Source organism: Pipra filicauda, unplaced genomic scaffold (genome assembly GCF_003945595.2).
Source record: "Pipra filicauda isolate LSUMZ 115617 unplaced genomic scaffold, ASM394559v2 scaffold101_size5749837_pilon, whole genome shotgun sequence".
NCBI classification, from domain to species: Eukaryota; Metazoa; Chordata; class Aves; order Passeriformes; family Pipridae; genus Pipra; species Pipra filicauda.
In genome coordinates, this window is record NW_024103452.1 from 2,715,756 (window position 1) to 2,771,251 (window position 55,496).

General features: G+C 38.4%; 1 protein-coding gene across 3 annotated transcripts; it reads left to right on the forward strand.

Annotated features, from left to right (window-relative positions):
- The first annotated feature begins 8,514 nt into the window (after nt 1-8,514).
- CD36 (CD36 molecule) lies at nt 8,515-35,829 on the forward strand. Of its 3 annotated transcripts, none has more exons than XM_027729998.2 (15): nt 8,515-8,603; nt 9,380-9,492; nt 12,400-12,636; nt 20,557-20,717; nt 22,844-22,988; nt 23,888-24,067; nt 24,215-24,306; nt 24,739-24,785; nt 27,403-27,472; nt 29,068-29,255; nt 30,054-30,172; nt 31,440-31,513; nt 32,255-32,309; nt 32,507-32,671; nt 33,384-35,829. In XM_027729998.2, the coding sequence occupies exons 3-14, from the start codon at nt 12,517-12,519 to the stop codon at nt 32,669-32,671; spliced, it is 1,416 nt and encodes a 471-aa protein (XP_027585799.1). In that variant the 5' UTR covers nt 8,515-8,603; nt 9,380-9,492; nt 12,400-12,516; the 3' UTR covers nt 33,384-35,829. The 3 variants fall into 3 exon arrangements, with proteins under 3 accessions (XP_027585799.1, XP_027585800.1, XP_027585798.1); XM_027729999.2 differs by having other exon boundaries at nt 9,403-9,492; XM_027729997.2 differs by lacking the exon at nt 9,380-9,492.
- The last annotated feature ends 19,667 nt before the right edge of the window (nt 35,830-55,496 follow it).

A 55,496-nucleotide genomic window follows, 5' to 3' on the forward strand; every position in this document is an offset into this window, starting at 1 on the left:
GAAATTGCTAGAAGGAGTCCTGTGAATTTGAATAGCTGTACTCACAGCTGGGATCCCTCATCCTGAACTGTCTCTGTGTTTTGTGTAAGTAAATATAAAAAGCCCAAATTGGAAGAGTTATCTCTAATATGACACATTTCACCTGGCTTCCAGTACATTGTGGGGATTAACTGGGATTAGACTATGTTTGCAAAGAGTTACTGCAAAGAGCAAAGTCAATTAAACTGTTCTAGATTGGCAACAGGGACCTGAAACATTGGTCTGACTGCTGGAAATTGCAGAGGGTAAAGAGATCAAAGGCAAAGGCTGGTCCTGAAAGGGTTTCTTGGAGCTGGTCTGTCTTGCAAAGCATAAGTGTAAGAGAGTACTATCTTGGGCTCACAGGTTTTATAGTTCCTTATCACTTGAGACAGCTTAGCTATTAGGGAGTTTAAAAGGTCTGTGCAACTTTCTGTTTCTCTTTGTGGCTGATGAAAGATCAACTGGCTGGTGGGGCACTGGGCAGCAGAGTTGCTTTCGGTTGCTACAGCAACATGATTTTTCTGTGAATAAGGAGATAACTTTGCAGGCTCTTCTGCACTTCTTTAGTTCCTGGTGGCAAGAGCAGTGAGAGCAGCTCTCCCTGCATACAGGTATGTGACCCTGCTCCAGGGCTAGTTGGATATTGTATTCATTTCTCGTGACCATACTATTGCATCCTATAACTTGCAAAATGCTCTTAATTGCTAGTTATTAAAAGCAAAGACAGATGTCATCCAGCCTCTATTTTCGTGCCTCTTTATAACTCTAAGTCGATTCACTAAAATTTAGAAAGGGTAAATATAGTGGTAATCAAATGATTTCGCATATTAGTATCTTGATAATATTGTACATATTACTAATGTTTCACTGTGATTAACAATAAATATATTGATATTCAAAGTGCAACAAGTGTATTAATAATTTACCTGTGAGTCATTATCTTATACACATTTGTTATAAAAAATATTAATGAAGATATCAAATTTATGGCTGTATGCATTTAATAACTGTGTTATAAAATAACATCTGTAAATACTGTAGTAATTATTAATTATGGGAATTATGTAATTATTCATTAAGGTAAAACGCATATATCTGCATTTCTGTGTTGATTTAAAATTATAATTTGTGTGCAGTAATTATGCTGATGTAACAGAAATTTATTTTCATATGAGAATCCTGAGATCAACTCAGTAAATACAGCATAGTCATTTACTATTTTAGTGATCTGATTCTCTCAACAACTGATATAATAACTGATATTTACTCAGTGCTTTGTTTTTATTTTTAACTTGGCAAAAATATCCTATTCATAATAAATGTGTAGTCTGTAGTTTAGTTTGGGGATTTTTTTTTTCCCCTCAAGTGAGACTTCAGAAGCTTTTATATAATTGGCATAACCAGAAAAATGGTCAGAAATGTAAGGGATTTGGATTAAATTACTGTATTTTGGAACTACTGTTTTTTCTTTTTTTGTAACTGATAGTTATATGCATATTTTTGTATCATGTTTTCATCTGACAGAATAATGTCATGTCTTAGCATCAGAAAATTACATGATCTCAGAAGTTCAGTATATTTATTAGTTCCTTCTTGCATTCGTTGCTAGTGCACAGAAATCACTACTAGTACTTTTCTACTGCTCTGTTCTTCATAGGTGTTAATGTTTCTTAACACACAGTGATAATACACAATTTTTTATAATCTCTTTAAAACTTCAGCTTCTGCCAAGATATCTCTTGGGACAAGGGTGATTTTATTTTTCAGTTTAGGGTTGTTTTTTTTTTTAGTCTGTGTGTGAGCTACATTCTGTCATTGTGGTAGTTAAATATCTTCTCAAGAAAAATATGCAAAAAGGAAAAATTCATTTTTTTATCACACACAAAAGAGCATCACATTAGCTCTTAGAATAAAGAAGATTCTTTGATATAAATATCCTTTGATATAAGAAAATTTATGTAATTAATTTTCTATATAATCAAGTAGTTTAAATAAAATCTAACTAACAAGCTCCATAGAGAAAGGCTATAAAAGGTGAGAAACTCTATGGCAGTCAGAGCACATGTTCTTTAAAGTACCCAAATGTTTCTCCCTCACCCAGAGTACCAGGCAAGACTCTCCCAGTCTGCACCTCTGCTGCAAGCTGGAGAAGAAAATCTGCTTTTCTGAGAGTGTTTCCATCAGCTTCATGCTGGCACTGCCATAGTCTCTGAGATTTCCTCTGGAGGGAGAAGACTTACTCAGGAAGGGCTTGGGCCTGTATTAATTCTCAAGAAGATTTGCTATGTCTCACTTTCTATTGGTAGAAAACACACATCTGGATGGCAGAGGCCTGGATCCTGTGGAACTATCCCAGCCACCAGTTCTGGTTCTCAAAGTGGGGCTGGGCAGCTGCCCCAGGACATGGGATGGCTTCAGTAAGGTTTCTTCTTGTGCTGGCCTGATAAGACCAGGGCTTTTCCTAGCAGTAGGCTCATGTTTTGGCTTTGGTGTTTGAGGCTGAACCAGGTCCCAGGGAAGATCTTCTGCACATTGTTCAGACCAAGGACATTTCTCCAGGTCTGGAACATTTGAACTGAAAGAAAAGGATTTCAGTTATTTCACGAGTCTTCAACACTTGAGAAGTCATCGAGAATTTGACCTTAAACTTAGGTCTTCACGACTGGAAAAATCCCTTGTATGTTTGTTGTTCTTAATTATTACAGAGACAAAATTGCAGTGTAGTTGGTAGGCAAAAATTAACATAAGGGCTACCCAGTCATTCATCAAAGCCACTGACATTGTCTGAGATGATTCATTTGGTGACTGTTTCTCAACTAGGTATTGCACTGGTGACAGATTTTAGAATTACTCCATTATTCTGTGACTTCTGATCCAAGGAGAAGAGTTTTGCAAGAAGTGGAATATATCCAAGTAGGGACAAGATTTATTAAATTTCTCTTGACTTTCAGAAGATGCCTGCTTTAAAATTTTTCTCTCCTACCATTGGAATTTCCTCTCTGTACCCTCCTTGTGAAGTGTAAGGTAAATTTTTTGTCAGTAGAGTTGCCTTATTAAAGTTTAGTGCCTGACCTGCTTCAAATGTCATAGACTCAGTGCGGTAAAAAATTTTGGGAAGAGTGTGCTACTGCAGATCATTCAAGATAAGAAGAAACCAAAGGGTGAAGCAGAACACCCAAGATAAGAAGAAAGTAACAAACCCAGCTCAACAATAATAGAATATCAAACACTGATGACCACCAGGCTCTCCAAGATAAGAAGCCAGATCAGCAAAAACCAGAAATAGTCAAGTAGTAAATAATGAATATATTAGATAAGCAGAATACATCAAAATTAACAGCATATAAAGAGTTCTTGTCTTTTCTGTTTGATGTGCTAGCTTTGTGTACTTACTACCTAGCACCCAAATTTATAAAAATATTGAATAAACAAATACCTTGGCTCTGTATGTGATTGGCTTACTGGACATTGGGTCATGAATCCTGATTTTTGGGGCAACACTTAGGTTGCAGTGAGAAAGGTCCCTAGCATTAACAGACTGACCCAGCCATTTAAATAACAGATTTTTATATCTCCTTGCTGTTTCAGACTCACAAGAAGCGTATATTATTATATCACAGTTTCTGTATTCAATTCTTTTGTACTAAGTTCCTCCCTATCTACGCCCTGAGTGATTCTCACATGAATCCACAATCAGTGAAGAAGAGCTGAGATTTAATATTTCCAGGGAAGAAAAAGTGAAGCAACCGCTGGGTCTTCCATCACCCGTTTTCCCCTTAAAGAACCTAGTTACAGTTTGACAGAGGAACTCATCAGTGACAGGAGCCAAATATATCACACTGTTTCCACTGTACTGCTGCCAAGTTGGCTTGAGCTGTTGGTATTTTAGGACATTTTCCATATCGTCAGGACACACTGAGAATCACAAGGGACAGCACCTTAGGTCCTAACTCTTCACAGAGCTGGGAAAGCTACAGCTGGGAGTCTTTAGTGGGTAATGATGGAGCTACACACCAGTTTGGAATGAGTCTTCCAAGCTCTTGTGAGGAGAAATCAGGTATTAATGCATGTTTGGGAGCATCTTTTTTCAGGGAATTGACGACTGTTTGATATGAGTGGTTGGAATATGCTTCAGGGCATGCATTGGCAAGCCTTGAAGGCCAACACACCTGCAGTAAAAGTCTGTGAAGTGAGCTCGGAAAAGAAATGCTACACCATGTCTGCAATCTTTGGCCAAACTTTCCATTAATGTCAGGTGGTTAATATTTTGAAGTTTTCTTCTTGCATTTTCTTCTTGCTTCACAAGATGTATGCATTTAACAGAACCTTGTATGGCTGCCCTGGTACTACTGTCAGCATGATGCACTGATGCGGAGTGGAACTGAAAGACCTGTTTGGAGAGTTTGAGTGGAATTGTTCTAACGTTGACCTTCTAATCATTAGAGGTCTAATTTAAGTCAGTTGTTTAGATTCTCTGCAGTTAAAGGAGAGACATCTGTACCTCTAAAGGTTATGCAAACCCTGGAAGTGTTCAAAAACTGACTAGATATGGCACTTTGTGATATGGTTTAGTGGGCATAGTGATACTTAGTCAAAGGTTGGACTTGATGATCTTGGAGGTCTTTTACAACCTAAATGATTCTACGATTCCATATATTCTTGCCTAAGGTAAGCATTTAAATCACATGGGATGAGTTGTGTTCATTCCTCTCCATTGAGAGGAATTCCTAATTCCTAACTAATTCCTCTGAACTCTTAAGGCCAGCTGTCTGCTTTTAGCTGGATAAGTTTATTTGCAGCAAATATTTGCAATTAACTTTACACAAAAAAAAGAATTATTAATATGAAACTATGCCTTTCTTTTATTTTAGGTCCTTAGAGATAAGATATTAAAAGCAAAACTGAAACAACTGAAATATCTTTTTACTTCCTTCCTTTTTATGTGAGGTGACTATTCCTGACCTACAGAACTCTGTTCTATCCTGTGCCTTTTGGAACATGAGGTGGTACAAAGTAGCAGTCACTATGAGACAAAAAGAGTAAGCAAAATTCAGGAAAAAAATATTAGTTCTGTATCATTATTTTATAATTTATGTGTTATATATTCATGTTCCTTATGGGTAATACCTGAAGATAGCCCATGTTCACTCTAGGGGAGATTCTTGTTCAAAAGAAGTGAATTCACATGTGGTTTGGATGGATAGCTCAGGTGCTGCTTCTCATGTATTATGAGATGACGGTTTTAATTTCCTTAGGAAATCAAATTAACTTTCATGGATACAAAATTCACTCCCTATAAAACAACACCTCCTAGACATCACTCCCTATAAAACAACATCTCCAAGACACACAGAGGATCAAGTCTTATGCAGCTGGTGGCATATTGCACATTTTCTTCCCTAGACTGTTCATCTTGATTATTCTCCTCCTCAGTAGAACCAAGTGCACATGGGTGAACATGAGAGCTTATCTGGGGACAGGAGCAAGGGGTTTTTTTGTTTTTGGTTTGGTTTGGGTTTTGTGGGTTTTTTGAATGATTTCTTTCACTACTGAGGAAGGTACAACACTTCTTGTGGGACTTCTCCACTTCCCATGAAGAAGCCAGAGGGCCACTAAATGGTAGCAACAGGATTTTCAGTAGAGACTGTAGAAGCCACATAAGATGATGCTAATAAAATAACCTGGATAAACAATAAATGTGTGCTTTTACTTACCATAGAAAGGGCAGAAACATAATTCCTCACACCTTTATTTCAAAATAGGGAGAGTACCCAAAAGTTCCAAGAAAATCATGTTTTGAATGCTGAGAATATTAACCTCATCTTTGGCTTGGCACTTTACCTAAGAACTAGAAAGTGGATTTTGTTTGGTTTTTTTAACAGTTAATGCCCTTAAAAAGTTGATAGGGTGCAAAAGCACAGACAGGAGTCTCGCAGAGCCTTCTAGTTTGCTTCCTAACCTCATCTAACATATGGTAATATTTCCACATCTGAAAAGGAATTAATGTTAAGATTGGCTTTTATAAGTTTCTTGATAGGCAGCTGAAGAAAAACTCTGTGTCATGACAATGGAATCACAGGAATATAAAATTCTGTGCTGTACTGTATATCGAAGAACTCCCACAGGGATGTGGGAATGTTTATGTAAATCTCCTAAAAATTCAAATTATATGTACTGTAAAGGTATGTCATACCCTGATGGAATGGATCACAAAAAAAAAAAAAAAAGGAAAGGAAAACATAGACTGTTTAAGAACCTCAGGGCATATAGGAAAGAATCCCAAATAAAGTGCTTTCCAAAAGACCCAGCTATGAGATACCTATTAAAGGCATAAATAACACCTCTTCAGCATTTTCTTGTCAGCAGCATGTTTACTCCAGGAAATGTAGGGGGACTTCATTTGGAGTTAACAACTGCATTTCTCTTTTTATGCTTCTTGCAGTTTTCTGTGTCTTCATCGAGTATGTGAGTGTCATTTACCCTATTTCTCCTTCTTGACAGTTTTTCCTGGTGGGGCAGCTTCTTTGTCATTGCACCACTGGGGTCTCAGATGAAGTACATAATTGTTTGGTTTTTGTGTCTTTGCTCTGTTGTTGTGTGTCTCTACTTTCTGCTCTATAACCTCTGAACTCTGATGTGAAGCCAGAGAACACGGGACCATTAGGCACTTATGATTTGTTTTGAAGAAACAGAAATGACTGACATCCAGAAGTTCACAGCTTCTCTCTGAGTTTCCGGTCCTTATAGCTGGTTTCTGCCGTTGAACCAAGGAGTCCTCATTTCCTGGGCGAGCACTGCTGCTAGGAGAGATTTTGCTTATATGGGATGATAATAGGTTATTGTAAGTGACAAAATTAGGTGATACAACTCAGCATGTGTATGTTGAAAACTGAATTTCATTACATCAGCATTAGTGCCTTTAGGATTCCAATAAAAACCAACAGTAGATATTTTCATCATGAATGGTGCACAGTGACTCCCATACACTGCAGAAAATGAGCATGGCAGGGACCACCTTCATGGGCAGCAGTGAAAGAGGCAGTTCAGCCTGGGAGGAAATCTGGGGGATCCCAAACAAGAGTATCCTCAAGGGAGCATCACATGAAGAGATGTCCAACAGAAACAATTAATGATAATATTGATAAAAGTAGTGCATGGGACGCATAGTGTGGAGGGCTGCTTCTTTCAGCTCTTAAATTCCACTCTTTAGTTACAAAATAGAGGAAAACAAATGTACTGCACTTTTCAAGGATGTGAAACTGGAGTTATCCAGGGTCACTAAAGTTCCCTGGCAGCCAGCCTTGTACACAGACTCCCCTCTAATAGGTTTCCTTCAAAAGGCCAGGCTCACTTTCAGTCTTGCCTTCACTACTAGGAGATAAAACCTCAAATTCATTAATCTTCATCCACTTTAGATTTACTTGGCAGAAGTAGATTAGAAAACAGCAGATTCTTCCACAGAAGCTTAACTTCCTAATAGGGCAATGTGAAAAAACAAAACAGCAAACAGCCAGTCAAAACAGCAAATACTAAACATGGGAATCACAAACTATTCAGTGCTGTACCCTGAAAGTCTGGACCTAATAATCTATTTTTAGGAATATTTTCTCTCTTATAATCAGGCCAAGTAAAGATCACTTCCTCTTGCTGCTGCCAGAAGAATCTTTTAAAACAATGCATTCATTTAATTCACCTGAGATGAGGACATATTTAGAAAATATTTGTGCAAAAGCTTGGCAAACTTCATTATTAGTAGACACTATGATGGATCGACATGTTGGTTGACAGAGATAGTAGTGTAAAAATAAATAATTTTTAGATATGTTCAGAAAAAGAAGTTTCTGGCATGATGTTATCACAGAATATTGCAGAATATCACAGAATATGATGAGTTGGAACTTGCAGTAAAAGAGGAAGGGCCTTAGCACTTTGCAAGGAAATGTCGTAATCCAGTATCTGAAAAAAAAATCCTCTGAAAAATATTCTAACATTTCTTGATTCTTATTACTTTCAAATATACTATCATGATGATTAAACTGAAAAGATATTTAGTCTGTATTTTAAAAGGGAATGACTGCAGTAGTAAGGCTTTATTTATACTTATATAACAGACCATGCTAGATAGAAGAATATTTGAAAATATTCTGTATCCTAAAGCATCTATCAGGAACTGGTTGGTCATAACCTGCTAATGTGAGCAGTTTTAAAGCACATGTATATTAAAGAAGTGACTAGGAACCAAATAAGTAAGTTACCCTTTTGTCTCCTTGACCTTTGACTCACTTGGATCAAAATTTGATAAAGCCTGCAGTTGCTAAGTATATTACCACGCGATGTAGGTAGTGGCTTTTAGTCAGGCTGTAAAAATAACCCCCTCCCCCAGCACGAGCACAACTTAACTTTTTCTTCTGGCAAAAAGATAAAGAGGGAACTGACGTCTCTTGGAATATATAAACACTCCCTCAGAGTTCAGAGCCTATGTGCTTGGTGGGGAGATTTAGCTGCTTATCTGCTGGTAACTTGATGCAAGTCGTGTTAAGTACTCGTTTGTTCAGCTGAAAAATCAGTTGCCCTTATTCAAGGTGAGTCATATGATACATCTAAAATCAGAAGGTTTTCCTCAGAAATACTTCACAGGTCAGCTGATGGAAAGCTCTTGAAAATGTTTATTTGTAATGCCAAAAAAAAAAAAAAGATTTTACAAGGCTGTTTGCAAATAAGAGTGAAATTGTACATGTATTAGTAAAATGCTTTGTTATTTTGATAACAATGGTATGTTATGTTCAGTATTGCTGGCTTTCCCAATTGCATTCTATCTTTTGATATTTAATATTCTTCAAACTACTGTTCTGAAGTCATGTGAATTTATAAGAAATGCAGATTTTTAAAGTGAGATTTCTAGCATTTTCTATTGCAATTAAAAAGCTTGGAACTATAATTTCAAAGTACATCAAATATTAAAAAATAGCAGAAATAATATCTTTTCTGCAAATTCATCTCTTAATAATTTCAGAATTTTTAAGTCCTCCATCTGACCTTGAAGAAAATAGAATTAGAGTATGATACTGTGTTGCAACTCTTAATAGGAATTTTCAAAACACATTTTAATTTTCACTGCTTTTTCACCACATAATTCCTCTCATTTTGAGCAATAAAGATGATTCTGTTTCAGAATTGAAGTAATGTCTTGTCAAACAGTGTTTAAAAATTACTGTTAGAGTTGAAGAAATAATTAAGAAAATATAGATGAAATTATTTGGGTTTTATAAGGACTTGTTTTAAACTGAAATGTACAGAAGTCTAAGTTAAGTAGAGAAAAAAGAATTTAATAACATTTTGCATCTTTTCTCCTATACAGTTGCTTATAAATTGTCTTTTCAGAGATTTGAATGGACCATTTTCATTGTCAATATTTTGTGAAGGATGTTTGAAACAATACTGAAAAGTATATATCCAGCACTCTAGAATGGGGTAAATATTCTTATTAATCCTGTAGTCAAATCTAAGTTTAAATTATACTATAGTCTCATAGACCATATCTAATTTTGTTATGGTATTTTCTATTCTGCTTAGGGTAGATAATAGTCACTTGAATATGAATACCCAGAAAATGTATTCTCATGGGAAATTTCTTCCTTAATCTTTGTATTTTTTATTCAATTCTGATAGATGAGAATAGTTTGTTGACTTCTATGTGCAATTGAGTGTTATGGTGTGAGTGCTCTTCACTGCAGTTGTGTAATGGATAATTTGAATTGCATAAATTGGGATGTCTAGACTGCTATTACATTGTGTTTGGTGGGAGAAGGGTGAATATTTTACAATTTGCAGAACTTGGAATAGACATAAGTTGTTAGCAGTCAGTTGCTTGGTAGCTGTTTATTGCTGGTGCTCATGAGGGATGCCTAGTCTGCCTAAAACAAAATAAAAATATTGGAAAAGCTTGCAGAAACTTAGATGGAAATGTTTCTTGGTGGAAAGTGTATTTCTGTTGAATTTGAAAAGCTTCTGGAAGTTAAGTCAATAAAAAAAGCTTGATGATATCTAAAAGACCTCTTTAAACACTTATGAAAAAGAGCTAATTTCCGTTTTAAATTTTAAAACATGTATTTCCACACTTTAAAAAAGATCTGCTGAATAGATAGTATTATGGGAAAAATCAACTGGAAATATGTACTTTTCAGAATTTGATTCAATTGAGAATTTTTTGCTTTTCCTTAGATTTGCTACAATGTGTAACCACAGTCAGGTTTTCAAATCCCCACACCAACCATCCAATGAGTTGCACAACCGTATCACAGTCCTGACTTTGCCAAACTAAAAATCCTGATCTGAACCTAGCTACAAAGATATGAGATTTGGTCCTACTTACTTTCACTCATAAGTTCTTCAGGTCTAATGAATTTCTAGCTGAAGTTTCCTTCAAAATTTGCCATTAAACACATTATGCATCCATCCATTATATCAGAGTCTTTAATGACTTGACAGTTTTATTATTCAGTTAAGTCAATTTTCAGTTATCTTTGTGAAAAGTGCAACAAAATGCATGAAAAGTCTGAGAAAACTGATTTTTTTTTTTTTAATGTTACCCCTGTGATGAGTTTCTATTGCTAAACAAGCACAGAGTAACAGAGCTGGTAGAGAGGAGAGCAACTCAGTAAACCTGCAGTTCAAATAAGGTGTACCACCTCCAGTAGAAAAGCCAGTTTTACAGATGTAAAGTGACTGAGTCCCTAGCGAGTGTCAAAAACTTAAGACAAATGTAGCTTCTTTTAGCTCCCTTGTATGTGCAGGCCAAACAATCAAAGGTTTAAGCTTTGAAGTGGGAACCACATGGAATGACCTGGTGGCAGGTGGACAGACCGGATGACTTTTATAGTAAGGACATTTTTCTGAGGTTGCAAGCAGTCTTTTGGTCATTCTGCTTGCAAGTATCCAAGGAGAAGTTATTAACTTACCAAATGAGCTCAAATGTACAGAAATAGACATTGTTAAAGGCAAGGGAGCCATAAACTGCTGATGGTGCAAGAGCCCGCAAAAGGTGGGTTTCCAACACAGCTAAAAGGAGCTGACTGGTCTCAGGTACAGATGTGATATAATTGTGAGTTTGGGGTGACAAGGGAGGACACATCGCTGGCCTGATGACCATGCTAACTTTCTGTTTTCCTTTTCTCTCTGAGTTTGCTCTTGAATGCATAATTAAATCTGCAACTAATACCTCCACTGAAATTTATTTAGAGATGATAACAACATATTAACAAACAGAAATTGATAAGAATAAAAAGGACATAGACAGTGGCATCTAAAATAGAAAAGAGCAGATTTTCTGTTAGCTGGTGGTCTAAAGCAAATAACAAACTTGCAAATTCTCTGAATGTGATTAATTCCTGACCAAGAATAAATTTTAAATTAGGCACCTCTTTGTCTAAATTATTCATAAACGATAACAAGTCAGAAAAAATATCACTATGTTTTACCATATCTTTCAACACTGGTGCCATTCTGATTTTCTTTACAGCTCCTTTCACTAGGGGCTAGGTCTTAAGGTATGTTAACACATATTACCAATGACTCTTGTTTTCCAAGTAATTGCAGATGTTTTTCTTTTGAGACTGAATAATCTTGAAATTTAAGGTATTACATCTTTCAAAGATCAAGCTCTAAACTCACTTTAAAATCTCTGCTGCTCTGTAAGGCAGTTGGGATTGATGAAATTTGGTGGTAGGAATGCAGCTCAAGAAAAAAATCCAGTTGTGCCTTTGTCATGAAGTTGCTGAAACAAAGTTTTATCCCTTCAGTAAAGGACTGTGGACTGATGGAGATCTAGAAAGAGGCTTCTCACAGTTGTCTCTCTCTAGGGACTGCCATTCCCACCGAGGTGCTGATGGACCTTGGGGACTATCTTACTGACATAACGCAGAAACAGCCTGAGTAGCTCTCACCAGCGAGTAGTGTAGCTCCTGGTTTTGCCTGAAGTGGGAGCCATGGGCATGGCAGGCTGAGATCAGAGAACTATCCATGGCCTCTTTGTTTGGCAGAGAGAGATTTCAGAGATGTCTACATCAGGAAGGGTGTCAGCTGAATAATAGCTATATCAGATTGCCCTAATGCAACAGAGATGAAAACAAACAAAAACAAAAAGGCTAATGAAAGAACTTATTAATCTGTTTAGAGAACTGGAATGAAGAAAGATAACCATACATAATAAGCGATCAGCTTTCCAAAACTACCTGCAACTTGTTGCTTTGTTTTTTTTTTACCAGTGGCTGGCCACTGGCTGGCTGTTGCAGACTTGTTATCTCCCTATCTTCTTCATGTCATGTACTTTGTACTTTGAGCTTTGGAATTTGATTTTGGTTCACTTTTTGCTTACATTAGCAGCTTCTCTGCTGAAGATCAGTGAGTCTGTTGGGACCAAGAAGTGAGGAAAAAGCATCAAGCCTTACAGCAAGGATACTTGTACATTGTCTACCTGCACTCTGACAAAGGAGAAGAATGGGCTGTAACAGAAACTGTGGGCTCCTCACTGGGGCCATTGTCGGTGCTGTGCTGGCTATCTTTGGGGGAGTCCTAATACCAGTTGGAGATAACCTCATAGGCAAAGCAATAGAAAAGGTACATTTTTTGATTTTGTTGTTTTGGGTCCATTATTGAATAGTCATTATTTTTAAATCTTGTATTCTGTTTTTGCTTTGTTTCCTTTTTATTTTCTTTATTAAACCTAGTTTTTGTAATAGATGGGATCCAAACTTCTGTGGAAATACCGGCTACAGCAGTATGTTTTTAAAAATATATTAATTATTTGGCCAGGTTTACTTGCTTGTTCTCTTTCATACTTCATATTAGAAGTCAAAATATTTTTTTCAAGATGTGTTTTCAGTATGTAATTTAGAAGTAAGTGGGGTTTATGTTTGTTATATTTATGACTGTTTCTAGTTTCTTTATCTTTTTCTTTATTTATTTTACTGGGGCTTTTTTGCTTATTTTGGTACTCATTTCATGCACTTATATTTATGTACTGCAAATAATCTAAACAGTATTCTGCTGCAGAATCCAATCCTACACTTCATGTATTCAGCTACATTCTGTGATTATATGACCCAAGTCAATGTGCTCCACAAGACTGTAGGATGTCACTGGGTACCTGTCGAAAGGTCTCGGTCGGAAGGGGGAAGAACGACACACAACACACATGAGGGTAGTGAGACAAAGAGATGTCTGCCTGCTCAGCGCAGCAGGCAGTCTTTTATTTAGTGCCAAGTTCCACTTTCCCATACACACATACTACAAACGTTTTCCTACAAAACACCCAGGAATGCAACACCTGCAGTTTGTTAAACAGCTCGACCTTGCACTGTCCAGCACTCAGGGCTGTTTCCATGCAAATGTGCAGTTATCTCTTACTTTTCTCAAGGGAACGGTCTTACTCCCTTTAACGCCTCAAGCTCTTCTACTTCCAGGGGGCCCGGGCTTTCCATGGGCCTGCCATCTCCCCCCACAGTAGGATCTGATCAAATACCTCTCCCTGGCTTAAGTGTGGAGAACAATTAAAGTAGAATGTTGTAGACCAGGTAGACACAAATTTTTTTTCTGCTTTTTAGATAATTTTATATCTCAAATCTAGTTTTATCTTTAAAGGAAAATGAAAAATTAATTTGTTAGACCTTTGGTGAAAAGGGTATATAACTGAGGGTCTAAATCATGAAGTAATCTGGAGCAAAAGACCATGGAAGCCCTGGCATGTCCATTATGGAGACAAAAAAGTCTCCTTGGGGTCACTGCACCAAAGGTGGGTTCTCCAACAGTTAAATATCTAGAAATCTTAAGGTCTGTGGCTATTGCTTAGTCCTACCAGTGGTCTGCTGTGGTGCTGAAGACTGTAGACATCTTGGAGACACTTATTCAAAGGCTTTTCCTGAAGACTACCCTTAGCTCAACAGCTGTTGAATCAACTGAGGAGGTAGATATATGAACTATCAGGAAATGTGGAACTGTATGTTGAGTCCCTGCCTAGATTATAGAATCAGGTTTAAAAAAATGAAAAATAGATGCTTCTATATAACATCTTTATTTCATCAGCCAACTCAGTGAAAGCCAAACTGTAGAGGAATTTTCCAACTGTTGTATTTTTTAAGATTTTTTCAAGTGTGTAAAGAATAAAAAAAAATATCACTAGAGAATGTCTCAACCACATTGAAACATTTTACAAAAAAATCATACTCTATATTTGCAAATAATTTTCATTGCTGTATTGAGGAAGTGAGATGTTTTCTAGAAAACACATAATTTTGAAAATGTGTATCTCCTTACATTAAATATTTACTTTGAGTTAATCCAGTGTTGTCTTATGCTATCAAGTATTTTGAAAGTAAATTACAAATATTAGGAGTATTATGTGTTCATCTGTTTACTTACAATAATGAACCAGTTATACAGCATGGTTTGCAAATGTCTACATATTTAATTATACCTGCATGAGTGCTTAGTGGTAAAGCATTAGAGGGAGTAATTTTTCCCTCCACCTCTTTATAATTTTCTGCATTGTGATCATGTTTTAGATGCTCGTACCTATTTCAAGGCAGCTTGTTTGATGTGTATAAAAAAGAAAATTTGTACCTGTAATCATACAAAACATAAAAGAGTAAATTTGTAGAGGCTTTATTTATTTATGTAAATGAGTACTTTTTTTCTAAGCACAAGTCATGCTAGACTATTGTCTTTCTACTAAGTGTGATGACTGTTCAGTGAGACCAGAAGACTCTTAAGACAACTCCTTTTCATACAAGGTGTGCCAACGTACAACAGCTGACATATGTGATCATTTCAGCTGATGCTCAAAAGGGACTTGAATATAACTAATTATGATTTAATTATGTTGATGAAAGGTTTATTAATAAAAGCAAATTTGTCATTCACTGCAGTTATATTTAGGATAAATATAGAGCTGACTGCAAATCAAACAAGTTTTCTGATCACAGTGTACTGAAAATACATTTTTTTCTGGAATATTTCACTTTTGGAAATGTAATTTTTACAGAAAATCTTTGGTAGAAACAGCTCAGTTTCAAAGACAATTTTTTTTTTTAATTTTTGAAGAATAGTGACTCTAGGACAGGAAAAACCCAAGGAGTGAGTTGTTCTCTCAGATATGACCTGTAAGCATTTATATGGAAAAGACTGCCTAGGGAAGTGGTGTCATCACCAGCCCTGGAAGCGCTAAAAAAATCAGTAGATGCCACACTTCAAGATATGGTTTAGTGGGCATGGTGATATTTGGTCAAAGGTTGGACTTTGGACTTGATGATCTTGGAGGTCTTTTCCAACCTTATTGATTCTATAATTCTATGATATTTCCATTTGGACTCATATGAGGCAGAATTTAAACTTAGGTACTCACTCGCTGGATGAAATAAAAACTCAAAATGCCATATTTTTAATGAAAGGGAAAAACTGTTTCAGATACAACCATTAAATTCAAAATCTTGTCTTAAATTCTGCACAGTCAAAGCTTGAAAAAAGACCCCTAGTTTTATCTCTGCCTATCCTATCTCAGTGTACATCCCAGTTCCTTACACAAGTTGACAGCAATGTAGTTAAGACCAAATCTATATTTCTAGGGGAAATGTTGCTATCAAATGTTATTGCTGGATTAGAAAAACTAATGGTGAACAGTTTTAGGACACTTCATACTATAACAACTCAAATTGTCATAAATTAGCTTGTTATCAAGATTTGGTCAAATAACATGACCATCAGTTTATTCTCAAGCAAGTCCAGCTAAACCTCTTAGCATCTCCCAATAAACAGGGAGAACTTTAATTTCAAAAATCAATGCAATCAATAGTTCTTTTCTGCTAGCAGTGGAAGCCTAAGCGTGCTTCTCTTGAGCACACATCTTTACACTTCATCAGACCCTACCGGCCTCATTTCTCCTTTATTGCAGTCATTGTGAGATTAGCCTGAGTAAACACTGCAGAATATATTTTGCTGGAAGGCTGCACACTGTTGTTGAAGCAAAGAGAAAGCATCTGGAGGTGTATGGGTAACCTCAGGTGCCTTTAGAATTTGTACAGAGACTTTGAGGCTATAGGTGCTTATCTCCTCATGGGCAGGTGTTGTCCATGAGCAGACAACCCAAGCAAAGTCCATGTAACATGGAAAACCTAAATGTCACCTCTTGTTGTGTTCCAGTTTATTATTGGACATCCATGCTTCAACACAGAACACATGGTGGTGTTTTCTAGCTCCAGACCTTTTTTGGATAAGTTGTTTCAACTCCTACCTCCAGCAGGGGACGGGTTGTTTTGTTGGTTTTTTTTAAATCAACATTACATATATTTTGTGAGTCTTTTTCAAGGCTGTTTAAAGAAACTGTTACTTGAAGAGCACACTCAAAATGACACCAGCAGCAGCAGCAGCAGCATCTTGGCAGGGATCCACTGCAGGAGATTAGTACTAAGCTATTTCAGCCCTGATACTATTCATGGAAAGGAGACTTCCCCCTTAAAAGGTGTCTTTGATTTCAGGACCAAAGGGCAAAAGTCCTAGTTTCCTCAAACACTAAATCTATCCAGAGGGGAGGGACCTTTTCATGAAGGTCTTAGAAAACTGGCCTTGGTACAGTTACAGTGAAGCAGGAAAGTTTCAGAGTTCTCTATGAAAAATATTTTGTTTGAGATTGTCAAAATGTACCTTTTTAACTGACTCCACACATTTCAGTTGCACATTAGCATGTCTGTTGTCATCATTACTGGGTATTATCGTGTCTAAAATTAAAAGAAAAATACAAAGAAAAAGAAATTAATTCAAAACAACAAATTATCTGATATTGTTGAATGAAGATATTTTGACATGGCTCAGTTACTACTTTTTGCCTTTCCTTCCTTAAAACAATATTATCTGTTTAGGAAAAGTTCCCATCACTTCAGTTATGATATTTTTTTTTTCAGCTTATCAACTTTTGTTTCCAGCTAGATTTAACCACTCAAAGCTACTGGTAACAGATTCATTCACCAGAAAAGTCTCTATCACCACTTCTCTAAGATCTGCCTTCTGAGTGCGTGAGCTCAGGAGTTTCACAGAAGTTACATAATAATACTTAGTACATTGAATTCCTGGTGAATTGATAATACAGAATGGTGTATGATTTGCCACAATGCCTCAGTGCTGCCCTGGGTTAGTTTCAGTTATTTTTAGAAATAAGGCCATCCATTTTAGCTATTATTATGTTTAGTCACCTGTCTGTCTACATATATCTTTTATCTATGATTGGCCAGATTATATCTTATCAGCTACCAGAGGCATTGGAAACACTTCTAATTTAAAACTGCGTTCATGATATTCATATGACAGTTCTTTATGCAAACTAATGAAGCTAAAGCAAGTTCTAGCTCTCAGCAGAACATAAGTGATCTAACCACACATATTCCTGCATTATCAATTATAAACTTGATTGACTCCCTTAATTTTTTACTATCAAGGACTGAAAAAGGGCTAAAAGTTTTGATCCAACAAAACCTGAATAGAAAGGCTAATAATAAGCTAATAATCATCACTTAAGAAGTAATAAATGTATTCCTACTTCCAGCTGCAAAATGGTTTTCTGGAGCTTAATTTGTTCGGTTTTACACAAGTGTATTTTTTTTTCCTCCAGTTTAAATAGGCAGACTGACATATACAACACATAAACTAATAACAATTTTGTTACAGCCAAAAGTATTTGTGGCATCTCTCAGTTTTCAGAAAATGGCATCTTTTGTCCATCTGGCCAGATCCTTCATCAAGACAGAAACCTTGTCTTAAATTTTGTATTTCTTTGTCAGAAATCCTGATGGCTGAGTTTAGTGTAAATTCAAAGTACAACAAGCTTCTATTGCTGACTGCTCAGCATTCCTTTGAATTTATATATTGCTAGTTGACCCACATCAAGTGGGGAGAAAATTATATCAGAAAAAAAAGGTGTTAAAATTCCCACTGGTTTCACTCAGTGTTGCCCAGTTAGGTCACGTTATGAACTTGGCTGTGTAGAAATTATATATTGTATAGCTACTTTTGCTAGCAGTAATTAATTATTGTGTAAGATATTAGAGCTGATGCAGATTGAATAGGGAGTTGAGAAGTGTTTTGTACTTTCCAAAATTACTCCATGTTTCATAACATAGCATAGCAGTATTAACAGAGAAATATCCAAATGACCAGCCATAGAGAGGTAATATCTAGGGATGGATCACCTGTGATCAAACAGTGAAAAGCAAGGTGTGAGGATATTAGTTTTATTAAATGAAGACATGAATAAGGACAGAGCTCTAGATTGTCTTCCTCCTTAACTCACCATTGGCACTCTCAAAGTTTGTGTCAGAGACTCAAACCCACCTCCTTTGTGGGAGAAATGTTATTAACAATAATGGCTGAATGCCACTGAAAATAATGATCTTGCTCCCTTCCTCCCCCTCCCTCTTTTGTCTTTCTGCTTCCCTTGTTTTAACCCTGGTTCCCCCTACACAGACCCCTGAGCCAAATAGCTAACTGGTAGAAAGGTAATACAGAACAAAGAAAAAAAAGGGAAATAATCTTCCTCCTGTCCAGTAGGGAGAAATCTCTGAGGAATGAGAGCTGGCACAAAGGAAGAGGGAGGCACATAGATCAGGTACGGGGCAGGAGCCACTTGCCCCTTTGGCTACAGTCCTGTCAGGTTGGATCAGTTCCAGCTCAGGTTGGAGCATCCCCCAAAAGTGTTCACAGTGCATTAGTACAGAGTGAGTGGTGGGCTGCAAATCCACACAGTAACTCATTGTGACCTAACAGAGTGCAGTGGCTGAGTTAGCACATCATTCTGAGCTGCTCTAACCCCGGCAAAGGGTTATAAGGGGAAGGGGAATGGATGGAGAAGAAAACTTTTAAAAAGCAAGTAACACCACCTTAAGATCTATTGAATAGATCTGTTGTCACAAGGTTGAAAATTTATTCACCTATGTTCCTGAATGTTGTCTTCTAGAGAGATCAGTTTGTCCTCTTGACCATATAGCTGCAAGGAATCCTTAACCATTTCCCTACCCCAGTTACACAGAGGTGGGAGGTCAAATCCCACCTCTGTCCCCATCTCAGGATCCTGCTGAGTACAGATCACAGGCAGACAGATTTCAGCCTTTTTATCAACCTGTTTCTCCTAGATTCTTTGAGCAATTCTCTGTGAAAACTGCAAGGGTGATTTCTGAACCATGCAAGCATGATTTCTGAATCATGCAAGCTTTTCCCTCTTCATCAAGGACATGGTCTGTTCCACGCTGGATCACAGCTGTGATAGTCTTTGACCTGAGGTTTTCAAAACAAGGCTGAATAGAATTTTAGCTGTCAGGTCTGAGTGCAAGGCCTCAGGATTGTAACACACTTGCTGTGGCAAGGTTTCCTTCCATTTTTGCCCATAAATTATAGCAGATATTTAGACAGCAAGCCCAGTGCTTTTACACTAGTGATTGCTAAGCAAACTTTGGAGGCATAAACTAGAAAGAAAATCTAGCAACTTCTGATTTAAAATGTCTTTCCTTGCTATCTAGAGAAATTAGAGCCTTTTATTCCTGGAACTCTGTAAATTGTGCAAATTAATTAGTATCGAATCACTCTAATAAAAAAAATATATGTTTTATGTTGGAGACAGGCAGCCTAGATTTTTCTTCTTATTGAAAAAACTTCTCTGAATTTTTACGACCAAGGGGAAAAACTACATTATCCCAAATCTTTGGGAAAATCCTATAGAAGATGATGCAAACCAGGCAAAGCAGGCATTCCCCTGACTATGCCGGTAGCATACTTTCAAACTCTCCTCACTGTACAGTCCTGAGGACTAAATTGACATTTACCAGATGGCTGAATGCCACAGACTTAAAGCTACTGATTCCTCTAGTGTGGTTCCTGATGTGCTGTCTTGTCCTTATAGCTGTATTCTACCCTGATTCCCTAGACCCAGGAAACTTTCCTAACAAAATGTTGCCAAAACTAGATAGATTTTTTTATAAAGTCTCAGTTTTGGTGATGAAAGTTTTCTGACAAAAAAGTAGTCCTTCAAGAGCACTATTTGACTTATCTAGTACCTGAATAATGTTCAGAGATAACTCTTTTTTCCTCCCTCGGGCTATTTGCGAATGTATGAAAAGTAGTTTATGAATTCTATAATCTGCTGGGTGTCATTCAGTCACTCAAAGATTTTCTCTTTATAAATAATCAGTGGCTTTAGCAAGTGTTTGAGAACTAAGGCAGTGCCCCACCACAGCAATAGGAAAGTTCTGCTACTAGGTACATCAGCAATTATATCAGCTTTGTGGTCATTTGTTTTAGGGGGACTCGCTTTCACTCTCACTGAGCAGGAATGTCAAGCTGCCTTCAGATGCTGGCCAACTCCACTGTATGCCTCATATTGATGATAATGGTGCTTTTTTTCTGTTTCCTTGGGAATCTTCTACAATAATCCATAAAGTAAATGCAACTTGTCACTTGGAGCTTTTTTGTGGATAATTTTAGCTTTGATTGTTGTACTTTCAGGAAGCTGTCATTGCAAATGGTACCACTGCTTACCAAAATTGGGTTGTGCCAGGAAGCTCAGTTTACAGAGAATTTTGGATTTTCCATGTGCTAAATCCTTCAGAGGTTTTAGATGAAGGAGCTCGTCCAAAACTTGAACAGAGAGGACCTTACACATACAGGTAAGAAAGGACCCTTGAATATGTGACATCATATCAGAAGTTTTGTTAAAGTCAGAGAAAGGTCTGCTGAGTTAAAATTTATTTTTTAAATTCCATCATTGCACTTTAGTCAGATTTGACAAAAATGCCTGAATTGCAGCTACACACTTTCTGGATTGAAAGTTTGACACTTTCTGGATTGAGTCTCACATTAGGAAAACACAAATAGAAATATGTAATTGGATATGAAGCTGCTTGCTCTTGTGAAAAACAATCGCTCATAGCCACAATAACACAGAGGCAGTTGCATTTATTCCTTTTCCAGTTTTGCCAGCTTTATACATAGAAGAAAATACACCAGATGCCCTAAAATCAAGAGATTATCTTATCACCCATACATCACTCATAGTTATTTTAATAATGTGGTTTGGGGTTTTTTTCTCCTTTATGAATTTTTTCATCTATAGCTTTTCCTTTTCAAATTTTCCTCAGAAAATCATTCCTCTTTCTGATTGTACTAACTAGGGCCTAGATGCAGCAGTCTTCCCACAGTCAAGGAAGCTTTTAGTTATTTGTTTCATTTTAAATATGATGTTGACATAGGACTAGTTGATGCTTCCTGAGTTATTAAGTGCAGTATCCACCTATCACTGGCACTCTTGGTAGGAAATTGCTTTCCTATGCTGATAGGATATTTCTTTCTTGATATCTTTGAGGATGTATATTATATTTGCAAGATAGTTATCCATTGCAGCATATACAGCCTAGGTGCTTTGACGTCTAAAAGCCTATTTATTTCTCATTGGAAATAGAGAACTCTTGGTTCGTAGAATACCTGGGGAGACAGAGGAAATTGTTACACAGGAATTAGGAAAACAACCAGTTAAGAACTACTGCAGACGGTGAATTCCCACCAAACAGAAATGTTTTACTCTGGTGCTGACCATGGTCCCGGTTTTCTCAGGGACAAATCTCAGCCAGAAGTGTAGATAAGACTAAGTAAAAAATTATGACTATGGCTCTTTTCACAGCTGCAGTCATGTCACCTGGGATATTTGATCTACCTGAATAACTGTGACACAGGGTCTCTCTCTCTCAATCTTCATTTAAATACTTAATAATTTATTATAGTGTAGAAAACCTTGAAAACACAACTGTCCCCCTGATTCTGTTGGGAAATCTTGTTCTAGATCTTCTGTTTCCAGTTAGAAGTAACATTAATTAGAAAGAAAAATCTCTCAACTTTCAGGTAGGTGCTCTACACATTAGACCATTAATTAAAATGACACACACACAAACCAATTCTGAGAAGCCAAATCCAGCTGCTCTTCAGAGAAGACCCACCTGAACTGGCTACATCTGTACCATGGGAAAATGTTCGCTGTATTTTTTTATCCCCCACACTCAGGCTGGAAGATCTGATGGAGTGTCCTGAAGATCCCTTCTGGGACTCAGCTGGAATAAACTTTCTTGAGCCACAGCATAGGGCAGGTGATTTTATCCCTGCTGGCTGCAATGCCTACAGAGAGGTCAGCAAGAGGATAGGAACTGGAAGAGTTGAGCTAAAGCTGGACCTGCATCAGAGATTTGTACCTTAGAGATCTGCTGACAGGGCATGTCTGAGACAATCTCAGTGGGGCTGAAAGAGTGCTTATAAATCTCTACGTGCATATGAAATGTTATCAAAATGGTATTATAGGTGTAACTTGTAATCTGTTTTGTTGCAACACATGCCTATCAGATCAAAACTTAAGAGTATTTATCAACCAACCTGTGTCATCCCTTCTAATTACATGCAACCATGAATTAGTTTATGAAAAAATGTGACAAAACATAATTAATTTAAAACAAAATATAAAAATATACAATGTACATTAATGATATAAAAATAAAAAATAAATATTTGTTTTCATTTTGGTATCAACAAAAATATTGCATTTGACACTAAAGAAATATTTTCAAAAGAAAAATATTTTGCAGAAAATGAAACTTTTACATGAAAAGTTTAGAACCTTTTCACTGGTTATAAAATATTCAACATTCATCTTACAAAAATTTTCATCAATTTTTCAAAACCTTTAGTCAAGCATGGTTATGTGTTTTCTCAAAAGTTAAAAATATTCTGCGTTTGTGTTTTGTATTTTAAGGGTGCGATATTTACCCAAAGAAAATATCACGGAAGATGAAAATGGCACGATATCCTACATGTTGCCTAATGTTGCTCGTTTTGAACCTAATATGTCTGTTGGGACAGAAGATGATAACATCACCTGCCTCAACCTTGCTGTTGTTGTAAGTAAAGAAAAAAAAACCATAATGTCCAGATTCAAATGCTGAGCTACTGAAGGAAATAGTGGAGAAGTTCATAAAATCATAGAATGGTTTGGATTGGAAGGATCCTTAAAGACCATCCAGTTCCAAACCACTGGGATGAGCATGAACACCTTTCACTGGGCCAGGGTGTTCAGAGCTCCATCCACCCTGGCCTTGAGCGCTTCCAGGAGTGGGATTAGCATTAGTAATAATGAAACTGTCACAGGATAAATTCCCTCTCCATAAACACAGATGACATGAGTGTCAGATACACTGAGGAGAGCTGTATTACTGTATTAACAAATAAATATAAAATCTTAAGGTTGTATTGCCTGACTGTCTTGCACTAACTGTGGTGTCTGCATGTGAGCACTCAGGATTGCTGTGAGGGGCGGAGTATAGAGACACATGGTGTAAATACAAAATAGAACCATAGCAGCAATCACAGAATCATAGAAGAGCCCTTGTTGGTAGGGACCTCCAAAGATCATCTGATCCAAACTTTTCTGCAATTCTTACTTGGATATGTTCAGAATCCATCTGGCCATGGTGCCGGGCAAGTAGCTCTCGGTGGCCCTGCCTGAGCAGGGGGTTGAAGTAAATGATCTCCAGAGGTTCCTGCCAACCTCAACCGTTTTGTGATTCTGTGATGAGGGATGATCCTGTGAACTCATGTAATCAGTCAAGAAAAATTTTCTGCTTATGTAACTTATGCCAAGTAGTTTTTTGTTAAGGAGTATCAGTATTATGCAGCAACTTAACTTCAAGTGAGCTGGAAACTGGCTTTGTCAGAGATTTCTTGAAGTCAGTCTCTGTGTTTTTTGATGCAAAGCACATGCAGAATTTGATGCTGAACATTAATTGTGTTGCTATTGTAGGCTGCACCTGCCTTGTACCCTGGCACTTTTATGCAAATATTGTTAAACACTTGGATTAAATCTTCTAAGTCAACCATGCTGCAGAACAGAACGGTAAAAGAAATACTGTGGGGATACAAAGATCCCTTCTTAGACAGTATCCCCATCTCCATAAACCCAGTTCTAGGAGTGTTCTACCCGGTAAGTGAAACCAATGAGGAGGCAATGCCTTCAGTTATCATTCTGTGAATAAAACTTAAGACAACTGCTTTGACGAAATAAAATCTGACAATGGTACCATTTTTTTTCAATATTTCTAACTTATATTCCTTCCTGTGTCTGTTACAGTATAATGGAACAACTGATGGACCTTACAAAGTCTATACTGGGACAGAAGATATTACAAAAACAGCAATAATTGAAAGCTATAAAAACAAAAGGTATCATAGCAATGCAGATCAAAAAAACATATATATTTTCAAGGTATGGCTTTTAAGCCTTAATTCACTAAGAGCTATAGATAAATGGAAAATCTTCAACAATTCAAAGGAAACAAGATCAAACCCTGGGCTTAGCAAAACCATCTCTTTCTTTCAGCTATTAACAGTTCTGTTAGGAACTGGATTTAAGACAGTTATTGGTTCTTTTATATAACTAGTTTTTTCTATTTTGCATGATTAAGTAGCTAGATTCCTTTTATCCTATTCTAATGCATCTTACAATTTATCTGAATAAATGAACATCTCTAGCCTTTGCCTTTGCTAATGGGTAAGGCTTATACTGGAAAGTTATATTTAGCAATTGAGGTAATTAAATTGCTTACATGGTATAATATACTACATGCAGCATGACTTTTTTTTTCTATCTTAAAGGAATCTTTCATACTGGGAAGGTCACTGTGATATGGTTAATGGCACAGGTAAGCTATTAAATCTTTTTAAAACTTCAGCACTTTTCTTAATATTGGTAGGGAGTAATGAGATACAATATTTAAATTAATTCCCCTGGGCTTCAGCAGTTCTATATTCTGTCTATTAAATATCTTTTTACATGTATATATAATAATAATGGCCAGTCTTCGCGAGCGAAGATTTTTTGGGAAAGGTCATTAACCCTTCCAGCCTGCCTGTGGCTGAACTGAGCCCACCCTTTAGCTGAGTTCATCTGCCGGGGCCGAGCAAAGCTTGGACAGTGGCAGTGAGGTCCCCAGGATGTAGGTTTGTTTAGAGTGACCTTCTCTTAGGTGGATTGCCTACCAAGGCTGACGAGCTCCACCTGCCCAGGGGGCCGGGAATCGAACCCGGGTCGCAGAGGTGAGAGTCAGGTACTCTAACCACTAGACCACCAGAGGCCCATGTATATATACTACTATAATGATGTATGCATATGTGTGTATCTATTAAAAATACATATTATATGTTGCTGTACGTTATTTTACATGTACTCGTGCACACAGTCTTTACATCTACAGTAGATGTGGAAGAGTCACAAGAAAATAATCTGGTTCTCTTGTTGCTACTAATTATCTTCATAGTACAATATAACTAGGAATCTTTTTCTTTGCTATAGCAGTTGAAAATTATCTTTGGATTTTAATAATGCACATTCATTTACACTATTGAAAATTTAATTAAATGTGCCATAGTGGGTGTCCTGACTTATGTAAAGAAATTGAGGTGACAAGGGAGAAGGCTGTCAGATGGATGGTTTGTAGGTCACTAGAAAGTGAAAAGGGATGAAGAAGAAAAGTAGTTTAGATTGGGAAAATTTTACCATAGAGGAATATTTTTAAATTTGCTTTTGGTATGCATATGAAAACAGGTGAGTTGTTTAAGATACATTTGTTCAAGGTGATATTTTTTCTTTTTGATAAGTGGAAGAATCATTGTGAGGACACAATCTGTGGAGCTGAGGCTGACAGATGTCTCAGTGGAGGCTTTTGCAGAGAGCTCTAGGCCTTCAGTAAGCAAATATCCGAACAAGCAGGCTTTGTGTTGGGCTGTTGGGGTTTTTTTTTCTGTTTTCCATTCTGCTTTACCTGGCATAGATAACTTTCCTTATAACCCAGAGCATACAGTCAGTTGTTTTGAAGTATTTAAAATACATCACAAGAATCTGATTTTCCAAAAGTCTGTAAATCACAAAGGATTAGTTCCTTTTTAAACCATGCAATTAATTTTATAAGAAACAATATTTTCTTAGGTTCTGAGTCTTACAGAGTCTGAAATCTTTTTTTTACCTACCAGCTTTTTGTTTTTCTTCTTCCACAGCTAAAAATAAACATACTCAGCTAACCAGATTAAGTGCTCCAGTACAGTGAAAATATGGAGCTTTTCCTTGTTAGCAAAGATTATTGCACAGTTTACAAAAGCATTCAGTGTGACTGCTTAGGAGAGACCATGTGTTTACAGAGGCAGCAGGTTTAAATAGTCTTCCAAGTGTGAGAATGTCAGCCTATCTTGTGAGCTTTCACACAAAAGCTCAGCATGTACAGTATAAGAAAATACATAGACAAAAACATTGAACAATATACTTGTATGGGCTTGGAATGACTCCATGTTTGCCAACCTTACAAGACTGCCAAGACTTAGAAATAGTGTGTTTAGGATGATCTTGAATTTTCTTGAAGAAAAAGTGCTTCTGTCAGCAGTGGGCAAACGGCAGTATGCAATTTAGCTTTCTTGCTCTTGCCAACTAGATCCAGAGACATAACAGATGTTTTCAACTCCATCGTTATGGCTGCTGCCTGAGAAACTAAACAGAGATTGTAGCAAGAATTAACCAATGTACTGGTTTGTTACAACACCTTGATAGGGAAAATGACAGAGGGTCCTCTTACATAACTCTGGTGCTTGCAATGCAGAAATACACATCTGAACTGTCTGAACTCTTTTTATAGTGAATGGAGAGAAACACAACACCAACGTGCTACTCCTCTGACCTGTTTTGCATATCTGCTATGGTGTGACACGGATTGGATTGTACTCTAGAAGTGCTTCCTTCTCTCCATTAGCTCTAGAGGGGACCTCAGCTTACAAAGAACAGGTCAATTTGAGCGATCTTTGGTGAAACAAGGTTTGATTATTAAACAGAGAGTGTTGAAGTCTAAAACTGTGTTTCTTGTAAGTGTTGTGTCATAACCGCAGGTGAACCAAAAATCTCTAGGAAGGTTTAGGTCTATAGGCTGCATAAACCTTGAAGCAATGGCAACAGGCTTCTTATTAAGCAAGATTTATTTTTTTTTTTAGTATCCTCTGTTTTTAATGGGCTTGATCATAGAGCTTCACATCTGGGGGAAAAAAAAAGCTGCCATAACTTGGCTCACTTTCAAAAACAATTAAATCTTATCTGTGGAGTGCCTGTCACTGTGCAATAGCTTACATAAACATTTTCCCCATAAATGACTCATTTGTTTACCTTTTTCACAGGTTTATAGGAAACCAACAGCTGAGTACTGAGCTAGAAATTAAATCATGTCTTCTAAGTGGAATTGCTTTCAAGCCTTTTTTTTTTTTTTTTCATTTTTTTGTTTACAGATGGAGCATCATTCCCACCATTTATTAAGAAGAATCAGGTACTACGCTTCTTCTCCTCTGATATTTGCAGGTAGGCTGGTCTCTTCCTGGAGTGTGTACACAAATGCGTGTGCCATTGAGTGCTCTTTCCTTTCAGAGAGTGGCTGCAGTGGCTGTCCTTGGGCTCAGGTCACTGAGGCAGTGCCACATAAACATTTCATCTAAACATAAGTAAAGTCATGAGCTGGGCGCATGATTCAGAGCTTGATTCCACTATGTTTTAATAAGGTCAAGCAGCAAGATATTTATGATGTATTTTATTTCAGACAGTTACACATGCATAATTCAGGAAAATCTGACATTGTTGTGAGCTGTTAGGAATCTGTAACTGCCTTGATCATAACCTGCCTTGTTTGGTCTGAGAAGGCAACAGGTACAGCAGGGTCCAGTTAGGTCTGACTTTGACATTTCTGGAGAAAATTATCTATGCAGGATGGGATTTACTTTCATTCATTAGATACTTAAAATTGTTTTCTCACAGGATATTTTTACATATTTTATTTTTATGTATTTACAAACAAACAAGCCTGCTTAATACATCCCATACTGATGACTTTTAAGCCTGCTGCTTCTGCTGTGGCTATCCAATGTCCCTGAGTTCTCCAGTGGGATCACTGAAAGCAATGTTAAAAGACTTAAAGTGCATCACAGTGTATTCACTTTGGGAGGTTCAACGTCTTTATTTATTTTGCTGCCTGGAAACAACTACATCCTTTTTTCTACGTTTGAAGTAGGCCATTTGCTTTGCAGAGTGTTTATTTTCAAGATCAGTGTTTTTACATGAAGTTAAAGTTCTTTTTCATGTGTAGCAATTGTATTCCCAAACCGGAAAACATTGCACAAGTTGTGGAAAAGGCAATTCTATGTAGAGGAGAAATGATAAAATTCTTTGGATCAATTGCACACAGTTTAAGAGATCCCTCTGGCCATTTAATTCTCACAATTTATGAACAATTAAGGATGGTAACAATCACCCTAAGGTCTTGCTGAAACAGGGTCAGGGAAAATGGTTCTGTCCATGTTGCACAACCCGGAACCCTTCTTTTGTTTGGCTGCAATACGAAGTGCTGCTGTCCTGGTTACCTTATTGTGTAACAGCCATATCTCTATATCAGCTGATAATGAATTAGCAAAAAGAAGCTTAAGTGATATTCTGATTCATATGCAATGGAATAAAGTTATATGCAGGATGTTACCTGCTTTATAAAGCTTAGATTATCATTAGATCTGCAAAAAACTATAGCAGAGCTGATTTACTTCTCTACTGTAGTCCAAAAACTTTCAAAAACCTCATAATGACAGAGGGTATGGAAGTATTTAGGGAAAAGAGATCTTAATTAATTTGTTAGTTTTGTCTATATTGTTTATTATTAGTATTAGAAGTTTTGTCTCTCTTTTGTGTATTGTCATGCTCATCTCTGAGCTTCAGCAACCTTTTGTGAAGGTGGGGAATATTCTCCACTACAGAGGAGCACCCCTACAAACTGCTGAACACAGTGGTGGGAGCCTGGACAATGGCTAGTTGTTTAAGAGGGAGACAGCTGGGGGATCCTTCCAGAACATTGCCACAAATTCAGATTTTTAATCCAAAATGACCGAAACATGCTTCTCTTCTTTTGTATTCAGATCAATCTACGGAGTTTTCCAGAGCAAACACAACGTGAAGGGAATCACCCTCTATCGTTTCTCAGTTCCTCGTGAAGCATTTGCATCGCCAACCGAAGTGGGAGATAATTATTGCTTCTGTACAGAACAAGTCATATCACGGAACTGCACGTTAGGTGGAGTCCTAGACATCAGTGCCTGCAAAGCAAGTATGACACCGTACTACCAAACACTCCATTTAACTGGGGAGAAAGAGTGTGTCCTGTAACTGAGGTGTTGCTCTAAGATCCAGGATGTTTGTGTTAGTCTGTGATTTCTTGCACAGACTGCCTGTGAGACTCTTCACATTTCTGCAGCCTCATTTCCCAAAATGAGGACTATAACATTTCTGTATTTTGCATAGTGCAATGTAAAATTGTGATACTACAGACTGTACATTGAAACTGCAGGAATCTGTGTAGTGAAAAGAAAGAAGAGGCGCTGTATAAAAGACAGACACAGTCACAGTCCCTGCATTTGTGGCAATTCACACACAGCAGGGGGTGGGTATGTGCACAATTGCATACACATTCAGAGACTGAGAGACACTACTGGCTTAGTTTACTGTTGGCATAATAAAATAAATATATACAGAGTCTGTGTTCAGTGCAGAGTGGATGGCATGGGGTCCCTTCAAGCTAAAACAAGATCATGAAGGTGGGGGAAACAGTGACAGTCATGTCCTCACTTCAGCATGAAACTGGTAGCACTACCAGCTCTGCAATGTAGACACAGACAGGCAGGATTTGTGACTACAGTTTATTTCACCATGCAAATTCTCCTCATGACAAAAGAATCACAGAAATGCTCTATTTTTATTTTTTTTGTGTGTGGGGGGGAGGGGATTAGACTTAACATTTTTATCAGGATTGTACATATTTGTACTATATTTGAAAAATTACCACAGAAGATGAGCACCGTAACAAGGCTTAATGATTCAAGAGAGTTTGGTTTTTTTTTTCAAATAGAAAGACCGGTATACATCTCTCTTCCTCATTTTCTTCATGCAAGTGATTCTATATTGCATGACGTGGAAGGCTTGAGTCCAAATGAAAAGGAGCATGAGACATTTCTAGACATAGAGCCTGTAAGTCCAAGTATTTAATAGTTGTACCTTTGTAAACTTGCAATGTTTAAATTGAATAGTAGTAGGGTTGACCTTTTACCAGAGGGATGAACAGAAGATGCAATATTTTCATGCTTGCTTTTGTAAGATTTGCTCACAAAGAGGTATGGTTTTAACAGGGAAAATTTAGAGCAGAAGTGTATCTCATTCTGACCTTCAGAATTTGGAAAGCCTGTTTTGATTTTTACTTATTGGGAATGTGGTATTAAATAGATTCTGCAGACTGTGAAGTATGCTGTAGATATCTATGACCTTCAAGTACTTTGAGAAAATTATATTCTGTGAAAGTTCTGCTTCCCCTACACTTGTGGTTTGTTTTTTTTTGTATTTTCTATAACTAGCCATTTTTTGATAATTACTATCTCAATTGAAGCTAAATAAACATAGATCGATTTATTTCCAATTGCTAGAACTCTGAACACACTGATCTAGAAAAGATGTAATATAGTCTTTGTGACTTGGATTGTCCAACAGAGCTCCCAAACAGAATGAATTTATGGCAGCTCTGATTTTGATTGCTTTCAAATTTACCTGTATTTCTGTTCCAGTGATTCAGATCCTTTAAGTGTATTTACCAAAGTTTTCTGAATTATATGATGAATTCTAAGGTTTCAAAATTTTACTTTGCTCTCAATTTGAATGAAAAATTTGGAATTTTTCACTAAAATATTTCTAGTCATATAATTTGACAGTTAAGCTATGTAACTTCAATGAGGAGATATGAAGTTAAATCTTTGTTTCACCTTATTTGGAATAGAGACATCAATCAGATTTTCCTAAATCAGATATGAAATTTTCAAGAATCACACTCTATCTTATTTTTATGGAGAGAAGAGAGAGATATGAAAAGTTTGGGTTCTGCCCTATGTAAGTTAAACATCCTTCATTTTAAAAAAGAAAATTCAGCTGATTTCTGGTGGAAAAAACCCTAAAGCAAATTTTATATGAAACATTTAATTACTTATTTAGTATTTTTAACTTTTTTTTTTTTAATTTGCCTTCAGTTTGAAATGTAAATTACAAAAGTAACTATGGTAAAGCTGCAAAATTAGAACTTAAATGAGAGACCCTTAGAAACATAAAAATTTCATTAAAAAAAATCCTTCAAAACAGAAGAATAAAATAATCCCAAAGTGCTTATTGACACAGTCCATATGCTAGGCTTTGGCATCAAACTAAAAAATTTAAATTAATGGGTTTGGTTGTTTTTTTTTTTTTCTGGTTTTAGATCACTGGTTTTACACTACGATTTGCAAAAAGGCTGCAAGTAAACCTTCTTGTAAAGCCTGCACCAAAAATTGCGTAAGTGCTACTTCATTATTTTATATTTAAAGATGTTTTTTCAAGAGAGATGACTGGTTATGAGAGAGTCAGTAGAAATGTCTGGGAGAAGAAGGAATAAAAATAAGCCTGTTCATCTTCCAAAAGTTTCAGTCATGACTTTTCAGAGAACATGAACTTCAGCAAAAGAGCAAACCTTCCTGAGAAAGGCACTGCCCAAGTATTTTAACACACGTTTTGTTTTCCTACAGAAGCTTAGAAGGCAACATGTTCTTAAAAATAACATTCTTATAGAACCCAAATGGGGGCCATGAGGATGAAGTAGTAAACAAAATGTATTTTCTGTAAGAAATCCAATGAGAGAGAGAGTTTATGTATTCCCTGTCACTGGATTTTATCACAAGGATCAATGGGTGTCCAGCTGTTTCTCTTCTCTTTGTTGGCCCAAATGCACATGGATAGACATGCCCTTGGGATCTTGTACATCTGGCGGGTGAACACCAGACCCTCCCACCACACCTCGCTGTGTCCAGCCTTTCTTCTGTCTGACTGCCCACATATGGAAGATTAGATAGAAAGCGATGGTTGCCCAATATGAAAAATGGCTGTTATTAATCGTAGAATTATTTTTTTTCACTCCATAACTTTCTTAAAAAGGTACATGTGGAAGTCAGAAATATAGTTAGAGGAGAAGAAAAAAATTAAGTAGAAACTTACATAGCAAACTAAAAGTAACACGCTGTACTTATTTTCTCATTTCAGCGCTTTATCAAAAGTTAAAAGCCCTTATATTTTTCCTGTTCTTTGGCTAAATGAGGTTAGTATATTTTATCTTTATTACTCTTCACTGTTTAAAAACAAACAAACAAAAAACTACCTAGCGTTTTCAGACTTTGTGCCCTGAAATTCGGTAATCAAACTCAGGCTGTGATTTGCGCACATCAAGAATATATTCAGCAAGTGAGGGCTTGCACACATACACCTTTCACTGACCTTTTTCTCGTACTGTTTCAGTCTGCTGTTATTGGGGATGAGAAAGCAGAAATGTTCAGAAACAAAGTCACCAATCGAGTCCAGCTGCTGAACATACTGCAGTTGGCACTGCTGATCGGAGGTTCTGTGCTGTTCGTGGCGTTCATGGGCTCCTATTTCATATGCAGGTCAAAGAAATTAAAATAAGTAAGTAATCACTAACTGCTCAGTCCTCAGTAGTAATTTTTCCTCAGGATTTCAAGAGTTCAGAATAATTACCTATTTAGCTGTTCTTATTTTTTATATACTAGAAAATTCAGTAGTTGTTCTGTGGGAAATCATCCAGGTAATTTCCCCAATGTTTTCAAAATCTCTTCTGGGCCTTAATCTTTCAGGATGCTCTTAACTTGGGAGAGGGCATTGGGAACTACATGAGAACAACAACATTTATTTTAATTTCAGAAAAGACAATATGATTGTTGGGATTTTTTTTTTTTAATTGATATTTTTGTCAAGACTGCTAAAATTCTCAGAAGTGTTCTATAGTACCTCTCTGAGAGAGAGGCCTCACAGCTGCAGATTACTGTGGTCTTCCAGGACATACAGCTATCTAAGGTTCAGAGAACCCACTGTGAATGATACTGTCTATTGAGTACTGGATAGGGTTGCTCACTTTTTTCTCTCAGTTGTGCATCATTGTCAAGTTAGTCTAAACATCTCCTGAACATACCTAGCCCACAAAGACAAATTATAATCACATCAGAGGTAGACTGACATCTAGGGAAGCAAACACATTTTTTGGAATTATTTAAAAAAAGTGTAGAGGCATGATGGTGAAAAGTATGCTATATTAAAGAGATATTTTTGAGATGAAGACTTACCTCATCGTATGTTGAATTCTGATTTTATTTCACTACAGGTAACAGAAGACTTCAGAGGTAGTCAATGTTTAATTGAAATTTCAGCCAAGCAGCATGTTAAAATTCAGAGACAAAAGGTATGATTCAAGGCACAGTCAGTCCACATGCTGTGGAATTCAATATGTTTTCCATTTTGAGAAGACCAACTCACTAACCCAAATAAACTGATATTTCCAAAGGCCCACACTTCTGACATCACTAAAGAGGCCACCACGGAAACTACACTTTCAAAGAACTTTATTTGAAACTTGTTACAAATTTTAAATTACATTCAAGCAGACTGAAGTTGAGGTGCAGTGGATTTTAGTCCACCTTCTGCCATTTATGCAACTTGCTACTTATTTTCTTCTGGGATTTGCAAGACAAATGAAAGCTGTTTGCTGATGTTCTGTCTCTGAGCACAGGCTGGGAATGACAAGACTTTTGAGCTCATGCTGTGCTCTAGATGCTCTTATTGCAATACTTCTCTCTGTTCCTTCAAGGAATGGAAGCTGCTGCAATAGCACTGCTCTCTGTCCTTTATTCAGGGATGTGAATTGCATTGAATGTGAAGTTTATTATGTAAAGTTACTAACTGTAATACAGAAATTTTATAAAAGACTTACTAAAATATGTGGTGTATACATTTTATATGGAGATGGCTCAGAGATACACCACAGTCATTCGTATGTTGATGGAGCTCATCAACATTTGGCTCCACAGCTGTTTATTACTCTGAACCACTCCCTAACTCCCAGCCTCCTCCACTGTCCTTCCTGATGCCTCTTGTGTGCTTTTCTTTTTGGCTCTTGCTTGAACACCAGCCTGTGCTCTGCCCAAGGCCTCCCTTAGAAAATTATCTCACCTGACAGGCCAAGAGAAAATACTCCAGAATGCTCCAGACACAGGAAAGACTGGATAATGATTTTGATCAAACATCAGAGGGGTCCACTTCCTTGCCACAGAAGCACATAAATGAAAGCAGATAGCCCCAATTCTTTACTGGTAAATCACCTGCCACAAGGAAATTTGTGCAATCATTTGTTTAATGAGGTGCATCAACCTGTAGACAGGTAGCAAACACTGCCATCTGCATAAATGGTTCACTTTTTCAAGTGATCTGGATGCCATGTCTTATTCTGAGAGTCAATGGGGCAGATATTGAGCGTTGTAGGGTCTCTTTTCCCATGGACTCATTGAATTCAGAACAAGAGCCTAAAACCAGCACTTTCTAAGATTTCTTCTCAGATCTTTTGTCTCCTTATTTAAGAGCTGCAAAAAAAAAGGAAAATCAGACATTACCAGACTCTCAGAGCCAGGTGTTTGGAAGCAATGCTACAATGGACTTTAACCATAAATGTTTGTCTTGCTAGTAAAGGACGATGTCTTTGGTTGGGTATCTTTAGTAAGGTGTTCTTTAGTAAGGTGTTCTTACCCTTTGGAAATAAAAGGGAAACTTAACAGACTAAAGTGTTGGTGTTTTATTCCCATATTTCTTGTGGACAAAATTGTGTAGCTATCAATAGAGCTGATGAGTCACAGAAATCCCAAGGGATTATTCTTGAAGGAGAGGTCTGTGTGGTACATGGCTACACTCCTTCCAGCAGTAAGCTGGACATGTAAGGTAACAGGGCAGGAGATGTGAAGGGGGCATGACACTCAAGGGAAATGCTGCTCTCAGCCCATGCAGTTGATTACTTATGGTGCTTGCTAGTCAATGAAAAACAAGACCTATCTCTCATATCTACATTATTGCGGATGTCTTATATGATACTCTGTTGCCATACTAGTCTGGGGAAAATCTGACACAACTAAAGGCATCCCTGAAGTCCTATGGTCAAAAAAGTATGATGACAGCTGAAGTTATTGTCACTATCTCCTCTGAGTCAAACGCAGCTCTGCTGTGTTTCAAGACCTGACACCAAGTTTTTATAATAAAATGTCTTTTGTGCCAGAACCTAACATGAAAGAAACGAGAGCAATGCTCCTGTCATTTTTGATGTACTAACATTTCAGCTTCATTTTCTTTGAGTTCAAGTACATTGTCAGTAAGTTAGTGTTTGCATTACTAGTGTTGTTAAGTGCTATGTGGTGCTCCAGCATCAGTGATCCAGCAAGTCAGGCCATGATTTTAAATGTCTCAGGGCCAAATTTTACATGCACAGAAATATGTTTGTCCATATGTATAATCTCATTGATCTCAAAGCAGGTTTGGACTTTCAAACTATGTTCAGCACCTAGACTGCACTTGAATTATTTGTAGGTATTTTATCCAAAGCATCAGTTACAGTTATTGTTAAGTCATGATAATGAGGCTAATGTTAAGTATTTACATTTGTTCAAACAACGCAGGATAAAAATTTCATGGAAATGTTAATGAAAATACAAATACAATAAAGCTCAAAACCTTTTTTCTGATATACCTATGTCTAATTGTAAATAAAGCCTTCTGTGTTGAATAATGAAGTCCTTGTGTCTGCTTCCTTGGCTTTTTGGAGTATTTTTTCTTTTTCTAAAAACTGATTTTATAAATTGATGAATAAATGAGCCTACGGCAAACCTTGTTAAGTCATTGTACTCTGGCACATTGCAGCTTCTTAGAAGTGCATATCGCCATTTATGTTGCTGCATGATACATTATAAATACCAGTGACATGCAACATTTATGCTCTGGATTACAAAAAGGAGAAGACAAGGTGAGCACCAGCATGTCTAAACTGAAGCAATTCTAAAACAAACCCAGGAAGCCAAGCTCAGAGGTAGACCTGTTTTCAAATCCCTTGAGCTGGAGGTGTTGGCAGTGTGGTGTTAGCACATCCAGCAGCACATTACAATATCCTTTCCTGGCACTGCTAGCCCAGCTGGTCGGGTGGGAGGCGAGCCTGGCTATGCTCATGCCTCATGTTCCCCACCCATGTGTGAAAATTACTGGTGAAAGTCTGATCTGACACAAGATCTAACAGCCCACAGCTGGTGTGCCAGCTCTTGATCTCTGACTGTAAATATGCTTTCAAAGCCTTTCTTAAAACCTGTTCTTCCCGCCTAGCCTACTACTGTCTGTTAAGGTAATGTAAACATGCTACTATACTATGAAAAAGAAAGAAAACTGATGCTTTCTCTGTTCTTTTAACTGTGAGAGTAGGCAAGAACTTGTTTTGTTCATGGGTGTACATATCAACATATTAAAAAAAAAAATTTCATAACTAATTAAATATGCTTACAGCTGTTTTTTTTCCAGTAGCCCTATAAAAACAGAAACCAGAAAGACAAGTGACTCACACTTACCTAATTCACTCTGCATTTATAAATATACGCTATTCACCTTCTGTTCTCTGTTCCCTCTTTGCATATCAGATAGCCCTGGTGCTCTGTGGTTTTCCCTCTCCCAGCTGTACCCAAAAGAGCCAGGGACTTATAGCCCACCCAGCCAACACCAGGCTGGGACCTTTCTCAGCTTTATTTTGCAAAAAAAGAAACGCAATTCTTTGCAGTGGGCGCCACCCAAAGGGCATCCAGGTTTTTACAAGTTCTCCTGCTTCATTTCGGCATAGGCAGTAAAAAATTATGCTGGCTAAAATTAAGTTTTGCTTCTGCTAGTTGACATCATCAGATATAATTACAACACTTTTAAAGCAGTACAAGAAAAAAGGCCATAATAAGTGTCTGCTAGATGACAGATTGTTGAATGCAGCACTAATACAGAAATTTTAATGGCCATTAATATTCTGGAGTCTTACGCTAAGATCAGGGTTTCCCTTAGGTTCTGTGAATTGGTATTTCACAAAATTCATGGTGGATATAAGTAGGTTGCACCTATAATTTCCAGGACTCTATTTCTTGCCCAGCATCCCTTCTATAAGAGCAAGGATGTGTGGACAAATCAGGATTTACATGGAGCCCTGTGTGTGCTCTTTTATGCGACTTAGGTTTTGGATGCACCTTAAACACATTTGCAATTTTAACTCTACTAGAATATTTGGGTGTAGGACTAGGAAAGTCACATTTTTGCCCTTACTTTTTGTTCTCATAAATTTTCCAATTGGAAAGCCCCCATGTGAGTGCTTCTAAAGTTAAATTTCTTGATTGATACCTTCTTTCATGATAGGAGCTAAAACCAGCAGCAGAAGGTAAAAGCCTCTGGGAGATGCAGGTACTTTTGTGTACTGACATATAAATCCAGACATTTCCTGTGTTTTTTCCTCAAACATGGAAGCATATGCTTTTCTATGCATATCCCTCTATGATTGTAACTATATTTGCACTGGTCAAACACTGGGTCTGTTCTGCAAAATCAGAAGTTATCACTACAATTAAATACACACAGACACACACAGACACTGTGATGTGGCAGCAGATACATTTTATCCTGCACACTTTGCTTCACGGCTTCACGAACATGAGTGGTCTGTGGCCCTGGCTGCAGTGATGGAGGTCAGATCACACCACATCAGAGCCTCCCAGATAGCAGATGATGGCTTTTATCCCATAATGTTTAATATCTCCTTATTTGCTAATAGCTGAAAACTGAATATTATTTACATTCTCAAAGTGGACTGAGACAGCCCAAGTCAAATAGGTATCTGAGTTTAAACCATTCATGATGGTTCTACCGTAAATTAATACATCTGACACTGGATTTCAGCCTCTCTAATGAGCACAGAGTGGAACTATCTTTGATCAATCAAATCTGAGCTGAGACCTATTAAATGGTTTTATGAATATTTAAATCTTTGGCTAATGGTTAAATTCTTCTCTTTGGTCTTCATCTCAAAGAGACCAGAAGTTCTCACTGTTGCACAAAGGATGATGAAATATGTTTACAGACACAAAGATATATTTGTGGGGTCCATAGTTCATGGTATACAACTGTAACAATAACTCTTCCAAAACAAAACTCAAAAAAATATAGAAGGAAAGGAAGATGAAAAGAAAGAATGGAAAAAAAAGGAATATGCTCTCAGGTAGCTAGCTGGGATAGGAAATGACAGGGGCCGCTCCAGAACAATATCTTCTTCAGGGTATCTTTTCCGGTAAAGCATTGCCTATAAACACCATTTTCAAAGTAACTGCAATTACATCTTGATCTTTCCATTGTGACACTTTTTCCCCTCCCTCATTGTGCTAAAAGAGTTGGCTAAGACAGGATTCAGTCTGGAACAGATTTTGTATCTCTAATTGGCTGCTGAGCCTTGTGTGTGTATGTTGCTTGGAAATGCTAATTGTCTTATCTCAACAACTCATCTACTATGCTCTACTTTCTCTGTAATATATGGCTTTGAAGTAAAAATTACGAAATGGGGAATGAAATGTAGAGGCACTCACATGGTGATGGGAATGACTTTTGACAACATCCAACTGAACAGCCATAACAGCAATTTTTGAGTGCCCCCTTGCAAAGTAATCAGGATAACAGCACTCCGGGAGGCTAGGGAAAACAGCTGCAGATGCTGGTAGGGGCATGCAAGCAGATGACTATAAAGTGAAAGGTAGGCTGAAGTGCTTCACAAGAACTACTGGGCTGAACACAGCAGGCCCTGGGCACAACACAGGTTGGGACACCAGGAACATCATGTCACTAGTGAGTTTGTTGCCCACCAGCCCCAAAATGCTATCTGCCGATATCCTACCAAGTATGGATGTGTACCTACACACGTGCAAGTAAACCAGGGAAAGCAGGAATGCTCAGAGAAGTCTCAGTTGCCTATCTGTATAAATGCAATATATCTCAGTACCTCATTTTTTATTAGCATCTAGTTTAGGATTGCATTGGTCTCCCATTGAGTCCATACCATATGTCTTGTCCATCACGGATATCTCAAATATCCCAGAGGATGTCATGTGAGAAGTCTTGCTAGATAATTTTACAATCTCTCTCCATGTCTGCCTTTTTCAGGACTGGGCTCCTTAACACAGTTACTGGCTGAAAACCAGGCAGAAAGAGAGGTCACAAGTACAGGAGGCCACAAGAGTAACGTAGGAGGTAAGTCACTATTTGTCTAGCTTTGGCAGAGTCCCTCTGAGACAGCTGGCTTTGCCTATCCCCACCTCAGATACTTGCTGAGCAGACAAGTTACCTTATTCATAGGTATTTAAAACTTAAATCCTTTGCTGTTCTTGCTTCACACCTGAGCCCTTTTATGGAACCTTCCCTAAACCTCTTTCTAGGCAGAAGAAATGAATGAAAAGAATACCCGACTAAATAATTCAGGAGCAGTTTTCTATTATCTTCTCTTGCTAATCTCATCTAAGTTTCTTTCACAGTCACTTCTTGGATGTTCCAAAACAGTGTTTAGGAAGAAATGCTCTCGTAGCCTGAAACCCCAAATGCTGTGTGATACAAAATAGCATATTTTGCTGTTTTGGCAATATTGAATATTTTTGTGTATTGGATTTGTGTGGCAAGGTTTTTGTAGCAGAGGGCTATAGGGATGGCTTCTGTGAGGAGCTTCAGAAGCTTCCCCCATGTCCAATAGAGCCAATGCCAGTTGGCTCCAAGACAGGCCCACAGCTGGCCAAGGTTGAGCCCATCAGTGACAGTGGGAGCACCTCTGGGATAACATAGTTAAGAAGGGGAAAAATTGTAGAAATTGCAGCTGGAGAGAGGACTGAGAATACATGAGAACAGCAGCCCTGCAGACACCAAGCAAGGTCAGTGAAGGAGGAGGAGGAAGTGCTCCAGGCACAGGAGCAGAGATTCCCCTGCAGCCCGTGGTGCAGACCATGGTGAGGCAGCTGCGCCCCTGCAGCCCATGGAGGTCCATGATGGAGCAGAGATCCATCTGCAGCCCCTGGAAGACCTCGTGCTGGAGCAGGTGGATGCCTGAAGGAGGCTGTGACCCTGTGGGAAGGCCACGCTGGAGCAGCTCCTGGCGGGACCTGTGGCTCTGTGCAGAGAGGAGCCCACACTGTAGCAGGTTTGCTAGCAGAACTTGTGGCCCTGTGGGTGACCCATGTGGTAGCAGTCTGTTCCTGAAGGACCACAGAAGGGATCCACACCGGAGCAGGTTGTGAAAAACTGCAGCCTGAGGGAAGGACATTGGAAAAGTTCATGGAGGACTGTCTCCCATGGGAGGGAGCCTACCCTGGAGCAGGGGAAAGACTCTGAGGAGTCCTGCCTCCAAGGAAGAAGGGGCAGCAGAGGGAACATGTGATGAACTGACCACAGCCTCGATTCCCTGTCCCTCTGTTGCCACTTGCAGGGCCACTTGACCCATGAGCCTTTCATTATATTTCCTCTCCCCTGCCCAGATGAGAAGGGGAGAGATAGAGTGGCTTTAGTGGGTACTTGATGTCCAGCCACAATGGTTCACATGCATGCATGCAGCAAAGCTTGGGAATGACATACACCCACAAGAAGTGGCAGAGATCAGTGTTTTACAACTCACTGAGTCACTGTTCACAGTGTAGGAGTAATGTGCAAAATATGGAGCAATCCCAAAGGCAAACAGTGAATAATTTTGAATGAGAAATGAGAGCTCTGTATTTGCATTCAGTTTGCAAGCAAATACTGAGCTGAAAGAGGAAACACTGTGCAAGGGTAACCTGCAGCTTTTCCTTTCTGTATTTATAGGGAGGGGGTACCAAGGCTCTTCTCTGAGTTCTCCTACATCCAGGAAAGGAAAATAGAAGAGCTAAGAGTTTCAAATTTCTCTTGCTGTTCCCTCAGAACATTGATTCCTGCTCCTTTAGAAAAAGAAGGAATGAGACTGGGAGTACTATTAAGACTTTTGTTCTGCCTTTGCATAACAACCCTGCAACCGAACTTTTCTGAAACCTCTGCTTCCTTTTCCAGGTGTTTAGTGCTGGGCATCTCAACTTCCCAGCCTTGCCGTGCAGTCTCAGCGATGTTCACTAGATGGCAATGCAATATCTAGTCTGACAGCCCCAAATCCTCCAAATGTCCTGTCCAGAACAGCTCGCCCTGCAGCAGCTTTTGGGTGGATACACTTGGACAAGACGAGCCTTCAGTTGAGGCCCCTTTTTTCACATTAATCCGGAGCATAAAAAATATGTCACATCACCACCTCACACAACATGGAATGTTGTAACAGTTAGGGTATGGTTTCCACAGGAAATAGATATAGAGAATATTTCTTTTACAAAGGTACATTTCAATATTTTAACTAGAAAAGGCTCTCAGGCTGCAAAGGATGTAAAGATACTGCAGTTGCTCTTTGCCAGCTGCTGCAACTCCTGATGCTTGCTTTGTGAGCCAGACTGGACACCTCTGAGGAAGGACATGAGAAATTTTGCTAGACCATCATGCTCAGCAAACGCAACAGCTGCCCTCTACCATACCATCAGAACATCAGGTCCCACTTTTCCTCCTTTTCTCCATCCAGAAAGCTCACCTGCTCTGTTTGTCTCTGCTTCCTGTGGCTATACACAGGAACATCTGATCATGACCTGCCTGAGCATTTCAGCTCAGTTTTACTTACAATGCTGTCATGTTTAAAAATGGCTCTGTATGTATTTCTGTAATTTTGTATTTAAAATATTTGTTTATATATGGTTACAGCATCCCTCACAGATTTTCTGTTGTAAATCAAGGCTCTAACCATTAAATGATATGCTACCTTTATTGCAGGAGATGTCTTGGTTGTAGATAAAGGTTATGTTTCTATTTTCTGTATATGGGAAGAACACACGTATTACAAAAAAGTGGCTAGATAGAGATTGGGAAGACATATTTGTACCAATGATAACAACACCCAATTAATAGGATGCCCGTGATACAGTCCTGAATGACTGGAACAAAAAAAAAATAATCATGTAAATTGCAAACTTGACTTTTTTGCTTGCCTTCAAAAATGTGTCTACAGGGTGTTCTGTAGGGTTTTTAGAGTAAGCAGGATATGAGCCATTTCTAATCCCCATTGTCAAACCCATAGCTCAAGACCTGGTGAGAACCAGCACATCAGTAAACTGGTCAGGTCTAATTGAAATTCACCCTTCACCTGTGACAATTATTCATGCAAATGAAGTATTTATCCATCTGCATGTATTTTTAAACATAACATATATATACTTCATGGAGTTATGAAGATATTTTTTAGAAATATTTTGATTTTTTAGAAAATCAAACATAAAAAATATTAATTTTGGTAACCAAATCATATTTTAAGCTAAAAATATTTAAAATATAAAAGGTCTTTGAGGAGAATATTGAAAAAATTTCTAAAAATATGTTTACCTCAAAATAACAATTTTTAATATATTTATTTCAAATAATTTTTTTGGCATTGATAAAGTTCAGGGAAAATATGAGAAATTTTGAGTCCTCCCTGAAACTCAATCACATTAAAATTAAAGATACTATAAAAAAAATAAAAATAAGGTTTTTTTGGGTTTGACCACCTGGATTTCCAGGTGATTATTTGTGGATGTGTGGGAGGCATGATATGTATATCTCTATGTGGTTTTATGTATAATTACTGCCACAAAGAGCAATGGTGGAATCTGTGCCTGAAAACTCATGGGCTATGATAGTCTCATCCAAGTGAGATGACATCCCAATACCTAGGTGAAAGCACTTTTTGTAACACTCAAAAGATTCTTTCAAAATGATGGAAGATCAGTTTATTTTTCAGAATTAAACAGCTCGAATTGTATGTACAGAGAGTCAGAACTAAACTCTAAGTTCTTCCTCAGAAAAATAGGGACCAAGATGTTACATCAGAAGTTCTCTGTGCTGCTAAAGAGACAAGGTGTCAAATGCTGGGCTTATTCAGGTTTCCCTCTCTGTTCCTCTTTGCAACATGCACATGTGGAAGTCCTGAAGATATGGTTTCAATTGGCTGGCCTACAACTGGTATGAGGAGGATATAGAATGTAAGTGTGACCAATTGTCACTCTGTATTATGGAAGTCTCAAATAACAATTTTAGGATGAGAATTTAATCCTAAATTTTACAGTAATTTAGTATAAAATTTCTCTTATGGTCTTTTCATATAAATATAATTACCACAATGGTCTTTTAATGTATTTTAAAAAAGAAACTTCTACTTTTGACTACTAGCTGAAATTAGTTTTTGGCATACTTGCCATTCACTGCAAAAATGAGTTTTAAGTAGCTTTACCCATACAAACTGAACTTGGCACAGAGATAATCCTGCGGGGAGCTGGTACCATAGTGAAGGCTTTTGTGTTCTTGCGCTTTAAATGATTTAGAAACTTGTATCCATTATCCAAATTAGCTCCACAAATGAGCTTTGCAGCAAGTCTTCCCTGATTGAAGCTCAGCATATGGTAGTTTATCTCCTTGATGAAGACTAAGCCTTCAAGCTGAGTGCCTGGAGGGCAGGGAGAGTGTTTCCAGGTCTGAGTGGGTGGTGGAGGCGTGTTAAAATGAGGGATATACAATGTGCATTAAACTTTCTCCATTACTGGCTTTGCCAAAGAAGATTCCATAGGCAGCTGCCATCATATGAATTCATCTCCAGCTGCTGAATCCCCAGGGAGCACACACAGCTGCTCTTATACAAAACACTGTCTTTCGCTACTTCTGTCCCCATCGGTCTGCTTCCCCCAGCCCTCAGCAGTGGCTGCTGACAGCTCTTCCAGCCAGGCACTGCCAACTAGCAAATACTCAAAAAGCCATATTGTGAAACAGAAGTTGCTGCACATGTGACATCATTACCGCATACCCACATAATTGAGAACAAAAAGTGAAATTGCACTGCCTTATGTAAGGCTGGAACTCTCCATTGCACCATGTGCAAACACACCCATGGCATTGTATGCTACATCACACTCTCCTGGTTACACGTTTCTTTTGCCTTGATAACCACCCATTGCTTTGATAATAACTGTTTTCCAGCTCGCTGCACAACCATACCTGAAACCCCCAACTACTCAGAGGGATAAAGTCAGATAACTGGCAGTGAGGCAACAAAAACACATTTGAGAAGACAACAGCTACCATGGCCCTTCAGTTGGGTGTGGCTCCACACTCTTGAGCAACTTTTCTATCATAAATAAACAAAATAAAAGTGAATGCATGAAGGAAAAATATGCAGAAACATGTTTTGGTCATGCTCTATCTTTTTCCTGCATAATGCAGCCCCGTACACAAATCTGATAATGACTTTAAGTTCCCTTTGCTTGAAGAACCCAAAAAATGTGTGTCCAGGGCTTTTCCACGTGGGGTATTAATGACTTAGTGTGTGCTGACAGTTTGTTCACAGCATAGGGTGACGTTTCGGTGCAGAGCTCTGCAGAGCCTGAGCTGGGCAGCCTCAGGTCCACAGGCATTTCCAGGTGCCATCCATTTCTGAGCATTACAGGATTAGGAAAAGGATTGGAAAAGAGTCACAGGTTTCTTGGCAGGACTAAGGTATTTTATAACTGTGCTACCAAAGGATAAAAACCTTTTACACCTTTTCCAGGCCATGGTCCCAGCTCTTGGTGGTAGCAGGTGGGAGTCAGGGAGGAACTTCCCTCAGGCAGCGGTCCTGTCTTCCACAGCTTAAATCTGCACATGCAGGGCATTTTAACCCCAATGTTCACAGATCAGTGCATGTTCACAAATGATCACTGCAGCACTGCTTACACCTAGGACTCCTAATAATTTCAGTAGATCTTAAATAACAGTTAGTTAGGCTCAGGTTGCTTTGGTTGTAATGAGCCCTGAAAATGTGAGCCCAGGGCAATGGATCATAATACCTACTGATACCCACCTAACCTAAGGAGTAGCTGATAAGTATAACCCAAAGCTAGCTATAATGGATGCCATTTAAATAGCACAGGCTTTGATGGCAAACCATTTGTGAGCTGCTGCATGTGGTGACGTGGTTTGCCTTCAAGTAGATGGCCTACCCCAGCTCCCATAGATCCAATGGAAACCTTGCCATTAGTGCAGTCAGTGCTGGTTCGAGACGTTTGGCCTTAACCACAAGTTTCTTGCAAATGAAAACTCATCTGCTGTGTCCTGTTTCTCTGTTGAGAGATCATGTGTTGCATGAAAGCAGCAAGCATTTACCAAAGCTCCAAACAATGCCTCCAAGGAAAAGGTTTTACTCTTTCTTGTATGCATTTTTCTACTGAAAAATCAGTGGTTAGTAGTCAAAGGTTAATAAATGTACCAGCTTTCAGCATCTGGAGAAATCATAGTCCAAAATAAGTTTTATGCTTTACATATTGTTTAGCTCTGGTGTGGTCACTTGATTCCTGAGGAATGAACACATTCTGTGTGTGCAGGACAAACTCTTCACCCTAAGAATGCAATCTAGCAAACAACAGCTGTTTAGGGTTTTAGCCAACAGAACAGGAGTAAAAAAATCAAATTTAAAAAAAAAAGCTAGAAAGCTGTATTTACAGCTGCATTAACACTTAATAACAAGAATTTCTTTTAGATTGAAGAACAAAACTGACCTTTAAGAGTAGCAAACTTGGAATATAAATGCAAAACATGGCCTGATTATGAAAGCTCTGATAGAAAGCAGGTTTTATTCTTACAGTGCTTGTCAAGCCCTGGACTTGGAACCACGAAGCTCTTTGCTTGCTGTGTGTTTCCAGGCAGATGATAAATCTGCCTGCTTTGTGCAGTTTGATATGACAGCATGGCTCGTGCAATTCTTTTAAGCAATGGAAATATGCCCTAAACCACAAGATTGTGTCACAGATAAAGGAGGTCCCTCTTGCGTTGTTTTTCTTTTCCTCAAGGATGTTAAGGGTATTGAAATGTTCAAGGTTCATGCACACATGGTCAATTATTGATTGATTTTCTAGATCTAGTTACCGCAAATGACATTATACGCCCTCCTCCCTAATTACTTAATGAAATCCCCTTGGGCTGCAACAATTTCCATATCAAAGTGGGTGGTTCATGCATAAATATAATGACTAGAGCTAAAGCAATTCTTTAAAAAGCAGAGGCTTAAGGCCAAAGGCCATTTCCTACAATTAAATTAGGTAATTTAAAATGAAGTTGTAACAGGTGCTGTGGTCATAGAGGTGTGCTGGGTAATCTCAGTTACTTGCCAGAAGTAACATTAACATTGTGCATCTCTTCTGTTGTAGTGGCCGGGAAGCTGGAAAAGGTGAAGGAGGCAGCTCCTGGAAGCAGATCCCCAGCAGCATAGAGAGGTCAATGATCATCCAGATGTATCTGCCAGAGTCAAGCAACTTAGTTATCACTGCTGCCTTCCACTGTCCTGCCCTGTGATTCCTGCCTCTTACCTGCCTTGCTGACCTAGAGGAAGGCCATCATTTATGTATTTGACAGGGGCCAAGAGCAGAGGAGTGCTGCTCTGGCCTAGGGTCTCTAAGTGTAGTCACAGTGCAATATGGAGGAAGCTGATAGTCTTCAGCCAGAGCACTTTGCCTTTCTCCTAGAGCCAAGGGACGAGGGGAAGGAACCCGGGGCACTCGCTGTATGTATGTGCCAGTGCATGTCCCTGGGTGAGCTGGCATGTATAGTCTTTCAGCTGCTCCATGGTGTTGGTGTTACTGCTCTTCCTCTCTTCCAGTCATCCCAGGAGGCAGCTGTGCTGAGGCTTAGCTCACCTAGTGTTCAGTGTTGAATTCCAAAAACTGGATATGAGAAAAAGAAAACTGCTAGGTTTAAACAAAAGCCTTGGGCTGACAGAGACTGGGAAAAAACCTCCATCTAGAGTCCATACAAGGATCCATTGATGTCTCGGATTTGGAATGTCCTGCCCCAGCCTGGAGAAACCATGCCCTGATCTCATCAAACCTGTGCAGAAGACCTCTTGTGTTTTATCTCTCCCTTTGCATTACCTGTTCCCTCCATGTAATCTCCCTAAGATAAAATGGGTTTTCCCCTATGATGTAAGTGCTAAGACTCAAAAGTTTGTAATTTAAGATTTCCCCTTTACCTCATCCCTGTGAAGTCCCTAATTGTGATAGTTCTGCCCCCTGATGAATATGTAAACCCCCTGTTGAATATGTAAACCCTAAACCCTTTAAATATGAACTTGTGAGACCAATAAAGCATTCCAGTTTTCTGCCTCCGCTGGGATCGTTGTAGTTATTGACTTGCTACAGTTAAGTGTCCTTACCATTGGTATTATACCATGACATTACACTCTCTGTATAATTAATGGACAGAAAGAGGCACTTATCAGTCATGATTCCTGTAATCTTAAGACTTGTGATGAGATACACCACAAATGACAAAGGCTTATTTCTAACTCTTTGACCAGGGAATCGAAAGAAGTATCTCTTATTAATGCCTCCACTCATGATATTTGGTATGTTTAGGGCTGCCCAACACTAGAGAGAAGGTCTGGGGTTTTATTTTGGAATTAATCTTTCATGTTGCTATGTGTGTCATGGGATCTACCTTCAGGAGAACTGTCTCTTCAATATGTTGCATCTGTTTCTGAATGCCTAAATCAAAACTCCTACTTGACCTAAGTTACACTTCCTGTAAGCATCATCTTCCAGTTAAGCATCATCTGCCCACATATGAGCACACTGGTTACCTAAGCTCATAGGAGTTTTGAGGTTTTCCACAGCAGGTATCATTCTGATTAAAAAGTATGAGTCTTTGATTGTTCTCAGATTATGTACAACCCCAGTTAAACACATCCAGAGGATGTGTATCCATCCTCCCTTTTCAGTCACAGGTCATGGCCTAACTCAAATGCCAATCTCTCCCCAACCAGTAAAGATTTTTATTTGCTTCTCTCAACCAAGTTGAGGCTAGCTCTCTCACTGCATCTTGAGCAAGGGAATCTAAGTATCACTTGCTGAGGTTCCCTGGAGAAGGGAAGAAAGGAAAAAAGAAATCTCACAAGCCTCGATAGCACAGCGCTTAGGACTGTCACCTAGCAGACAAACCAACAGTCTGCTTTCTCTGAGCATTGAAGTCTCCCTTTTGCACAGATTGCACTGAAAATCCAGCTCAGAGTATCCACCTAGTTTATATTACATGGAGCAGCCCAGTGTTGTGGCCTGAGACTTGCTCAACACCTCTTGCCTCAAGAGGGAAGACTGACAGCGGCAAGTTCTAAATGAATGAATCAACGAGTTCTGCATTTATGTGGCACCTCCTTCTGCAATAATTTGTAACTTACTCCTGCAGAAAGTGTGTCAATGCTTATTTGAAAGCCCTTTGACCTCATAGAGGTATTGTTTTTCTCAGTATATTGGGCAATAAACAGCTGCATCAATATTTACCTTAACAGAAAAGTGTTTTCTCTGTATCAGTTCTCTTCTTTTTTTGTGTTTTCTCCAGCACATGGGCTGCAAAAAAAAAGTCTCTTTGTAACTTCAGATTTCAAACTGGAGGGAAGAGGGAACTTCCCACTATTTTACAAACATGCAGCTACATCTGTGGCAACAGGTGAGCTGTGGTCAGCTTTCTCATGTTGCTGAAAGTCACTGTGAGATAGTAGGATGCTCCTGCAGACCTTGCAGCAGTCAGCACACATCAGCAAAGGTCCAAATCATCTTGCCAAGGCTTGTTATAAAATACCAGCAATTGTTTGCTTACAAGCAGAATATGATGGCTGTATAGGTATACATTATGTTTATTCGCTCTAACTCATTTTTCAGCAGTTCAACCCCTTTTTTTTTAATCTTTCTGAGAAGGCCAGAATGCAATTTGGGGTCAGTGGTGATAAGATAAGCTGAAAATATTGAGGTTAAATATCCTCTGAGACTTACATTTTCATTTCAGTTCTTGCTCTGCATGTGTAGCTGTCCACAGAACAGAGTGTGAGATGTGGAATGACATATTCATTTTGAATTGTAACCAATTCTCTGACCAGCCAAATGAAAACATAAATTCAGGCTGTGCTCAACTGTCTCTGCAGTTCTCCCATAGTAATTAAATCACATGTTTCTTCAAGTCAGTGGACCCAAGTGAGTTACAAATAAACAAACAAAGAAAAACACAGAACCACCCTGAAAAGACAGTTTGGCAGATCAAGGGTCAAGATTTGAGGCAACACAGAAAATTAAACTGCACAACTGGTACAAATTTCTATATTAAGAAAGACAAAATAACCTTCAGAGATACGAAGCACCAGTTTGCTATGGCAATGAAAGGGATTTTTAAAATTTACATTTTTTAAAGTTTTTATCCTTAAAATCAACTCAGTATTTTGTTAATGGTGCACTATTAAAAGTTTATGGTCCAGGGCTGACCTACAGAACTGACTCATTTTACAATTTTTAAGTGTGGAGCCACACTGTAAAACCAAGCTTTAAGTATTCTCTGGTCAACAGTAAGGAGAATATGAGCCATATGCTCATAAATGTGATGCAGCATCATGTTCTAGCACCATCTAGCCAACTTTAAAGGCAACTTCAAGGCAGCAAACAGGTCCCAACTGTCACAACTCATCAAACTGGAAATAATGGTGTTGATGTAGTTGATGAACTAAACAGAATAGTCACAGGACAATCAGGGTTGCAAATTCTTCCAAGTTTCCCCGTTTGGTTCAGGATTGCATCCACTCTGGAAAAAATGTGGTTCTTCCCACAATGGAGAACCTCCAGTGAAGAAACTGTTTAGCAAACTTACTTATCACTCAGTGTGGAGGAAATAATCCGATGGTTTGGGATATAAAGATGATGGAGAGAAATAAAATTGTCACAGTTATAACTGAGATTTATCAAATAAAATCAACAGAAGAGTGCATTTTAATTTCTCTTTTACTATATAATGCCAGAAATCTGTAGGAGATCATTTAATTCTAATTTTGGTTTTGACTTTTTTCTTAATATTGCTGAGACCATTTTTCTCTGCTTACTTTTTTTTGTTAAATATTTTTGAATAATTGAAATACTGAATAAACATTGAATAATTGAATAAATATTATATTGAAAAATTGAATAATTTCTTGTTACTGTGTTTGCAATATCCTGAATTCGTATATAGTTACTATGGCCATAGTAACCTAAAATAAATAACACAGGAAACAAGTGTTCTTCTCAGTGACTTGGAATGAATTTATGAAGAGAGGTTATAGATCACCCTTGACCAGGTGGTGAGAAAGATTTCAAATTCAGAAGACCCTGGACACAGGAAAAAGGAAACTGAGCATGATTCTCAGAAAGCTGAATCCCTCAGGCCTTATTCAGTCCTCACTCATCCAAGCTGAGTAACGTCAGTAGGAGTTTTCACTAGGAACCTGGCTTAAGGAGCTGAGAAAGGGAGTACATTAGACTTGCCTGCAATTTAATAAGTCTTCAAGGAAATACTTGCTGGATCTTTCCTAGGATCTGTGGATAGGAATTGCTAGATTATGTGTGCATTAGCCAAGTAGTTTATGACATTGCACAAGATTTGGGATATTTTAGCATGAACTGCCTTGACTTGAATTCTGATTCTTTCATGAATTACATAGTTCTTCCTTTTCTCCTGTAGCTAATTTTCAAGTTGAAAATACGTTGCACCTTGTTTAGTGAAATACAGGTATGCAGCATGCAGAAAGCATTACACAAACTCTTCTCCCATTTTACAGCTGAAAGAGGTCACTACCAAGGATTATTTCAAATCAGAGAGTTCCTGGTTGATGCACCAATCTTCCCAGTGCTGTGCCCTTCTTTAGGTGCTAATGTGGCCCAAAGCTGTCTTTGTGCAACTTAGTGCTTTGTCCTGGTAGAAGGATTTAAAATAACAGCCTAGACCCAATGGTTGCTTTGCAAAATTCTGGTGATGACAAGCAGCTGTGAGTTGACTTAATCAACCAGTTAAATGGTGTTTATGACTGTCTCAGCTTTCTGGGACAGCACAGAGTAGTTGGAGTAAACCGAAGGAGAGGCCCAGAGTTGCCAATCTGAGGTAAAAGAATGGGGACCGCACTATCTCCTTCTCTTCCCACACTGACAAGTAAGGCAAAATCTGGTGTAAATGGGGCTGGGGGAGCGTATGCAGCATCTGGCATGGCATGACTTTGTCTGCCACACTCAACTCTGCCTTCACAGCCAGGAACAGCTCAGTCAACAGCAGTTACTTCAGAGGTTTCCCTCCGAGTGAGATTTATTCTTGGCACCCAAACCTGAGTGCTCGCAATGCAGGAAGGCTTGTACCAATTCCAAGATTTCTTCTGGCTGACTTTACAGTTGGCTGGAGGATACAGGGGAAGTTTCTGTTCAGCTTATATGGTTTTCGCCATCGTGTCGTTAGCTCCTTTCAAAATAACAGCTTGCCTTCTTGACAGGAACGAATAAACTGGCAAGGCAATTCTTTCTTTGTTAATCTCTAGCTGGTCTCCAGCAACACTATAAAATGAACTGTTTCCAAGTCCATCTAGGGCTCCTTGGCCAGTGTGTACAGCACCACGACAGACCTTCTTCAAGGAGATGATTAGCATCCTCCAGACAGCCAGGTCCTGACCAATTGGCATGAAATATTATTCCTTACTTCTGGAGCCCTGGATAGTTCACCAGGCATGTTATTGTCTGCTTTAACCATTTCTTGATAGCTCAGACATTGCTAGGTGGAGGGCACAGCACAGGACAGATGCAATCCATACATGAGAAAAATTCATATATAGGTAAATATCGTAAATCTTTCTAACCTTTAGAAAACATGTGAAGGGAATAAAACTTGTGAATTCCTTTTTGTGAGCTCCTTTTTGTCACACATATGCAAAGGAGGCACCTGGATTTGTTGCTATGATAATAAAGGTGATCTTTCTTTTCTGTGGCAAAGCCATTTAATCTTTCCCTCCAAAGAAAAGAGTCTGAGGAACAATTTTTGTGCTCATTGTTTTGGATAGCTTGAAATAATTATTTTCATTATTGACCCGAGTTACAAAATAATTTCTCCTGCAGGTAATTTAACTGAATGATTTGTGACTGGTAATCTGACAAATGGATCTGTATGACATAATCTATTGATATTTTTTCTCTCTATCCTTTACTTTATCTCAAGTTCCCCAAAACGAAATCTTTTAGCTAGGGTACTTGTAGTGTCAGGCTTGCAATAAAGAATAGTCTGCAACATGAATGTAGAGCTGAAAAAAAGAGAACATAACATTACATATATGCTTTTTGAGTGTGAACATATACATAAAATTTAGTAGTCTTGTTCTGATCCTTGTTCTTAAGCTCAAAGGCTACAAACACCTTGAAGGTACTTTTTATATTGTTTGCTAACTGAAACTACAAAGCAGAGAAGCTTGATGAAGCAAATAAAGTGCAGCATCTTTTGAAGATTATAATAGGAAATATATTTCAGAGCATTGATGTGAAAAGGGGTTATAATGACAACAGTTAAATTAAGTAACCCTTATGGGACTACTAGCCTGAGTTCAGCTGAGGAAAGGAAAAGAAATAAAGAAGAGTCCATACAGAGAAGGAGTAGTAGAACCCTATAGGAAGAAGGGCTTTTGAAGGAAGCGATGGTTGAATTGTTAACAAAAATTAAGAGGGGCATAAAAGCTCTTGAAAGGGCTCAACTGGATCCTCATTGTGAGCTGTGAAAGGACATTAGTCTTGGTGAGCTTTGACCTATGGGAAAATTGTGCTTTCAAGGCTAATATAAGAATAATATTTTTATATGTAGAATTGAGTAAATGTTCACAGTGTTCGTATGACCATGGCATGTTCCATGGGTGTGTTTCTTCTGGGATCCTGTTCTTCTCTCTGTGTCATTCTGAGCAAAGTCTTACAAATACTGTAAGTTTTTTTTCCAAATATCCTATCAACTGAAGAAATTATTTGGGCAGATATCATGGGCAAAACTGTATGTAATACTATTTTTGCTTAGGTCTTATTAGACAAAAGACCTGAAGAGATGCTGTGGACATCATGTCCTAAGTTATCAGTTTGAAAACAAGTATAAACCCTATGACTCCCAGTGGCCTTTGAAAGGGAGACAGGGAGAGCAGATACTGGAAGAAGAACTACTGCAAAGAGCCAAGGAACAGCAAGTATCCAAAAGAGTTGTGAACCTAAGGTTAAGTAAATGCATTTTTCTTACTCCTTCCCCATGCTGCATGTTGCTGTACAAGTTGCTCAGCTAGAAAACAGTCTTTTTTATTGACTCTCATTTCCCACAGACAACAATACTGGCCATTTTTTTATCTGTGTTTTTTTTCTGAAATCCTTTGGAAAAAATGTAAAATGTTGGATATGTGGAAATCCCTTGGCCTAAACTGTCTTGAATGTGGAATTCAGCAAACATTGGGGTTTGTTTATAAGGCTGGCATATAAGGCAGTTCGCTTACAAGGCATTCAAATGAGGAATAATGAAGCTGATAGAGTGCTAAGAATACACAAACGCTATTTGCTTTGTAAAGCTGTATGTGGAATCCAGTAATGAGTCCTGGGATACAGCACAGTCTATCACTGTAAAGTAATTATTTGTTGACTGCTGAGCCAGCTGGGTTGAATTTGCTTCTTGGAGTGTTCAGAATGCCAAAGCACCTTTAAATTTCAGTCTTTAGTTTAGATTAGACATGTTAAATGACAGCACATTTTTTATGTCTTACACTGTCTTAGTCTCCTGATGCTAAAAGGAAATTCTTGTCGAGATAGTACAGAACAAGGTAAGTTAGAAAGGAAGAGTGAATAAAGAAAGGGCTTTTGTTGACCAATTACTTGTCTTTTAAAATGCTCTCAGAGATGGTAATAGCTATACCTACAAGCTATTGATGTCTTGGGACTGTGAGGTCTGATTCTGCCCATGTGGAAACAGAAAAAGTACATATATATAAATGTTGAAGAAAGGTTAATACTGTATGGAAAGAAAAGCTTCTCTGGATGCAGGTAGCCGTATGTACGCATGTGTGTCTGGGACCTGCTGGTGAGTATCTGTGTGTAGTATACTTGGGCTTAGAGCACATGAAGTCACTTCTCCCCAGCCCCACAAACTGCGACACAGACCACCCTGGGGTGCATGAGAAGGGCTTAGCAAAGTTGCAGTGCAAAGGATAAAGAAGCATTGGTCTCCTGAGATCTAGTCCATTGCTTCAGGCAAAAGCTACAATGCCACAACCTGCCTTTTACGGCCTGCCTCACAGAATTACATCTGCTGACTTAATTCTGGAGACAAGAATTAATTCCAGAGGCAACAATCATCTGGTAGCATTGGGAGCCACCCCAGTGTTAGTGGTACCTCCTGTGCAATCCCCTCTGGGCTTCTCTGGCCACCTAGAGGAGGTTGTGCTTGACACTGCTCTGTTCTGTGAGGAAGTGAGTTTTGCATCCTGCTTTTACTCAAAGGGAAACCTTAGAAAGACACTTGAACACCTCGTATCTGATGTCCAGAGAAGTCCCATGTCTTGTTTTGCCACTGCTCAGAGCTAAGGAATCAAAACCTTAAGTGTTGAACCCTGCAGAAGGGGGCAAAGAAGAGTACAGGGAGAAGACCAGCAAAAGACAGCTGAGGAGGATGGACAGAGGACCAGACCTAGGAAAGGTTTCTCAGAGCATAAAACTCTGTAAATGTCCATCTTTTTTGGAGCCTAGTCCATACATTTCCTACAGCACATGGGAGTGATTGAAACCTCAGCTTCTGCCCCAAACTGGTCTGAGTGCCGAGCAGGTAACTATCCCATATCAGCACATCTAGGAACCAGCAGCACGGAAATCCTGGAGTGAGGTAATCTTATCCACTCACACCTCATAAAGCCTTGCAGCAACCTATCTATCCGGGAAATCCAAATCCGGGTTTAACGATCCAGAACCTTGTTGTGAAGGTCAGTATTTGTGACATTTAATTTTTAATTACTATCCCAAAGAACTGAGGAGGCCCCACGCTTTCTTGTTAAAACCCATCTGGAAAAACAGACAGTAAGAAGAGCACCACTATGATAAACACAGGAAAAAGGAGCGTCTGTAGGTGTAAGGCAGGTTATTTCACTCCAAGTACACACCAGGAAACGGGAGAGAGCTGTGACTCCCTGTGGCACAGCCTCAGCAGCCCTTATTCCCTGCAGTGGTGCCTGGAGAAGGCCAGGAGAATCAGCTGAAATAAGGGGGATTTCACAGAATGTGCTTGTTTTTTGTTGGGTTTTTTGGGGGGTTGGTTTTTTGTGGGGGGGAGAGGCTGGTGGTTTGCTTTTTTTTTTTTTTTTTTTTTTTGTGTGTGTGTGCTTTTTTCTTTCTTTTTCTTTTTTTAGTGTAATACAAGTAGAAAGCATTTACACTTAACTCCCCTTTTTTTGTCAGACATTTCTGACCGACTTTATACTAATTTTTTCTTCTCT

Excerpts from the sequence above, each read along its gene's own strand:
- CD36 (XM_027729998.2), top strand. The coding sequence starts at position 12,517 with ATGGGCTGTAACAGAAACTGTGGGCTCCTCACTGGGGCCATTGTCGGT. Across the intron at positions 31,514-32,254 it reads AAGCCTGCACCAAAAATTGC|CGCTTTATCAAAAGTTAAAA; the intron begins GTAAGTGCTACT and ends TTCTCATTTCAG. Across the intron at positions 32,310-32,506 it reads CTGTTCTTTGGCTAAATGAG|TCTGCTGTTATTGGGGATGA; the intron begins GTTAGTATATTT and ends GTACTGTTTCAG.